General features: G+C 36.7%; 1 long non-coding RNA gene across 2 annotated transcripts; it reads left to right on the plus strand.

Moving 5' to 3' along the window:
• Positions 1-3,166: 3,166 nt before the first annotated feature.
• LOC139082632 (uncharacterized) lies at positions 3,167-59,039 on the plus strand. 2 transcript variants are annotated; one of them, XR_011538839.1, is made up of 4 exons: positions 3,167-3,214; positions 40,929-41,062; positions 48,687-48,741; positions 58,690-59,039. It is a non-coding gene; the product is annotated as an uncharacterized lncRNA (long non-coding RNA). The 2 variants fall into 2 exon arrangements; XR_011538840.1 differs by having other exon boundaries at positions 3,175-3,214; positions 40,926-41,062.
• Positions 59,040-72,089: the final 13,050 nt, after the last annotated feature.

The raw sequence follows: 72,089 nt of genomic DNA on the forward strand, positions 1-72,089 counted from the left end.
CCTGGCAATATTCTTGATATCATGGATCAATCCATCTGGGATACTAGCTTGATCCTGAAGTATTCTTCTTGGTTTTGCACTGGCTTCTGTTTTTCACTCTACATGCTCTCCCCTTCTGGCTCCATCTGGTTCCGTGGCCTCAACCAGACGTGCTAGATATTTCCAATGAAGCAAAACACAGCCCCCAAAGTCAACTTCCCCAAATGAGACATCCGAATTCTGCTTCAAAAGATGCTCTTCATCCAGAGGAGCCATCTCAGTAGTTCCTGTAGTGGGAAAGGAAGGATATGATAACATCCTGATCTTGACTTCATTTAAAATTTTGGTATTTTGTTCATCATGAATTTTTTACATTAGTTTTGAATTTTTAATATATTGCATTAAATATTATTTATCTTGATTATTGAGTTTTTTGGCATCCCCTTAAATTTTGTGCTAGTGGTGAGTGCCCCATCTGCTTTACCCTAGTCCCTTTCCTGTTGGGATCAAATAGTCAACAAGTCTATAGCCAGTGTGACTGGGCTTAAGTTCTTTGTCCAGCATTTCCTGGCCAAGTTTCCCTGAACAAGTTATTTAACATCTCAGCATCACTTTGCTCACTTATAAATTGAAGATAATAATAACAACTTAGCCAATATGGATGTTGTGAGTTTTAAAGAAATAATGTATAAAAAGTATTTAGAATAATTTCTAGCTAATTTTAAGTACTATTAAGGTACTCACCATTATCAATAAATTTGAAATCTTGCTGCTAAAAAGTTTAAAAATAGAAATCCATCTTCATATGTAATTTATTTACCGATTCAGTGTCTCTCAGGGTGAGGCCAAAAATCACTATTTAAAGAAATAAAACAAGATAAAATATCTCCTCATGTCATTTTAATGATCAGCTTCACTTGGAAACTCCTGAAGGACGATGAGATTCCTCAATTCCTCTTGAGTTTATCCACTTCTCACTCTCTGCAATGTTCTAGCCTGGCTTCAGATCTTAATTGTTTCATGTCCAGACTCGTTCAAGAATGGTCCATATGGTTTCCTTACCTCTAAACTTACAGCACTGCAGGCAATAGGAGAACAAGATAATTATTTGAAAACACGTCTGATAATATTATCACCTTTCTTGAAACCTTGAGAGTCAAAGCTAGAGTAAGCCAGAAACTTGGAACTCTTTAGGGAGCACTTATACTCTTTAATGATGTGGACCATGTCAAACATCTCCAGATTCAGGGGCTGGCCCAGTGGCGGAGTGGTTAAGTTGACATGCTCTGCTTCAGCGGCTGGGGGTTCGCAGGTTCAGATCTCGTGTGCAGACCCAGCACCACTCATCAAACCACACTGTGGCAGCATCCCACATAAAATAGAGGAAGATTGGGACAGATATTAGCCCAGCAGCAGCCTTCCTCAAGGAAAAAGAGGAAGATTGGCAACAGATGTTAGTTAAGGGCCAATCTTCCTCACCTACACACACACACAAAATCTCCAGATTCATCTATACATGTAGTTTTAGATAATGATTTGGAACACCATTTCTCAATGTAGTGTTAATGTTTCTGTGCAATTGTAACATTATTCTTTCTGCTTAAACCCTCACCCCAACCTGTCTCTGCTACTTCCTCATTTAATATGTTCCCATCCTTCAAAACTTAGTTCCAATGTAGTCACATCAGAGATACTTTCCTTAACCATGGCCTCTGGAACAGGTGCATTTCATCTATGGCAATCATGCTTTGGTAGAGTCTGCACTGGATGTTCCAAGGAGCACACAGGAATATGCCCCAGCCAATTGACTGTCAATTCTATACTGTCAACTGTCAACTGTCAACTGTCCTGAAATTATAGTCTCTAGTTCCTGGTATATACCTTGCTCATGCTTGGCACTCAAAAAATTTTTGAATAAATGAATGGACAAATGAATGGATGGAGAGAATGATAAGTCTTTTATACCAAAGTGATTGAGAAACCCAAGATATCTTTATAAAATTCAGGCTAATCGTACCTAGATTTTGTGACTAGGAGGTAGACAAGCAATTTACTTCCATACCTTTCTCTCTTCCATCCTCATAATCAATCTGTCACCAGGCCTGGATGATTTTATCTTCCAAAGAATTATCTCATGAAATTGTCTACTTCTTTCTATTTTCACCCAGCACCCAAAGCAGTTGTTTCAAACCACCAATCTGACACCCCATTCCTTACGGATAAAGACAAAACTTAAAATTGACTTCCAAGATTTGTCTAGTCCAGCTCTACTTCCGTATGTAACCTTATCATGGCAGATTATATATTTTCAAAGATGACTGCCACGACATGCCCCATCCCACGTGATGTTCTTATAATGTGATGTTTACACTCATTGAATCATACAATGTATGCATCCTTTCCTTGAAACTGGGCCACCTTTGTGCCCAGACTGATCAATAGAGTAATGTCGAAGGAATGCCAGGTCATAAAAATTGTCAATCACTTTCATCTTGTTCTCTGGAGCACACACTCTCAAAACCCAGTCATCAAGGTAAGGGAAAGCTAAGTAGCCATGTGGAGAAACCACATGAATGTGTTCCAGGTGACAGCCCCAGCTGAGCTCTCAGCTGACACCCAATGATGCCTGTTGGATATGCTTGTGATGCTTCCAGCCTCCAACTGTTGAATCATGTCTAAGCCACCCCTGCTCCAGCCACATAGAGCAGTGAAGCTGTTCTTACTGAGCCCTGCCCAAATTGCAGGTTCGTCATCAAAATAAATGTTACTGTCATTTTAAGCCATTAAGCTTCGTGGTGATTTGTTACACTGCACTCGATACTGGATCACTCGTCAGGCACCGTACTCTTCCCCCTTGCTCTCTGTGTTCTATCTACACTGACCTTTCAGATCCTCATGCCTTCCTTTGTCTTCTTTCACACACTGTTTTCTTGCCTGGGGTGCTCTGTCACACTTTTAATTAAATTTATCAGTTAATTCTTACTTATCCTTTAGGTCTCTGCTCAACCATAATTTCCTCAAGAAAAATTCCTGGGCTTTCCAGCCTGGCTCTTAGCCCTTTCCTTCTCTGTCTTCATCACAGTGATAATTTTTAAAATTAGTATAATAATTTGATTATCTCACAATATCTTGACTATGTCACAAAGTAGACTAAAACCTCATGAGGTCAAATCTCTATGCTCCTATCAGTGTAGCCCAGAACATGCTGTATGGTGTGGCACATACTAAATTCTCTGTAAGTACTTGTCCTATTCATAATGGAAATAATTTAATAATCATTCAAAAATATTTATCTAATTCCTAATCTGTCTCATGCAATATTCTAGGTATTACGGATTTTGCTATGAACTAGTAAGACCAGGCCCTAGCCTTTATGGAGCTCACATTCTAGTGGGGCAGAAAGAAAAAATATAGAAATAATTTCAGGTGCTAATACATGCTATGGAGAAAAATAAATCAGAGTAATGGAAAAGAGAAGAAGGATGGGGTAAGTATTCTGATAGGACTGACTTAGCATATGATGTTTAGGAATCTAAGTGAAGATGTAGTTCACAAAAAGGGAAAATAGAGAAAAGAACAAAAAAAAAATCCCTGAAGTAGGAACAAATTTAACGTTTAAAAACTAAGAGGTAGTGGGCCAGAGTGAGCAGACAGAGAAGGTGAGAGAGGCAGATGAGGTCAGAGAAGTAAGTGATGAGTTCCAGATTCTTGGCAGTTTACAGCATGGGAGACTTTGGATGTCTTTTGCTAAGTTTGATGGGATACTGATGAGTTTTGAATAAGGGAACCTGACGTTATTTATTTAAGTTTTGAAAGGTTTCTGTGTGAGGGGCTGGCCCTGTGGCCTAGTGATTAAGTTTGATGCACTCTGCTTCTGCAGCCTGGGTTCAGTTCCTGGACGTGGACCTAGACCACTTGTCAGTGGCCATGCTGTGGCGGTGAACCACATACAAAATAGAGGAAGATTGGCACAGATGTTAACTCAGGACGAATCTTCCTCAGCAAAAAGAATAAATAAAAAAAATCTTGCAGTGGGTAAAATACACTTTGTCAGGTGAAGGAGTGAAAACAAATAAACTGGAGGCTATGACTCTTGTGTAGACCAGAGGTAATGGTGGCCTGTATTGGAAGTTTCCTTAAAAGTGTTGAAAAGTGTGCAGAGGTTGGATCTCTTTAGAAGATGTAACCAACGGAACTTGCTGAATTAACGGATGAGTAATCTATCCCCTTGCGGTTCGACATCTCAACACCACTCCCTTTCCTCCCTCCAGTGCTTTTTCTCCTGTATTCCTCTTCATTCTCACTGTTTCTCATTATTCTGCAGTCCCCTAGAACTCTAGTCAAATATGCGGGTCGCCTGGAGCTTTTTATATGCATCCCGTGCTTAACGGCAAAATTAAAGTCATTGGAGTTGAGAAGGAATCACCATTTGCAGGGGTCTAAGTTCTTTAAATCTCCAATTCCTTTCCATGTTGTAATAAAGGAGAAATCCTCCTTGGGTACTTGTGTTAATATGTATGATTGTATTCTTCCTTTCCACGCATGTGAGATTAAATGCAATCTCTTCCCCCAATACACAAGTGCTATGCAGCTTTACAGGTGAATTAATTGTTCATTTCATTTGATTTTCTTCAAATGAGTTCCAGTTTATTTCTCTTCAATTTGTCTTTGGCAGATTTATTTTAAAAAGTCTTTTCTTTCAATTTCTAAAGTATTTATCCTCTGGGTCTATTCTCTTTCCCGTACGATGGGAGACTAATTATTCTTCTCCTAATGAATGTTCTAAATGTATCCCATATGGTGGCATATGTGTGTTCAGACCAAAGATACTTTGGGATAAAATAAGTAAATTCCTCTGTGGGGTTTCCTTGCGAACTTCACTTTGTAACAGTGATAAGTTCAAAGATTCATAGACTCTAGGCTCTATAGAGATCATTTTCTTCCCCCCACCTTCCTCATTTTGCAGGAAAGGAACAGAAGTCTAGGAACTACTTACCTGGATTAAGAAAGAGCTGAAGGCTGGGATTCAAGAAAATTGAGCTTTATTCCCAACTCTGCCACTGACATTTTAAAATGTCTTTTATATTACAGTCACTTGATTTCCAGATGAGAAAACTGGTTCAAAGAGAGAAGGGGTATGTTCATTCCTAAGGGGAGTCTTGCCTGGTCCTCCCATCCTAACTCAGGCTTCTTTCCTTCAAAGCAATTCTCTCTGTTTGTAAATAATGTAAATCAAGTAATTACACTAGTGAAAGTCTGAATCCCGTTTGCAATATGAGCTTGATCAGTGTGTTTGTTTTTGTTTACTTATAGACAGTAGGTGCTAAATAAATATTTGTTGAATGAAGTGAATGAATCAATTATGTAATATCATGAAGTACACATTAGATGTACAGCAGCATAGCAAGCATTTTGTCTATGTAAATTAATCTTCACAAGAAGCCAGTAATATTTAAAAATAATAATACCCTTGAGAAACTGAGTCTCAGAAAGTTTAAAAAAATTGGTATCAGTCAGCCAACTTGCAGAATTATAACATGAATATGTATGTCATCTGATTTCAAAATCAAGTTCTTTCAGTAACAAAGCAATAGGTTAACATTCTTTGTTATGTGTCAATCACTGTTGCTGATGGCTTTACATGTTTTCTGTCAGTAGCTTTTTTAAATGAGCCTGTAACTGTAGTTTTGTCCCATCAAGAAATCAAAACTTGAGATTTCTAAGTCTATTTATCAAGGTCAAACAACTAGTAAGTGGGTAAAGATCTGAAACCAGGTCTATGTGGCAGGCTCCACATTCCAAACTAGGCTACCATATCCTGATAGATTGAAGAACCACCTTGCCAAAGTAAGTTTTTAATTTATAATTTTGAGAAATAAAAACCTTTTCACAGTTCTCTCAAGTTATTGATTTCTTTAATTAAAAGAGAGAGGCATTTTACTTAATTTTATACCAATGTCACTGGGTACAAAAGCAAAGTAGTATCATATACCATCCCCCAAAATTTTGGAACAAATAAGGTCAAGAAATAAATGACAAATGCTGAACAAATGGTAAAATACCAAGTTCAGTTTGGCTTTGACAGACATTTTGTAATCCTTGAACACCACCACACCACTAGCTGTGGGAGACGCGGAAAGTCAATTATTTTATAAAGAGCAGCACTAATCATATCTCCGGCCTGCTCAAAACCTAATGAAACCCCCATTTCTTATCAAGTAAGTTCCAAACTCCCTGGAATGGCTTTAAATGCTAGGTTCAAATACTTTTCACGCTCATCTTTTTCCACCCTGCCCTACACGACTTTTTCGGGTACACAACTGATGGGGGTTCCAGAAACATGACGTATCAATGTCTCTTTCCTTGATCATTCCATTTCTGTCTGTCTAGCCTCTCCTTCCTCTCCCCTCCCCAGGCAGCCAGCTCCTCCTACTCAGCCTTGACATACCTGTTCAAACGACTCATATCCTATATGAATAGGTGGCCAGAGAAAATATATGCAATGTTTGCGATTTTGTTGATCCAAAACAATTATCTATTGTTTATCTGAAATTCAAATTTAATTGTGTCCCATAATTTTGTTTGCTAAATCTGGCAATCCTCCCCATAGAAGATCCTTTCCCCCACAAATGTCTTTGTGTTCTCAGAGGCATGTGCACATAAAAATTGGCCAAGTGGTATTTTTTTTTTAAGATTGGCACCTGAGCTAACAACTGTTGCCAATCTTCCTTTTTTTTTAAATTCTTCTCCCCAAAGCCCCCCACTATATAGTTGTATATTCTAGTTGTGGGTGCCTCTGATTGTGCTATGTGGGACACCACCTCAGAGTGGCCTGACGAGGGGTGCTTTGTCCACACCCAAGATCTGAACCGGTCAAACCCCAGGCTGCTGACGTGGATAGTGCAAACTTAACCATTCAGCCACGGGGCTGGCCCACGATAAGTGATATTTTGTTATTTAGTTTATATGGATAGCCTTCTATCATCTTCCATGAGTTATCTAGGAAAGGATTTCTCAGGTTTTGTATTTTTACATGTCTAGTTGTAGGTCAATATTTCTTCATTTCCCTGGAACCATTTACTAATGATACATATGGGTGGACTTTGTAGTGGAGATGGAGGGAAGGAGAAGATGAGATGGGAGATATTAATTCTTATTTCTAAAAGTGCCATAGATTTCCTCTTGTTCAATGCCCACTTTTATGCTCTATAGTTTAATAAAATCATATAACTTTTCCTGCTGTAAATTGCATGATTTCTGGGAGAAAATACAATTAATTTTATTTTTAGGCCTTGAGTTTGATGAGAGTCATTTTAACCATATCATGCAAGTTTTTGTATGGTTGCTGCAGAGTGATTATGTATGTACAATATTTAAATGTGCATAATTATGTAATTTGGGTACCACAGAATTACTATAAAAGGAAAATAAAACATAAGAGATAGGAACATCACTTATGGTCGGCTTACTGTGTGCTAGACACTGCATTTTTATGTTATTTGGCGTCGTATCAAAACCACCAGGGCCATATGATAAGCTGTATGTTGTAGATCAAGAACATGAACTTGAGGGGCCGGCCCAGTGGCACGGTGGTTGAGTTTGCACATCCCGCTTTGGCAGCCAGGGTTCACCGGTTCAGATCCCGGTTGCGGACCTATGCACTGCTTGTCAAGCCATGCTGTGGCAGGCGTCCCACATATAAAGTGGAGAAGGATGGGCACAGATGTTAGGTCAGGGCCAGTCTTCCTCAGCAAGAAGAGGAGGATTGGTGGCAGATGTTAGTTCAGGGTTCATCTTCCTCAAAAAAAAAAGAAAAAGAAAAAAGAAAATGAACTTGAGAGGCTGGTCTGGTGGAGTGGTGGTGAAGTTCATGTGCTCCACTTTGGCAGCCTGAGGTTTGTGGGCTCAGATCTCTGGCACAGACCTACACATTGCTCATCAAGCCATGCTGTGGCTGCATCCAACATACAAAATAGAGGAAGATTGGCAACAGATGTTAGCTCACTGCCAATCTTCCTCACCATGAATCTAAATCTATCTCTACCTGAATGTAAAGCCACTTACTCATTTATTTTGATAAAGAGCTCATGTAAACTTAAAATGCTTCAACTGCTTTATACCAAATCTTCCATATTTAAATGGATAAACATTTCAGAAAAAAAATATAGCAGCAGCTATATTCACGCCACCAGGAATTAACAACTGTTAGTACATTTGCATAAATGCTTTCTGTGTTTTTGTTGTTGCAAATGCTTTTCTAAGGGAAAAATATTTCTATTTATTTTTATAAAATGAAAAATATATATTAGACAAAATTCAAGCAATGCAGAAAACTGCCAAAAATAATATTAGAAACCACACCAAATCCTACCCTTAAACATTAGATGCCCCTTATTCCAAACATCTTTCTGGTGTATCTAAAGTGGAAGGAAGAAAGGAAGGAGGGAAAGAAAAAGGAGGGAAGAAAGACAGCATGAAGAACTAGTAGGAGAGATGTAAATATAGTTTTACAAAAATGAGATCATTTTCAAATGGTCTCTGTTGAAAATTATTAAATTGAATATTACTTGAATATTAGATAACTAAAATAAACTGAAGTAAATCTGAAAAGATTAACAAAATTCAATTAAGTATTTCTTCACTACAAGTGATATTACTTGCTGAAATATTTTTTTTTTTTTTAAGATTGGCACTTGAGCTAACATCTGTTGCCAATCTTCTTTTTTTCCTTATTCGTCTCCCCAAAGCCCCTCAGGACATACTTGTATATTCTAGTTGTGAGTGCCTGTGGTTGTGCTATGTGGGACACCACCTCAGCATGGCCTGACGAGCGGTGCCATGTCCACACCCAGGATCCAAACTGGTGAAACCCTGGGCCACCAAAGTGGAGTACGTGAACTTAACCACTTATGCCTGCTGAAATATTCTCTTAAGCTAAAACAATAGAGATACTGTGAATGAAACATTGAATACTGTACTTATTTTTAAAGATGTATTTTAATTTCAGCCAGTACAATAACTATTTTGAAAGATGAAGAGATAAGAACTCTTTCTTATACCTACTTTCCAATTTGTTTGTGTGTGTGTGTTTATAAACCTGGAAAATATAAAAATAATAGCATACTTTTCACATTTTTATATATCCATAATTGATGTAGTTTTTACTTGTTTTAGTATTATCATTTATACTTAAATGGACTTTATGTTCACCATTGTTCTTTTTAGCACCAATTGCCCATTCTTGGATTGTTGACTTTGATACTTCTTTTAGTTGGCTGGACTTTGTCAAGTAATTTTTCAAAGAAGATCTCACAGATTCTCTGCTGATTCTGTTCCTTAATGATTGGGGTAACTAGTTGTTGCCTTTATAATTTAAAGACATTGTGGTTAAGTTCAATATTTTCAAATGTCACTCTCTTTCCCTCAAAAATACAGATATTTTCATTGATATATAGCTCGTGATCTTTCTAGAAGTGAATATAGATGTGGAGGAGATTGAAACCAGCGTCATTTTTTCTCCATGTAGGTCCTGTGTTTTATGTGCTCCAATGTTTTACGAATTCTTGTTTTATTCTCAAAGTTAGACAATTTATCTAAGATATACATTTGCCGGAAAATTTTGGTATGGTAAAACACTACGTGTTCTTTTGATCTGTGCATTCAATTAGTTTTTCTTTTCAGTCATATATCTTGCATTATATGATTAGATGAATTCTCTGCTCTGTATGTAAGTACTTCACTTCGGGGAACCAGGTACCTTATGTTGAATCATGACATCTTCCAAATCGATTGACTTATCTCTAGTTGTTTTACTCTGTTGTTTTCATCTGTATTTACCATGATTATCCCTGTGTCAGTAATTTAGGCTTAGGGTCTATATGCTGTTCTTTGCATATTTCAACATGTAGTAGTTGCATAATGAAAGCATTTGGCCTCTAGTGTATTTCCTGCAACCTACAACTTCCCTTATTGTTTTATTTGATTGTTGTAACGCTATTGAATTCAAGTTCTTGTTAAGTTATTCTATGACATGAAGCAGTTTTTAGCATTTCTGAATAAGGTTTTATTCTAAATCGTGGTCTCTGACTCTTATTTGCTTGGCACATTCCTTTTTCCCCCGTATTTTGTTTTAAGTTTTGCCATACCGTTTATTTTTGCCTTAGTTCCTTTGGAGTGACTCTTTGTAGACACTCCACTTCTTTTGATAGAACAGAAAGAGAGTCAGGTGACACCTGTTATATCTGAAAACGGTGGTTTGGTTTTATTTTGAGCAACTCTTGAGGGCTTTTTGTGTTTTATCAACTTTTACACACCTAAGCTAAATGGATGGGGGTGATAGTGGGCAGTGGTGTTGGGAGAGCATAGACAAGGGTAAAGTAGAGACTTTTTAAAATGCATCAGCTCTGTTCTTTTGTGAGAGTGTTTATGATGCAAGAGTATTTATTATACCCTAAATCAACTTGACACAGGAAGTTAAGGATTTACAATTCCCACTCATTTTTGTCATTTCTCTCTTCAATGTGTTCACTTTCCCCACTGAACTCTTTTTGCCTTGGTGGTGGTTTCTATGACTTCTAGGTTAGGAGGAGAAACAATAAGATAAGTAGTTAGTGAGTATTCCAGAGTAATTAGTGAGATGAGTAATTAGTGAGTAATAACTAATTGGTGAGAATTCTCAGGATACTGTCATATTACCACTTAGCCTTTAGGTGGTTCCTAAACTGTCTACTTCAATCCAGCTTCTTTTCTTTCTTTCCCCAGGCACTAGTTGTTGAGGGTTGTTATATGAGGTTGTATCTCTCTCTTTCCTTATTTATTCTTTCTTTCTACTGTTGGTAAACTTTCCCCCAAGTGTTTGTTATTATCATATGTTTTCCATTATATAAGGTATTAGGGGAGAAAATTATTTGAGTTTTAATATGTTTATTTAAATCTGAATTTTAAAGCATGTTATGCTATCTCTATAGTCAAGATGACAATTCATGTGACCCACCTCTTCACCTCTAATACAGCTTAAAAATCCATTTCATTAGCTTCTTAATCACATTCTATTATTAATACATACTTATTCATTCATTGTCCCCAGTAAATTGTGAGCTCCTTGAAGGTAGAGAATGTGCCTTCTCTTCCTTCTTTTATTTTTATACTTTTAACATCTGGCCCAGTGCTCAATGTGTGTAAAATAAATGAATAGATGAACGAATTTCATGGTGCTCCCTCTACGTTCAACATAAGGACTTACTTTCTAATAGGTGGGGCTCTCCAAAGGTAACATAGAGATTTTTCAAGGAATTACCTACTGAGAAAAGTACTCAAGCTGTGGACTGAATGATTATCTGGATGGGCTGTGTGCAAAGGAAATTTTCCACATATTGAAATTGGATATCATGTTCTCCAGTTAGGATTTTATTGAGAAGCACTTACTTAAAGATTTCCAAAAAAGGTTTCCACAGAATCTCCAGCTAGATCTCCTAGAATAAAGAATTCCTTTAAACTTTCTAAAAACTTGTGGTTCACTTTTTTTTCCTAGGAAGATTATCCCTGAGCTAACATCTGTTGCCAATCTTCCTCTCTTCTTTTTCCTCCCAAAAGCTCCAGTACATAGTTGTGTATCTTAGTTGTGAGTCATTGTAGTTCCTCTATGTGGGATCCTGCCACAGCATGGCTTGATGAGTGGTGTGTAGGTCCGCACCCAGGTTCTGAACTGGACAACCCTGGGCCGCAGAAGCAGAGCATGCAAATTTAGCTACTTGGCCTCAGGGCGGGCCCCATTTCTAGTTTATTTGTAAGAATTGTTCACTGTTAAATTTCTCACACACCACCTCTTTCTCTGTGGACTTTTTTTCCAGTGACTTTTAATATAATATTAAGAACAATAACAACAATAATATTACTAACAGCAATAGCAATGGCAATAAGAAAATAAATATGCCTGCTTAAAATAAACCTGTATGTCATTCCTCCTTTGAATCTGAAACTCTGGCATCATCAGTGACTGTTTTGAAGGCAATGTGAGACTTCATTCAGATGCATTTTCAAGTTTATGATTATTAACTTCCCAAACTTGGAAACATCCCTGGTGGTCTCTCCAGTAGCTGTGTCCTCTTCCTGACTTTCAGTCTTTGCCTGCAAACAATCATGGGAGTGCAGACCGTGTTAAAGTAAAACCTCTTTAGCAGAAAGATTCGTTTCCCCTTTTTTTGTTGCCTTGATATACTACTAGTTTCACATGCCTAATTTAAACTTGAAAGAAAATTCCCGATGTCCTTGCTTTATATTTCTAGAGATCCAATAGCGTACCAGGTCCTGAGGTAATAATCTATTCATAGATTTATAGAAACAGTGAATAAGTTAAGTAGGATAAACAGACTAGGTCAGGAACTTTAAAAAGTATTCTGATAATTCTGACAAATTGAATAAATCTCTCTTGATTTTTTTATGTGGCTAACAACTGAGCATTTAATAAGAATAATACTTATTGTTTTTGAGAGTACCATCCCTGAGCGTGGTTGATATTCAAAATCCCATATGATACCATGTGATTATTACTTTCTATTTTTCTGAGCTGGAAAATTGAGGTGCAGAGTTGGCGCTTAACCAAATTTGTAAAACGTAGAGCTAGAATTTGAATTGAGTTCTTTTCATGCTGCCACCATTATGAAACAATATCCCTGTGATTAGGCTGAGCTGACTGCAAAATTTAGAATATAAGAAGAAAATGTCTAGCATTTAAGTAAGGCAAGAACAAATGAAAAGTTCAGGAGGAATTTAAATGTTGATTTAGGAACCAGCCTAATGAGACAGGCTCATCCTCAAGGTCCCCGGCCTAACAGGATAAGGCCCCTAACCAATCGCAAACTAAGAGAATCAGATAGAGACCACCGAGATCCACATTCCACAGCCTCAGGGCTCTTTGGGGATTATGCATGCACCCTAGCACCCAGGAGTTGCCTGAAGGTGACCTTTGTGTCATTATTATAGTAAAAATGACACCCAGGGGTGCAGAACTAGCATGTTAATGATACATGCATTGCATTTAGTAGCATGCTATGCAACAGTGCAGGTGCATGAACAACCCTGCCTCTACAGGCTGTGAAAACGCACTCCTCCCCAACCTTTGCCTAATAAAAGCCCCACAATCATGCTCCCTAAAGAGCTGGTCACTCGCCCTTTCCTTTCCACACCAGCTCCCTTGTGAACAAACTATTGAACTTTTACTTTTCTACTCCCATTTGTTGTCTCTCTTGGTTTCCATCCTAGGGGACAAGAAGCACCCAATGCACTGGTAACAATGTCAGGAGTGAAATGTTTTGATGAAGCATTTCATAGAAAAGGAAAAAACAGTAGAGGAGAGTAAGGGAGACCTGGAGTGGGGAGTTTCAAAATTTTTTCCGGCTTTACTGAGATATATTTGCCATATAACATTGTGTAAGCCTAAGGTGTACAAGGTGATGGTTTGACACACATATATATTGTGAAATGATTCTCGCAATAAGGTGAAGGGGAGCGAAATATATCACCCCAAAATATGCTTCTTTGAGCTGATTATTCTTAAGAAGCAGCAGACACAGAAGCTCTGAAAACCCAGTAAAAGCTACCCTTTGTAAGAGACATTTACATTTATACGGGAAATCTCCATTTGTAAAGGTGTCCTTCTCTCAGTACCTGAAAGAGAAGGAGGACTTTAAATCTCTAGAAACTCTTATCAATGGAGAAGGCTCTTCTTAGCTCTTTATCATAACCATACCCTCGTTTACTCTGCTTTTTCTGGAAACCTCCCATAACTGGCCTCCAACATCTTTCTTTTGTCTATAGCTGGAGATGGTATTTAAGGTGGTGGCTTGAGTTATTTTGGGGAGTTACTCAGTTTTCCTGTGTATCTCCCATATATGGGTGGTCTATATGTTATTAAACTTCTGTTTGTTTTTCTCCTGTTAATCTGTCTTTTATTACAGGGGTTGGGGGGTCTCAGCCAAGAATTTAAAAGGGTGAGAGAAAATTACTTTTCCTCCCCTACAAAGGTTAGTTAATACTTCCATCGCCTCACATAATTCTGTTTCTATGAGTTTGGCTTATGATCAGATGCTCCATTTTGAGAAGATGACATTTGAGCTAAGAATGGAAGGATGTAAGTCAGTTAGATCAGGTCTGTGCAGGAAGAGCATTAGAGACAGAATTAGCACTTGGTGCAAAGACTCCAAGGAAGGAACATACTCAGTAAAGTCCTGAAATAACAAAGACCCAAGTGGAGCTGAAACCATGTGTTTGGAGGAAGGGAGAGTCTGGGTCAGAAATGAAGTTAATTAATGGAGGCCAGATGAAATATTATAAATCGTGAAACAGAATGGATGTTATGCACTAAGTAATGATGGAGCTCGTGCTAAACTAAAGAAGGTACACTCAAACTAGTGACATTTAGGTTAAATTTTATAATAATAAAACATAGTACTGACCAACAAAACACATTAAGAGACGGTATTTAACCAGTGGGACACTAGATTACAATTCCTAATTTAATTTAGCACCTTTTATTTACAGAAAAGGATGCTGGATCCCTAGAAGTTTAGTATCACAGCTAGCAGATGTCAGAATTTTGTTTTCTAAAATTCCAATTCATTTTCCCCTTCGTCTACAAAATGTGCTGTGACTTGGCAAAGTTTTAGAAAAGCAGTTTGAACGTAACCTAGGACAAACTCAATTTACAAGGAAAGCTTGGAGTGACTTAGAAACTGTGAGATATCATTGAATAATCTAAAAGAACAAGTTTGCTTTTAAAAGCTGGTTTGTGAAATCCAGAGCAACATCCCTAAATCCCCTTGATAGAGGATAGATTGTACAACCAGTTGAACTTGCATCAATGTAACTTGGCGAAATGACTTTTGGATGAAGTTAATCCTTTCCCTTTTCTATCTAGTTCTGCAGGAGCTATCATTTTACATGATAAGGACTCCTCTTCTCTCCTGGTATGGATTTATCTCTCTCATCTTTTAGAAACTTAAGCCTTAGGAATGCAGCAAGAGTCTGTCTGTCATTGCCTGCATCCTGGGTGTTTAAATTTCTCTTTGTGAAACATCCTGGTGAAATGGAAAGGGCATACCACAGAGTTGAATGTCCCATTTTCTAGTTTCAGGTGTGTTTATATATCGTTTTTTCCTTTCAGTCCCAAAGAATAGGATATAATAATACAAATCATAAGAAAGCTCCGGACACACAGTAACTCATTTTTAATAACTCCTTAATTATTCCCATATCATCTTTAACAATTATAGTAAAGGTTCTAGTGCATTGCGGGCCTTCCTAAATCTCAGTTTCTCTTATGTGTTTTTATATTCCAGCATAATGTTTTACACTTAGCAGTTGCGGCATGGCTAAATAGATAGATGGATGAATGAAAGAATAGGCCGTTGGACAGACACACGAATGAACTAATAAATCAATATATTGAATTGCTTTTCAGAGTTGAGAAATTTAGTTAATCTCGATGGTCATCTGATAGTTCATCTGGTGGATGGTAATATCTAAAATCACATCCAACTCTGAAAATGTGTCATTCTATAAATAGTGTTTATCTCACACATCATTAAGGCCACATATGGTAAAGAGATATTTCTTCTTTATATTTAAAAGTTGGATCTATTAGCAGCGTTTATACAAGATTATATGACTGTGGGGCTCTGCATTTTTTTTTTAAGTATGATGTTTTTGCGTGAGGAAAATTGGCCCTGAGCTAATATCTGTTGCCAATCTTCCTTTTTTTTTTTTTTTTAGCTTTTTGAGGAAGATTAGCCCTGAGCTAACATCTACTGCCAATATTCCTCTTTTTGCTGAGGAAGACTGACCCTGAGCTAACATCCGTGCCCATCTTCCTCTACTTTATATGTGAGATGCCTGCCAAAGCATAGCTTGACAAGTTGTGCCATGTCCACACCCGGGATCCAAACTGGCAAACCCCAGGTTACTGAAGAAGAACATGAGAACTTATTTTTTTCTCCCCAAAGCCCCAGTACCTAGTTGTATATGCTAGTTGTAGGTCATTCTAGTTCTTCTACGTTGGATGCCACCACAGCGTAGCCTGGTGAGCAGTGCATAGGTCTGCGCCAAGGATCCAAACCGGTAAACCCCAGGCCACCAAAGCAGAGTGCGTAAACTTAACCACTTGGCCATGGGGCCGGCCTGTGGGGCTCTTCTGATTCACAAAAACTTGAATTGGGCTAAATTCCTTATAGAGATACAGGGATATGTAACATATTGCTATATTTTTATTAAAGCCTATGACTTCATCAACAAAATATTAGAACTGATAGGAACATTTGAGAACAAGAATGAGATACCCTCATTTTATAACTGAGGGGACTAAGACCCAGCCTGATCAAAATCAATGCTAGTTTGATCTTATTCATTGTCGCCTAAGATTCTTTTAGGCATACTGATGTTTGATGGGCAGAATCAGAAGAGAGTTTTAAAGTCAATGGGACAGATGTCAAATGTCAAAGTTGGACGAATGGAAACATAACATGCTAAAGTTTCCTTAAGATTCATACCCTTTGTAATCACTAGACACGCTTCTAAAGAGCTTCAACTAAAAAAATCCCCAAATCTGCAGATTTTTCTTTACCTGATTTGTGAAATTTCAAAATTAATCTAATACCCTCAAATCTATGTTCCTTGTTTTACAAAATAGTTTATTGATTAGCCAAGGTCTAAACAAAGCTTCCTACATGACTCATTGATCAAAACAAGATCCGAGAGCTCATTAATTCTGTTGTCAGATACACTCATTTATTCATAAGCTCCCTTTTTCCTACTAACCTTTCACCATAATAAAAGCAAAAGAGCTTATCTACTTTTGTGTCTCACCAAGCATATATCAGTCACCATTACGCTCCTTTCCAAAGGAAATGTTGGAGAAAATGTACATTCCAAAGAGTCTTACTTGGAGGATGAAATAGCTTAAACCTCAAACTGTTTAATGGATTATTGTAGTTTTATTTTTTTAAATTATTTTATTCAGTTTAGTTAAACTATAAGAAACAAAAACAGTTCACCCATTTCTTCCAAATTCAAATACAAGAGAAAATGTAGCCACTTAATATTCCTATTTTGATACCATTTATTACTAGCACAATCCAACCATCACACAAAATACCAACTTAATATGGAAGTGAGGGATCTTTTGGAAAATGTCCTTTAGATACATCTTGTGGTGGGGGGCTCACTGGTAGAAGCTTGCAAGTTTTATCACTAAAATTTGAATGGACTAGTGATTAAACTTGTCTCATATTTAATTATATCTTCTATGTGCAGAAACTGAGCTCAACTTGGGTAAATGGTCCCACATTTGCATGGATGGATTCCAATCTATATTTACAAGATGTCATCTTTTGCTGGGATAGCTATATACTTTATCATCCAAACCCTAACACTTTTGAGAGTAAAAGGTAGTGCTATTAATAATTATTTTGGAACAAACAAGTCCAATGCAACAGAGTCAGAGACTTATGACCACCCTGCATTTAGTTGAATAGATGACTGGTCTTACCGTAACTGCTCTGTCTTTTACAGGAACCCTATTTCTCACTGAAGAGTATTTTGTGTATTATTATTCCAGAATGTCTTCAGTAAAACTCTTTCCCTCTAGATTTTCTAATTCTATGCATCTCAGGTTGCACTTTTGCAATGAAGTTCCCTGGTCCCCTCGCTCTCATTGATTAATCTTTCTGAGCCGCACTTTGAGTTTGCACTGCACATCATCATTGGCTCTGAAATTGTTTGCTCTTGTTTCATATATGTGTAAGTTTTATCCTCCCAAATATAGCACAAGTTCCTCAGAAGCAGGGAGAAGAGCCTTATACTGTTTCCTCTCCAGTAGTTCTAACAGAGGAATCACCAGCTAATACTGTGATCGTACACTGAATGTCTAAACTGGACATGCTATGTTTTTTTGTCTCACACCTACCTCCCCCTTTCTCATTGTACTCCAGCCACACTGGCCTACTTACCGTTTTTTCAACTTGCCAAGCATGTTGAATTTGTAGTACTCATTCAGTTAGCCTAGTGTGTATTTTCTTCCACTTATTTGTGGGTTGGGTTCTCTGCTTTATTTCAGGTTCTTTTTCCAAAGTTACTTCTTTAGAAAAGATTTCCTTGGAAATATCCCTACTGTGTCCACCTCCCACCCACCTCATTAGCCTTATTCTCTTAGCTGCTCTCCTCGCATTGCAGCTCTTATTTCTTTTCTAATGTCAAATGAGCACAATAATAAGTACGCTTCGTATCTTATTCTTCTACAGGCATACCTTGTTTTATTGTGTTTTGCTTTTACTGTGCTTCACAGATATTGCATTTTCTACAAAGTGAGGGTTTATGACAATCCTGTGTCAAGCAACTCTATCAGCACCATTTTTTCCAACAGCATTTGATCATTTCACGTCTCTGTGTCACAATTTGTAATTCTTAATATTCAAACTTTTTCATTATTGTTATATTTGTTATGGTGACCCATGATCTTTGATGTTATTACTGTAATTGTTTTGGGGCTCCAGGAACTGTGCCCATAGAAGACAGAGAACTTAATTTGTAAACGTTGTCTGTGTTCTGATTGCTCCACCGACCAGCCCTTTCTCCATCTGTCTCCTTCTTCTTGGGCCTCCCTGTTCCCTGAGACACACAATATCAAAACTGGGCCAGTTAATAACCCTACACTGGCTTCTAAGTGTTCAAATGAAAGGAAGAGTCTCACATCTCTCATTTGAAATCGAAAGTTAGAAATGACCAAGCTTAGTGAAGAAGGCATGTCAAAAACTGAGATAGGCTGAGAGCTAGGCATCTTACACCAAACAATTAGCCAAGTTGCGATTGCAAAGGAAAAGTTTTTGAAGGAAATTAAAAGTGCTGCTCCAGTGAACATACAAATGATAAGAAAGTGAAATGCCCGTATTGCTGATATGGACAAAGTTTTAGTGGTCTGGATAGAAGATCAAACCAGCCACAACCTTCCCTTATGTCAAATCCTAACCCAGAGGAAGACCCTCACTCTCTTCAATTTCATGAACGCTGAGAGAGGTGAGGAAGCTGCAGAAGAAAAGTTTGAAGCTAGCAGAGGTTGGTTACTGAGATTTAAAGAAAGAAGCCATCTCCATAACATAAAATTGCAAGGTGAAGAAGCAAGTGCTGGTGTAGAAGCTGCAGCAAGTTATCCGGAAGATCTAGCTAAGATAATTAATAAAGGTGGCTACACAAAAGAACAGATTTTCAATGTAGATGAAATAACTTTCTATTGGAAGAAGGTGCCATCTAGGACTTTAGTAGCTAGAGAGGAGAAGTCAATGCCTGGCTTCAAAGCTTCAAAGGACAGGCTGACTCTCTTGTTATGGGCTAATGCATCTGGGGACTTGAAGTTGAAGCCAGTGTTCATTTATCATTCCCCAAATCCTAGGGCCCTTAAGAATTAGACTAAATTTACTCTACCTATGCTCTATAAACAGCACGATGAAGCCTGGATGTCAACACATCTGTTTACAACATGGTTTGCCGAATATTTTAAGCTCACTGTTGAAACCTACTGCTCAGAAAAAATGATTCCTTTCAAAATATTACTGCTTATTGACAATGTAGGTGGTCACCCAAGAGCTCCGATGGAGATGGACAATGAGACTAATGTTGTTTTCATGCCTGCTAACACAACATCCATTCTGTAGCCCGTGGAGCAAGGATTAACGTTGATTTTCAAATCTTATTATTTAAAAAATAAATTTCATAAGGCTATAGCCACCATGGATGGTGATTCCTCTGATGGCTCTGGGCAATGTAAATTGAAAACCTTCTGGAAAGGATTCACCATTCCAGATGCTGTTAAGAACATTCATGATTCATGGGAAGAGGTCAAAATATCAACATTAATAAGAGTTTGGAAGAAGTTGATTCCAACCCTCCTGGATGACTTTCCGGGGTTTGAGACTTCAGTGGAGGAAGTCACTGCAGATGTGATGGAAATAACAAGAACACTAGAATTAGAAGCGGAGCCTGAAGATGTGACTGAATTTCTGCAATCTCATGATAAAACTTCAATAGGTGAGGAGTTGCTTCTTAGGGATGAGCAGAGAAAGTCTTTTTTTGATATGGAATCTACCCCTGGTGAAGATACCATGAAGATTGTTGAAACGACAACAAAGGAGTTAGAATATTACATAAACTTAGTTGATAAAGCAGTGGTAGTTTTGAGAGGATTAACTGCTATTTTGGAAGGAGTTCTACTGTGAGTAAAATGCTATCAAACAGAATCTCATGCCACAGAGAAATCATTTGTGAAAGGAAGTGTCAATTGATGCAGCAAACTTCATTGTCGGCTTACTTGAAGAAATTGCCACATTTAAATAAGAATTCTTAAAGTATTCTACTTTAAGAATAGCCACCCTAACCTTCAGCAACCACTACCCTGGTCAACCAGCAGTCATCCACATCTAGGCAAGAATCTGCACCAGCAAAAAATTTGTGCTGAAGTCTCCGATGATGGTTAGCATTTTTTAATTAAGGTACATATTGTTTTTTTAGATGTAATGCTGTTGCACACTTTAAAATAAACTACAGTATAGTGTAAATATAACTTTCATATGTACTGGGAAACCAAAAAAATCATGTGATTAGCTATATTGTAATATTTGCTTGCTTGCAGTGGTCTGGAACTGAATCTGCAGAATCTCCGAGGTATGCCCATGTTACCAACAGCTAGCAATGTGCTAGGAACATAGAAAGTCCTCAGTAAGTTTATGTATCTGTTGAAAGAGTATGGCAGGGGAAGGAAAAGCTGCCCAAATAAACAGTGGCAGTGAGGCTGAAGGAAAGTATGGGGCAGTTGATTTGAGAGAGAATATGAATCATGCTTTTTAGAGTGTGGAACTTCTAATTTTGTACTTGAATTCAGATCTGTCTTTTTGGGGGGAATGGGGGATTTTATTTAGTTAGTTAGTTAGTTTTTAAAGATTGGTTCTGAGCTAACATCTGTCGCCAGTTTTCCTCTTTTTTGTTTTTACCTTTCTCCCCAAAGCCCCCCAGTACATAGTTGTATATAATAGTTGCCTGTCCTTCTACTTCCTCTATGTGGGACGCCACCTCAGCATGGATTGATAAACAGTGCCAGATCCACACCCAGGATCCGAACTGGAGAACCCCGGGCTACCATAGTGGAGTGCGTGAATTTATCCACCCTGCCAAAGGGTCAGCTCCCAGATCTATCTTTTGACTTCATTCTCCCTGAAGTTTCTACTAGCTTCACCATGCTGAATGATCAGCAAGGCTAATGTAAATTCTGAGAAATTTTCTGTTTCTAGAAATCCTTCAACGTATCTCCCCCATGAGGAGTTGAATGGAAGCTAAGGTCTGTTCTGAAATTCCTTCTCAGTTGCAAAACCAAAAATGAGCAAGTAGAACATCATGCAGAGATCTTTTCTTTTTTTATTAGCTATTGGGTCTGGGAAGGAAAGAGCATCAAAGCAACATATTACAGATGTCCTAGATACCTTGCCTATCACCACTCCTTACGAGACAAATTTAACCTCTGCTGCTTTAAAACAACCATGCATGGTCCGATGAAAATGGTAGGTTATAAACAAAGTATTTTAATAGATTTTCACTTTTGTACTGTCAGTGTAGATAAAACTTAATCGAATCCTGTAAGATTCTTTTCTAGAAATGTAACAGTACATAGAAAATTTGTTTGGCCATAAACTCACTCTGTTTTCCTGGAAACAGCACCTTTGCCACTTTGAGATTCATTCTTTCCCATCTATGGTTATATGGTTGGAATAGAAGCTGCTGCCTTTTCATACGATCCAGGGAGTGAAGACATGACCCAAGCTCAGACCGTCATCATAGCTCAAGGTTTACACTTGATCAATCACAGACCGATGACACTCTTGCCCATGGATTTGTTAAATTTGAGCCAGAAGGAAAAGCCCTTTCCTCCTTGGCCACAGAAGTCTGGAAACTCATAAGAACTATATTATCCTTTATGTTTAGAAAGGCGCTATTCTCTGGTAAAAACCAAAGACGGCAAATAAAACTAAAAACAAGACAAAATAAAACGAAACACAAAAAAATGAAACGAAAGTCTAAAATAGAGTGTGACTCTATTTGAGTGCCTGGTTCCAGTTGCTCAGGATAAACTCTAAAACCACCTTTCCTTTGACTTAAGTGAATCAAGAAATTCTTCTCCTGAACTTTGCGGATGTTTGATTTTCTACTGGTGGTTTTTGGGCTCCCAAACAAACTCTAACTTATGTAACAAAGCTTTCTGGGTTGGGGGGGGCCGGGGGACAGTTGCTCTTCTCCTGTGATGCCTCCTTTGAAATCCCAGATCTAATTACTTACCTTCTCTTCTCTAGCATTTATTCTATTTCACGTTCATCCTTCTATAATTGTATGTCTCATTGCAGTGCATTTTTGCATGTGAGTTTCTGATGCTGTATTATGTGCACTGTGAAAAATATGGTTCTGTTTTTAACCTCAATCGCTAGAACCCAGCACTTGAATGTCAAACATTCAGTTTTCAGTAAATTTGAAGTCATGGACAATCTTGGCAAGGCACTCTTTTGTCTTCCTAAGAAACTAAGGATGCTCCACCAGATTTCACGCCTGATATTTGACAAAAATAATAATTAAAAACCAAGTAAATAAAGTTCAACAAAATAGTGAAACTGACATTGGAGGCAAATGCTTTCTTGCTCTGTTATATACAGCTTTTCCTTCAATTCTGGTCTTTTTCTCTTGCAATCTCAGTTATACCCTCTTTCTGTAGAAATGCTTCATCAGAAATACTCTTATCTTTCTCTGTTCTCCTTTTGAGTATTTTATCATAATCTTTTAATGATATGACACTCAAGATTAATTGCATTTGAAAAAGAGAAGTATGCAATAGTATGATGTAAGATATCAAAACGTTCCACATTTAAATGTGGTTCTATTTAATTCAGTTTGCTCCATGCTACATAATTTAAACATTAAAATTTATTTACGTATAGTTTATTTTGTGTTTCTCTTTCTTTTAAACAAAGAATATAAGAACAACAAGCAAGGCTTACATGAATTGACAGCGTTCGTTCTAATGGATCTTTTGATTTCAGGTTTAGTAACACAAATGCTCACTTAAAATTAGATATATATTACACATTTGTATACCCTTCCATAATTTCCTCATCCAGATGGGTTTCAGGAAGGGACATTTAAAATATATTTATGTGAAATTTAGATTTCAGTTGAAAAGCATCCAGGGGAAAATATAGACTAATACTTCTGTTGCTATAATTATGCCATTAGGAGAGGATTCAGATAGAGTACACATTGAAATAGGCTTAGTACAATGTATTTGTCTTGGCACTGGCAAGAAGAGGGATGGTTCTACTAATGTTTATTAGCTAAGACCCATCCTTGGTAAATACAAGCTAAACTTTAAGCAGAAAAAGATCTCTAGATTCACACCCTTTCTTCCCAAATGGAAAATTAGGTTTGTTTGAATTTACATTTTTTTGTATCAGAAGTTCAACCTGGCAGCTATTTTAACTATTCAGAAAATATAATAAAAAGACAGAAAATTTAATCTACATCGTAGAAGGACTTTATTACACATGAGAACCCAAAATATTTCTCTTGTCTTGAATTTCCATATAACTGATTCTAGGCTATGATGAGAGTTGAGTGTATAGTTATATAGTTAATGTAATTGCTATGATGTTGACCCTGAACTGGACACTAACAAAACTTTGCTAGCTTTCCATCATGAAGAGAAGTTTCATTGTCCTTAACTTAGGGTTCCAGGGCTCTCTATTTTCTGATTTTTGTTCCTGTTTCTCAGATCTCACCATTCATTTATAACTTCACACTGTATACTGTAAACATATTGAATGCATTACAGTTCCCAAAATATGTCTGAATTTGTGTGTGTGTTTGCTTCAGCTGCCTAGCATAATTTTATCACCCCTCAAGAATTGGGACACATTATTTTTTAAAGATGAGAAGGTTTCCATTAAATGGACAAGGGCTTAACTTAAGCATTAAGCACCCAAATTTAATCAGAGTTTGTCACTGACCAGCTCTTTGGCTGTAGGCAAGGTACAGAATCTCACTCTGTATCTCGGTTTCTTCATGTGTAAAATGGTAATATTCTAGTATCTAACTGGGGGAGTAGCTGTGTGTGTATATAAAGATATGTTCTCTTCACACAATTTCAGGCACTTAAGGGATGTTTATATGTGTAAAGACTGCCAAAAAAACACAAATAATGCTGAATTAATATAATTTTCTCTATACTGCTATTTCTCTGCCCTGATGATGGATAGGAAAAAATGATAATATTAGTGAGAAATAGTGCATGCGTGTGTTTAGCGCAGACTACAAATGAGAAAGCACTGAGATTTTTGCTCTATTTCCAGTGGTCACCAGAAATGCCTCTTCATGCTCACACTTAAAACAGATTTGGCACATCATCAGATTCACCTGGTGACTTAAAAAAATATAAAGTCTGTGTTCCCCACTCCCCCGACTCTGTAAGGTGGTGATTCTGAAGGTCTGGAGTAAAGCTGTAACATCAGGTAATTCTAAGTCATAGTCAGATTGGGGTGGCCACCATGATCATCTCATCCCCCTTCCTTCTCCTCCTCTTTTTCATCTTTCTGATATCTCATTATTTTCAAGTATTGCATTCTATCCTGTCTGAAAGGCTAAGTGAAGGCATCTCAACTCTGCGCCTGCTGCTATGCATGCATTCATTTATTCTTGCCACAAATCCTTATTGAGTGACTTTTGTGTGATGGGCACTGTGCTACCTGCTAGGTGTACATTGTTTACTGTTTGGTCTAAAGGCTGTACTGCTGAGAAACAGGAATACAAACTGCCTGGGTTTTAATCCTGAATGAATCACTGCTTGTTGTATAACACTGCGTGGTCTCTAACCTCACTCATCCTTGCTTCGACATTGCTAACATGTGCATATGCTTGTCCCCACCTCTCCAGATTCTCTGTGGGGCTTAACAGGGGATCTTTACTGTCACCTGATAGTTCACAAATGTGTTAGTTATTATTTTATTAATAGCAATATTCATAGTGAGGGAAACAACAAAAAGTAAACAAGTGAAAAATGATAAATTGTGATAAGTTCTCTGAAGGGCAAAAATTGGAAGCTTGAGAAAAAGCAGAGAAATAAGACTCAAAAAAGCAATGAAAGAAAGTTTCTTGAGAAGGTGCCAGTTAAGTTGCTATATAGAAGATAAGAATGAAAATTCCCAAGAAAACCAAGAACAAAGCATTTTGGGCAGAAGGAGATGCACATCTGAAGGCTTGCATCAGGGAACCATCCAGAATCTTCCAGAACAATCGAAAGGCCAGTGTACAAGTGCTGCCCACCACGAGAAAGCAGTTGGTTGCTTCAAAGAGGTCATTGCTCAAGGCTGTGGAAAGCTGTGGAAACACCTGCATCCCCTAAAGCCATTCTCTGCTGCTGGGTACGGCAGCTGTCCCCTGCGGTGGTGGCCAGCGTTCCTGATGAAGGCACATCAAGCTGTCTGCTTAAGCTGTTAGAGGCAAGGCCAAAACCACCCACCCATGAGATGACCTGTGGAGCAGTTAGTTGCCTAGAGCTTCTCTTACATTCTGACCCTCTGTCTCCTTTTATCTGAAAATTTCTCATGGTGCCATGAGCCCAAAGCTGTCCTGTTTACATTTGAAATGCCTTATACAAATTTTACTAAATCAGTTCTTTTAGACTCATTTTTGGGCACATGTTGTTGCTGGTGGTTAAGAGTTGAACTCCAGAGTCGTATTATGATTTATAGCTCTGCTTTGCAACTTATGTGACACTTTATATACATTTTAAATGTTGCATTGAAAAATCAAGCACAAACTCAGTGGCTTAAAATAACATTCACTTATTAGCTCATGCTTCTGTCAGTCGAAGTCTGGGCACAGTATGACTGTAATCCCAGCCTAGAGTTTCAAAAGATGAACTCAAGGTCTCGACCCGGCCCTCATCTTGAGGTCAAGGTAGTCTTCCGGGCTCACATGATTATGGCAGAATTCAGTTCGTGGCTGGTGTGGCACTGAGGCCCCATTTCCTTGCTGGCCATCAGCCCAGGGGCTGCTCTCAGCTCCTAGACAATGTCTGCGTTCTTTTCCATGTGGCCCCCTCCATCTTTAAAGCCAGCAGCAGAGAATGCCCCTTATGTTGAGTCCTTCTCTTCAAATGAATTCTTCAGGAAGATTCTGGTTCTTTTTAAGAACTCACATCACTAGGTCGTGCCCACCCAGAGAATATCCTTTTCTTAAGTTCAACTGTGCTCTATAACATAACCTAATCACTGGAGTGACCATCCCATCTTATTCAGAGTATACATCTGCATGAGTGGTGGAACCTTGAGGACTATGTTAGATTTCTACCTGCCACACCTTGTCAAGACTTCAACTCTTAGATTCCTTCTCTGTAAATCAAGGATGATAATGGTGCCTTGTCTTTGGATTGCTGTGATGAATACATGAGATAAACAATGTAAAGTGATTGCTATGGTCAGTAGCATGTGAAAGCTCTTTAAAAAAAAATTGATGCTGTTCCACGATTCTTGCTACTATAACCACCATCAGCACCCCTGCTACTACATTGCTGAGGTGTAAGTCTGTGGTAGATGGCATATCATTTATATTCATGTTTTCCCTTTTTTTGCACTGTAGGATGATTATTTGCCTAAGAAATCAAGGACCCTCTTGACTCCAAAGAGATCCCTGGAAGATTTTTTCCTCTTTCCTCCCTTCAAAATGTGTTTCCTTGAGTGAATACAATAAGTTTCCTGTATGTACCCATTTTTCTCCACAAACACACACACCCACATCCACACCCACACAACAAATAAGCTCTTTGAAGAGCAAGAGATGATCATTTAATATGTGTTTTATAATCAGACAAAACTGCATTTATATCCTGGCTACTACTAGGATATTTAACTCCAGGGAGCCTCCACTTTCTTACGTATAATAAAGGTACATTCATAATGACTGCCACAGAGAGTGGTTGTTAGAATTAATTACTCTATCGTGACTCCCAGATAAATTATAGCTATTGTTATTGACACGAATATACAACAATTATTATGAAATCTACTCATGTTGAAAATTGCCAACCTAGAACACTTAAAAAATATTAAATGTGGTATTTTACTTCATTTTTTTTTAACCGGAAAAAAAAAGACAAACATGCCTAATTGTTCATCTTAAATTAAGCTTTTTCTTTCTATATGTTCACAGGATGGCAACTTAACAAAAAAGAAGTATTCAGTACTTCGTAGCATTTATTTTATGCTTCTGTTCTGTTCAATTTATTCTGGGTAAAATCTCAAATGCTTTTCATCACAGACCATGAGGAATCCTGTATAGGTGTGGATTTTGATGGATGTGACATTTGGAGGTGTCCTAGTTAGTTTTTCTTACCCTGAGCGTTCATGCTGATCAAGTCATGAACAGAAGTGAGCTGATCACTTCCATTCATGACATCTACTGTTTCTCCACCTGAGCCACCTTACCCCAGATGTGCTAGACCCACAGAGACCAAGTATTAGTAAATGCTTTTCATGAAATAGAAAACTAAAATAAAGAGGAGCTCTGTCTGCTATCTTAACACCCTACAGAGCTTGAAATGGATTTTGAGATATTCAATGTTTTACTCATTGGTGTACATCTCCAAGGTCAAGCTGTTTTTATTATGTTTAAAGACAATATTACCATTTTCCTTTTCTCTTCTTTTCTTTCTGAATGACAGAGTGTTATTTTCCAGAGTTTGAAGTGCATTCAAAGCAAAGCCATGCTCAACTGAAGGGTGATTTTTGTTGTTTGGTACTAACATTTTGATTATACACTTAGCATTTAATGTTGCTTTTTTCTTTTCTAGGAATTAAGTGGTAATCCACCATGCGATTTTTCTTTTTTTTTTTAAGATGTGCTTTTTGGTGAGGAAGATTGACCTTGAGTTGACATCTGTTGCCAACTTTCCTGCTTTTTTGTTTTTCTCCCCAAAGCCCCAGTACATAGTTGTCTATCCTAGTTGTAAGTCATTCTGGTTCTTCTACGTGGGATGCCTACCACAGCCTGACTTGATGAGCAGTGTGTAATTCTGTGCCCAGGATCCGAACTGGCGAACCCTGGGTCACTGAAGTGGAGCGTGTGAAGTTAACCACTCGGTCACTGGGCTGGCCCCTTAATATTGCATTTTTCACTAAACAGAAATAGAGTTTATTTATTCACTAAAGAAATACTCCTTGAACACCTACTTTTTGCCAAGCACAAAGTTAGAAACTGAGGACACAGATATATAGCATACAGTTGCGTTAAAAGAACAGATTCTGGAACCAGACTGTCTAGGATTACCACTTACTAGCTGAGGACTGTGGGTAAGCTACCCAGTTTCTTTTTGTCTCAGTTTGTTTACATGTATAATGTGGATAGTAATAGCATCTATCTCATAATAATGTAATGAGGAGTAACCAAGTTATTTGTAAAATGTTTTAAAATACTGCCTAGCACATAAGAAGTTCTCTGTAATTTTAGAAAGCAATAATAAAACTGACACATTTACCTTCTTAGAGCTCAAAGTCTTTGAAGGGAAAAGTACCACTAAATGATTATATTTATTGTGTGTTATTCATAATTAAATCTTCATAGAAATAACTTAGCTTAACACCTCATGCAGTTGGGCCTGGGAGATGTGAGGAGAATGTGGAAGCCTTCAAGGAAAGACGATGCTTGATTTGCATTTTGAAGACTGAGTAGGAGTTTGAGTAGGAATTGATGCAGAAAAGGATGAGAGAATTCCAGGCTCTGTGTTCCATACTGAGCAACACAGAAGAACAGAATGGCCAGAGCGATGAGACTGTAGAGGAGCGAGTCATGGGTGGTTAGGCTGCAGAAATAGGCAAGGCATCAGATGATGGAGGGGATGTGCATTTATTGTTGTTGCTGTTTTCCTTCCTCTGAGGGCAGCAAAGAGTCACTGAAGTACTTGGACCAGAAGGCATTGAAATTACACAGATCAGGTGTACCGTGTTAGAAGAGTCATAACAGTAGGCATGAGGAAGAAAGAGGCTAAAGGCAGGGGAACTGGCCAGGAGCCTGCAGCAATGGGCTTAGGCCTGATGAGTCAACAGCAGTGGAGTAAAGGTAGGAAAATAGACACAGGACTCGATTGATGGGAATCGAGCAGTGCAGGAGAGGAAAGAAATTGGGCCACTGGGTGAGAAAAGACAAGGAAATTGACTGACTAACCACTAGTCATTCCTGGTGTAGTTCTTCCGTTCACATTGCATGGCAAAGAGGGCAAAAAAATTCATTAATTTTTGGCAATATTGCTGACAATTATTGCATCAGCAGAACTTCATGAATCAGTGGAACGCAACATTAGACCAAGGGCACTTGCTTTCGTAATTAGAGAATTAGAGAAGAGTTGAGTTAGAAAGCTTCTAATCCACACTCCTGTGGATCAGAGAGATTAAGGATTTAGACGAGATTTAGGCTAACTTTGTTAGCTTCAGCACAATTAAAAGTACATGAATTCTGCCATTAGTTAGACCTAATTTGGGTGAGTCACTAGAGCTGTTAACCTAAGAAAGTCACAGTTTTGTCTCTGTTTTCCCATCTGTAAAGTGACTAAAAGATATCTACTTTATAGAATTGTGGTGAAAATCAAAATTTTGTACTATAATTTATATAAATTGTTTTGTTCCTGCTACATGTTCGATTCTCACATCACAAGGAAAGCAGCCACTTCTTTTTATTAATGTTTTCAATATTTGACCTATCATGGTTTTGAGCTGCCTTCAAATAAGAAGACATTCATTAAATAATAAACTATTGAGCTAGAAATTAAAAATAAAGACCATAGAAAATGAGAATAAAATGTGTGTCATGGAAAGGGAAGTAAAAGATGCAAATGAAAGTCAACTCAGTTGCTAGAGTTGAGCTAAGATTTGAACGGATTCTCAAGAGCCAGATGGTGAAATGTGGCAGAAGCAGGGATGATGCCAGATCTCCTGCCTGCTAGGGCAGTGTGCTTTCTAGTACACCAAGAAGTACATGAATTAAGATTAAAATTCAACAAGAGGAAATGTCCCATTGTTAATTAACAGCTACCTTCTTTAGGAGGAAAGTTGATGCAAGCATTTTTCACCCATGTGTCTCACTTTGAATTCTGCACGGTGAATTTGAGAAGTCACATTTGCTGCTCTATTTCCCTGTAAGGAGTCCTGCAGTTTGTAGTTTTCCATTATGCTGCCATCTTATTAATGAAGAATTATTACAGCAAAGAAATCTTTCGAGGCAGTTTAAACTGGGAAACTGCTTAAAGGGGAGGAAAGGGATGTTTTCAAGTTCTAATCAGGGACTCCTAAACATTAGGACACATATCATCTTGCTCCCAATCTCCCACTTGAGCTACAATCATAATGCATTACTTTTTGGAGCATCTGGGCTTGGCAGGGTGGGGGGCGGGGAGGAGAAATAAACGGTACTCAGCAGAAAATAACCATGTTGGATTTTCAGTGAAGCAGATATTCATACAGATGTTAAACTGGGAAATGAGAGAAAGATAAATCTCTTGAGACAAGTAGCTCTGTAGAATTCAAAGGTAAATGATGGAGTATGGAATATTTTCGTAGAATAAAAACCTGCCAAGTAATCAACAAAGAGAAAAAAATGGTCACAGAACCTACTTGTGATGAAGCAGACAAAGCTAATTGACCCATATATTTCCACTGGGAAGAAGGAAAGGGAGATATCTTTCTTTCTTTAATAAATGGAAGCATTATCATTTATGAAATGACAGCTTTTACTTCCCATCAAAATCTGCACCCTTTCTTTCTATTCTCTTGAGATCTCAATCAGAATTAGGAAAATAAAATGTGGCTCCATGAAGAGAAAAAGGATTTGTTTGAGGACAGAACAGTTTTAGTCAACCCTGAAAGCTGATTATTCTAAAAGTAGCTAGAACTTAGTGAATTAATCATCGTTTAAGGCCTAGTGATGTTAGAATTAAAACAAACAAATCAAGCAAACAAAAAATATATATTGAGATATATCTTAGAAACAAGTGATGTATGTCAGTTCTCTCCTCTTTGGATTATAATTCTAAAAAACAGGATTGATGAGATATTTACTGTATAAGTTATGTATTACTATGGAACAAATTACCTCACAACTTGGCAGTATAAAACAACACACATGTGTTGTTTTATAGTTTCTGTAATTCAGTATTTCAGAAGTGGCTTAGCGAGGGTTTCTGGCTTAGGGTCTCTCATGAGGTTGAAGTCAAGGCATTAGCAAGGGCTGCAGTCATCTGAAGGCTTGACTGGGGCTGGAGGATTAGCCTCCAAGATGGCTCACTCTGGTTACTTTGGCAGGGAACCCAGTTCATTGCCATATAGACCTCTTCATATGATTGTTAGAGGGGACCTAAGATAAAGTACAGGCTGCCTAGTTAAATCTGGAATTCAGGTAAACAACAAATAAATTTTTAGTATAAGCATGTTCCCAATATTTCAAGGGACATATTTATACCAAAAAAAAAAAAAAAACCAAAACCAAAAACAAAACACCTCATTATTTATCTGTAGTTTAAAATCACTGTTTCCTGTGTTCCTAAATATGGAAACTCTATCTCCCACATCGAGTGATCCAAAAGGCAAAGAAAGTAGGAAGCTGTTATACCTTTTATGATATTTTTCAGAGGTCACATGCCATCACTGCTACCATATTCCATTTATTAGATGCAAGACAGAAAGTAGAGCACACACTCAATGGCAGGAAAATTGGTTTCCTCCTTTGGGGAAGAGGCTTGTCAAACAATGTGTACATATTTGAGAACCATCACACATATATAAACAGTGAATGCATTTATATATTCTAAAGAAACTCTTTTCTGGTTCAATATTGACCTTGATTCTCTACGTATATAAATGTACACACATGCACACACACACACACACACACACACACACACACACACATTAGACTTCAATGTATAGAACTGGATTAATTATAGTCTGTGATGATAACACACTTACCATGAGAATCGCTGATGATGATAACATCAATTTAGGCATGACTCTCATTTATTTATTTTTTACTTACTCAGTTAATTAGTTATTTGGAATCATGTAATGAGCACCATGAAACTACCACCCAAACAACATCTCTGACTCTGACGATAGCCTATATTTAACCAGATGATTCATCATCTTATCTCTAAGACTCTCCCCAGAGATTATCATATTTTTCGTATTCTTGCTTTTCATTTCACATAGTTTTATTCCTAAAGAAGATATATGTGTATGTAGACATTATATTAGTATCTACAATATATATACATCAGCTATATAATGGTTAATATGTCCTTTATAGTTTAGTTATACATGCAGGATGCATCCTCTCAGTTATTTTTAATTTCATAAAAACTGTATCATTGTGAATGTAATGTTTTTCACTTAGGATCATTTTGTTAGCATTCATCTCTATTGCTGCTCATTGTGATGGTACTTTCATTTTGACTGCGGTTTTATGTTCAGTTGTGATACAGTATTACAGTTTATTCATTTATCCACTCTCCTAATGATAGGCATTAAGGTTGTTCCTAACAATTTGCATGAACAACACTGCTATGCTCATATTTATGTCTTTTAATGTAGATGTGAAAAGTTTCACTTGGACATATACACAAGGGTGAAATTATTGATAAGTAACTCTTGTGGGCAGGAAAAGCAAACCCGTGCCCAGAATAAGTGTCTATTCCTACGTGAATGAACCACTGGCTCTTCCAGGATGAAAGGGACCCAACTTGACATGTGGCGACTGCTTGGTACCTTGAGGAGTAAACGCTCAGCATTGGTCACTCTTGCTGGCAGCTTGAACATTCACAAGTGGCTAGATCAGCTTTAGTAAGTAGGAACAATTATGCTAGGGCCATCAATAGCCTCCACCTCTGCTATTGTGGCTATTCCTTTTGTGCAGCCATCATGCCAATGACAAAGCCTGGTTAATGCCAATTAATCAAGTGAATTTGTTTACTTGGTTGTCCAGTGTCTCTTCCATGATGGATTTTCCTCTTGGTGGGCATTAACATGTGATGCAAACATCTTCACACTTCTTGCCTACTCCCACATATCTGCCTCTATCACAATCCTCCTGGTCTCTGAGCTTATTATTATTACCATTTTTTTTTGAGGATGTTTAGCCTTAAACTAACATCCACCGCCAATCTTCCTCCGTTTGCTAAGGAAGATTGGCCCTGAACCAACATCCATGGGCCATCTTCCTCTGCTTTATACATGGGACGCCTGCCACAGCGTGGCTTGATAAGTGGTATGGAGGTTTGTGCCTGGCATCAAAACTGGAGAAGCCCAGGCCCCTGAAGCAGAGTGTGTGAACTTAATTGCTACGCTACCAGGCCACTCCCTCTGAGCTTTTTTTGTTTTGTTTTGTTTGTTTTTTTCTTTCAACAGATCTCACCTGCTGGCCTGCCCTCAAAGTTACATCTGAGTATAACACACCCGTCATCCAATTTTGGCTTGTGTACCACATACTCAGCTGATGCATCCATAAAATGCATGGGATTTTTTCCCTTTGTTTTGGTGATTGTACAGGATCCTCTCCTATGCTCATAGGTCTGAGTTGAGCGAGGGATGCTGGTACAATGGTGACTTTTGACACTGGAATTTGGGCTACTTGCTCATACAACTTGCCATGCCCTATGGTCCTGCTCAAACTTGATCCTGGATATATCATTTTCATCTTTTGATGAATTGTTGCTGCACCTGCCCAACTTTATTACTTGCTAGATTGAACAGAACACACTCATGCTAGGCAGTTACAGAGAAATTGTCACTTACTGTCCCATAGTCAAGCATTCTGCCTCTACCAAGGCCCATTAGTACACCAGGAGCTATTTACAAAGGTCATTTAATGCTCCACTGCAAATAACATGGCCTCACTCCAGAACTGTGATTTTCCCACTGGGACCTGCCAGAATCTCCACACTGCATCTTTTCCCAGCACTGATATCTCCAACACTGCAGGTTCTGCTGTATGCCATGGCCCAAGCAGTAAGCCTGCTTACACCGTAGGCTGCCCCTCCTGGAGAACCATTCTCCCCTCTAGACCTCACTCAAAGCTGAAAGTCTGAAGCTTTAGGCTAAAGCAGTAATTCAAGGTGTCGCATGCGTTCGTTCAGAATCTGAAGAGGCTTACCATGTGTTGTGGTTCTTTTTCTAAGGTAGCACATAGAAGATAATGCAATTTGTCTCTTACTTTGAAGAGAATGTTTTCATAACCCCCTGATCACTAGACCCCTATAAACCTTATTAATATGGTAGATCCCCAAAGCAGGTATCTTACAAGTTTAAAAACTGGCTCAGGTCCAGGAACTAGGCAAGGGATTTTTTTTTTTTTAATTTGAGCAACTACTTTTTGGTCATCCATCTTTGTTTTTCTATTATCAGCACTCTTACTGGCTGCCCATCTACCTAGTTCCTGTTGGTATCATGTTTTATTAAATATCTTCAAAAGTCTTTGTGGGTGAAGACCTCTTGGCTGCTACTCCCACCTTGTCAGTTCTTACGTGATTATGAACCCCTGGGTTCTGGAAGGTAAGCAATGCCATCTGGCCTCTATTGCTTTGAGAACCCCACATCCCCATTGTTATCCATGAGTCAATTATGTGATAGCCTCTTTTATTCAATCCCAGCCTCCAGAAGAGAGCTACTACCAAATTATTTTTTGATACTGGTTGCCTGTCACCAGAGCATTATGGCCTAGGTGAATAGTGTCGTCTTGGCCTTGCCAAGGAGCATAATACTTCTAGCATGCTGACGCACCTGAGCCTTTCAATCCCTTCCTTCACATCTGGCCTGGTAATGTAGGCGGTTGAACTTAGCTCAGAATGGCTCATCAGTTTCCCCTGGATTCTAGAAGCTACTCTAGCAGCAAGTTTTTGTCTTTTCCTAAGGTTTTGCCAGAGTGTTAAATCTCACACCTCAAGAGAGTGGCCTCAGGTTAATAAACTCTCCCTTATCCAGTCTTCTGTTCTGAACGCCTTGATCGAGTGCCCTCAAAATCCGGTTTGGTGAATGCTGGCTAATTCTTGTAGTTCATGGGCTATAGTCCTTTCCTTCATGATCATGCCTACCATGTCCCTGGCTGCGTTACGCTGCGCCTCAACCTAGTACAGATTTGACAGACAGAAGTGGATCTTGTTGTCCATGTTGCTGTGTGGGAGTGAAATCTTCACAGTGTCTTCTCATGTAGGGTAGTGCTAGCTCTACTGGTGAGGGCTAGATCAATTCTGCTGGCACCGAGAGATAAGAGCAGCCTGGGGAACTAAACCCTTTGGCAGCATCCACATGTTTCCATCCTATTTGTCAGGGTCCAAGGTTTTCCCAAGGGCCCTGGCCTTGGCATAACAGAACTAAATCAGTTAAACTTCAATTACATTTGAGGTTTGATGAGTGACTATGATGTTGTGAATTTGGTTTTCAGATTTTATAGTTTCCCAAGACAAGAGATAGGTGCCTCTTTCTAAGCTACCAACCCCTTCCTCCCACTTCCTGGACTGTTCAAAGCCTGAGTTAGAGCAGAGACTTTCAATGGGAACCAGTGCTGGATGGGAAAACCTGAACTATCATTGACAAATTTCTGGAGGCTGAGTATGGAAAGCCTGAGAGAGAAAAAGTCCAGGGACCCAGTCATCAGTCTCCCCCACAACCTTTTGTGAGTTTTTACTCATGGAGATCTATCAGGTTCTCAGAGTGAATATCAGAGAAAAATCTCTCCACTCTCTGGGAGGGGGAGGAGCAAAGGAACATTCTGTTCTTATTAACAAGTTCTGCCCTCAGGAGAAATTATTTCACTCGAACCTAACCTGCTGGGGTTTTATCAGAGCCTAACAGACCTGAAGAAAGAGAAAGATCCAACCCCACCTACTCCAGACATCCTCTCCCACCTAAGGGAGGGGAAAAACCTGAGAAACATTGGGAGTTTAGTTCAGAGACACAGGTTCACTGAGGCTGAGACCTAATCATAGGACTCCAGAATGCTTCCCCTCCCCCCACAATTTACACCACATCACTGAAGTCCTACTGACAGCAGCTCCTTTCACCCAGTACATCATGAGCAGCTATCAAGAAATAATTAAAAGGCATACTAATAAGTAAAAACACATAGTCTGAAAAGACAGAGGAAGCATCAGAACCAAACTCAGATATGGCAGAAAGGTTGGAATTATCAGGATAGGAATTTAAGCCAACTACAATGAAGATGTTAAAGGCTCTCATGGATAAACTAGACAGCATATAAAAATAGATGGGCAATGCAAGCAGAGAGATGGAAATTCTAAGAAAGAACCACAGAGAAATGTAGAGATCAGAAACACAGTAGCAGAAATGAAGAATGCCTTTGATGGGCTTATTAGTAGACTGCACACAGCTGAGGAATGAATTTCTGAGCTTGAGGCTATCTCCTTAGGAACTTCCTAAACTAAAAAGTAAACATAAAAAAGATGGGGAAAAAACAAGACAGGATATCCAAGAGATGCGGGACAACTACAAAAGGTGTAACATACAAGCAGTAGAAATACCAGAAGAAGAAGAATGAGAGAAAGGAACCAAAGAATTATCTGAAACAATAATGACTGAGAATTTCCCCAAATAAATGTCAGGCATCAAGCCACAGATCCAGGAAACTCAGAGAACACCAAGCTATATCTATTTATCTACCTATTTATATTTCTATCTAGAGAGAGAGAGATCAGCATACGGTTATGTTTATGGTTTTCAAGTCAGGAGACTGCGAAGAAGAGGAGGTTACTGAAAAGAAGTGAGTAAAATGGAAGGAGCATTGAAAGAAGAAAAAAAAAATGCAGTATTCTGAAAATAAAGTGAAGAAACATTTTTTTTTCTTAGAATACCAGTTAAATAATGATGAGATATCATGTAAGATGAGAATTGATAAAAGAGCAATGATATTACAAAATGGCGGTCATTGAAAACAGTCTTGTAGAGGTCTTCAGTGTAGCGGTGGGGAGGAAAGGTTAGCAGGATCAGCTAAAGAGAAATCACAAAGAGAAGAAGTTGAGATGTAACATTTGGACATTTGTGAGGATATTTTGAAACGAAAGTGGTCATTTTGTCTGTTAGTAAGTCAGTAATTTATTAAAATATAATTTATGTACAGGAAAATTCAACTTTTTTGGTATGAAGTTGTATACATTTTGACAAATATTTACAGTTGTGTAACCATCACCACAATCAAGATATAGACAAGTGTATCATGCCCCCAAATCTAGTCAAGATAATTTAGCTAATGCCAAGATTACTAAAACCTTTGCTTTACTATAAAATCCCTCACAAGTATCTGAAATTATATTACAGAAAACCAATCAGAAATTAACATCGTTGATAAATGTTTTGTCGACTTTATATAATTCAATTTCTTATGTACCAATAAGTAGCCAATAAGTAAACCAAGATAGAATTTAAGAAAAAGTGACTAGAAGTTGTTTGAATTAGGAGCTCAAAAAATCCCCAACAAAGCAGTTAAAAGGTGGAGGCAAATAATTTGTGAGAAAAAGTTCTTTTTTAAAAAATCTTCAGAGACCTTTCATATGCAGTTGAGTCAATCTCAGGAATCTTTCTCTGCTCATTTGTTACAAATGCAGGGATGTGAACTTGGAAAGTGTTACATTATGGTGACACCAAAGGAAAAATGTGTGCTGAATTCACACTTTGTTTAACCATTTGTTGTATTCTAGAAGCATGTAGAAACAAACGTTTAAATCTTTCTTTTCTGTAAGAAGTATCGGTTAGCTGGAATATGGAAGACTATATAGGAAATTCTTTCAAATATTCAAACACAGTAAGAGTCAGGGACTCAGCATTCAGTGTTCCTAAAAGATCCTCTATCTTTTCAAACACCTTGTTGCCTTCAAAAAGGACCAGAAGGAGCAAAGGGCTAAAGATGTTAGGATGTTTTACAGGGGCAAACTGCATAAACCTATGAGCATGTTCATTACTCCAATTCATTTAAAAAATAATAGAAGAAATAAGAAAAACCTGCCTTGTTAAATCTTTGCTCTGGGAAACGATTGCTCTTCTCCTGATTCTGATTCAGATGGGCACTAAGAGCCTAATTCCTGTTCAGTGAATGATTTAATGTATTCATTTTACTGCTCTGTCCAAAAATTCTGACAGTGGAATGAGCACTATTGTAATGATATTCCAAAACGAAAATAAAAATGAATGTCAGAAATAGTGATAGGAGAGGGTTTCACAGCCTGCGAGTCCAATTTTAATGAAAGGAAAACTGCATTTCTAATAACTCCTCATTATTTATTTCAAAGTACCATAGCCAGAGCCTTTGTGTATAATGAAAGATAAAGATAGAAGGGTCTCTAAGTATTTCTTAGAAGATAATAGATAAGTAAATGTATTTCGTACACTAACGTGAAAGGATCAAGAAAATTAAAACTTTCCAGAATTCTATTTCTGGCTCTATGTCAATTCCAGTACCACTTCTTCCCGGCCCCTACACACTTGCAAGAGCCTTTTATGAACAGTCAACTTACATCTTCCAGAAATTATCCTTCAAAGCTACCTTTTAGATCACAACCTTAGGATGCCAAGAAAGCATAGAAGCATCAGACGATAAAGAAGTGAACGTATGAAAATGAGACATTATAACAGATGAGAGCACTCACTCCTCTGGTAAGAGCAAACATAGATGTCAAGTGGTTGAGAAACAATGAATAAACCACAACTGTACATTTCAATAGCATCATAATTCATATGGTATTTTTATATATGATAATAGCAATAACAATAATAATAATGGTAATATCATAATAACAATAAAGACCTAAGCAGTTGATGGTGTTATAAAAGAGGGATGAAATGGAGAGAACCCAGCATTGGGTAGAATAGATTTCTGTCATTCTTCCGTTCTATCCTTCACAATTTTTCCCATCAATGATATCATCTATTCGTTTATTTATTACACTTTGTTTAAATATACTATTTATTTTGAGCTTACAATTTTATGGTTGTTACTCCTTAATTCAATGACAAAGTAATAAATATTAAAGGTATATTAAAATACAGGAAATAACATACTGACACTTGTCCAAATATTAGTCTTATATCATTGATGGTAAATGCACCACTTTTTGGAAAACTCTGAGCTAGATTAGCTCATTATGTTTTTTTTCACTTAGTGATTATATATATAATTAAGACATGCCAAATAAGACTCTTTGTCAGACATTGGGAAAATAAGGGTTAGTTGGACATTAATTTTGTTCTTGTGGCATTCATGATCCACTAGGGAAGAAAGATTCATTATCAGATTAGACTGATTCGCTCCTAAGATCCTTTCCAATACTGAGATTCTGTGATATTCTGCCACTATGAAGCAAGCTGGAAGCCACAGTTACAAAATACATAGAGTTCTTTGACTTCTCAGATATCTCTGGAAGGACTTACCATTCCTCTGATATTCAGGAAGTTAAAAGAGCAATTTAAAAAAAAATAAAACTACTTCTTCCCAGAACATATTATAAATCTATTAGATATACCGAAATAAAAGGTCACTGAGTCAAGAGAGCCAGGTAGTTTATATCCAAGAACAATATTTGTAGTTATGAATGTAATGAAATCTTTTGCTCCAAGAATTAATTTCCCCAATGTATAGTTGGCTGAATGATTGGTTCAGTAAAGGCAGACAAGTTTTTGTGTCTCTCAAAAGTCATATTGGCCACTGCTCATTTGAAGCCACCTGCCTTTTTGTGGGCTGGAACATGCCATGTTCCTATTAAGCAAATTGAGCTTGTGATAGTTGTCTGCAAGTGGCAGAGGTATGGGAGACATTCTGTCACTCAGCATCAATTTAGAATTTAACACCAAATGTTCTTGTCATCAAAAACTCTGGACATGAGTCCTAACACGGACACTGCTTCCGTTCTGATGTTACTGTCAACTTATTCTAGCTTAAGACAAAGGAGCTTCAGATATTTAGTCCCTGAGGCACCCTGCAGCTCAAATCTGGAAATTTCTTTTTCGTGTTCAGAAAAATTACCTTTGAAAAGTACTTTCTCTAAATTTATAAAGTACAAGGAAGCAGCTTTGTATTTTGGTTCTATTAACTTCCTTTGAAACCACGGATTCGTATTAATTTCAAAAGTTCTTACAATGACAAATGAAGTGCTCTCCTGAGGAAAATTTGTAATATAAGATGAGATGGTATTGTTGTTAACATACAGGAGAATTTTCTGTCTCATTGACCAACTCCACCTTTTTGTAACCGAAAAGAGTTGTTTTCAAAACAAAAGAATTGCCCTTGTTGCCTCTCATAACAAGATGTTCCCCATATTACTTATGGTACAAAGAATTAGGAGGGGGTCATCTGACTCCACATGGACCACTACACAATTCCTTCTGAAGGGAAGGTAAGTTCCTGGCCAAAGAACTCAGGGAAATTTTTCTGGACTATTTTTAGCAAGCATTGACTGAAGAGTTGGAGAAAAATATTTGAAATTACTTTAGCCCTATATCTAAGAAGCTTGTTTGATGGAATAAGAAAATCAGTTAAAAGAAGAAAAGGAGCAACACTAAAAAAATGGAAATTCCATCATTCTATTCCTTTGTTATATGTGAGAATCATTCTGGACGTAAAAAACAAAGAATTGAGTAGAAAAGCTTGTGCTACAAAGGGACAATAGTTGACTTTGGGATCTAATGAGTTCAAGTTTGATTTCGTTAGCCATTTGAATTTAATCAAGGTACTTAACTATTTGCCCTAAGCTTTCTAATTTGAAAAAGATGAAAAGAATATTACTTGACATATTTTGGCTGATAAATGCTTAATAGAGTGCTGGTATTATTTTCTAGTAGGTGCTTGAAAATCATCTCTATAATCAGTATTATCAGCAACTATGGCATATTGAGATGAAATATTCACTCCTGAGGCACCAGCACGACAGACATTGATGATGAAACCCGCAGGAATGATGTTCTCAAATGGAAAGGTGAGAAGTTAATGGAGGAGGTCATAGTCTTGGTAATCTTCGTACCCTGTAATATACAGCTATCTAACAATAACTCAGGACCAGCCAACACCTCTCAAGAACATTCAGTTTCTTGAAGTTATAAAACCTAAACTTTTCATCTCTGAAGAACTCATTTACTACCTGATCCAGGATTCCCCCAAAGCAACATTGAGCAAACAAAGGATCACAACTCTATGGGTATTTTTTCTCTTGGATGATTAATCATAACTTGTAAAGATTGGTTGATTTTGGTGCTAGCTATTTAATCTCTGCTCTTTTTTACTATCTTGCTACATTTATCTACTTATCATTAGTAATTGCCTCCTGCAATGAGTTTAATTTCATTTTAGGAAGCATCATCTGTTACCCTTTCCATAAGCTTCCCTTCTTGAATACTAATGACCCTGTCCTCCCCTCTCACAAACAAGTGGAATCTTCAAAGTCAAAATGAACCTTAAGCTAATCAATGTCAGAAGTTTCCAAGCTTTTTAAAAGTTTCTTCAATAGAAATCTCATGTAGATGCCGAATACGTAAAACAGATGAAAACAGACTTGCTTTGTTTGAAGTAAGATGAGTTCGATGTTCTGCTCACATACCCTTTACTGGATTAATTAATCTGATATTTTCACTGATCTAATAAAAATTTCTCCTTATTTCTAAAAAATAACTAACATTTCCTTGAAAGAATAATTCGTACCTCAGTTCATGTATCTCTGCTGAGCCTATCAATCCTGTTACCCCATCCCTCCTATCACCATAGCAACCTAGACGGGCCCATCACATTACTCCATCTCTTTTCTTGTCAGAATGATAGCAAAGTATAAACCATCTTCACTGAGATTTGGCAGTCAGATATTAGGGAAGAGATGACCATGCATTTTGGCATCAAAAGTTGTAAGTTGTTAGGCTGAGAGTAGCTTAACATGATGAAGAGAGACTTCCTGATTGTAAAGTTAGCACAAGAGGGTACTGTTCACTTAGGAGTCCTGGCATCATTTTACCTCCTGATTCAGATGTAGCCCAACCCAAACCATCCCCCAACATGTTGTTACAGTATTGGATTATTGTTCATTAATTAGTTTACTTACTTACTTATTAGTATACTTTACTTTCAATGATTCTGGAAAGAGACCTAACACCCTCTCCTTCACCTCCTTTTCTTCTTCATCCTCTGGCTCAGTCATAGATCCCATTTTGTCCTAAAGTAGTAATTTTATATAATGCTATGCATTCAATAAATCTAGCAAGACTTTTTTAAACAAAAGAATCATATATAATATTTTCCAGAAGGAGAAGCTATTTGTCTTCCTAAAATGTTTGTTATTCAGGAGCTAAAAATGTATACAATTAACTAGCAATGATGGAGATTAATGTATTATACAAATATAAGGGAACGTTACTGTTCATTTCTTGAGGTTATAAACCATGAATCATTTTACAATTCATTTTGAGTATAATTTCTTAGCAAATGCCAAGCAACCCATCATGGCATTTTCAAATTAGTCTGGATATCAGAGTGGAACAATAGTACACACACACACGCACATCTCATAAAATGTGCCCCTCTTCATTACCCTGTAGTTAGTGAAGACCATTTGTTTTACTTGTTCTTTAAAAAAGAGAAATACACTTATTGATTAAGAGGGAGGGTCTAAATTTTCCTGCCTCTCTAATAGTTCAAAATAATCATGAGATGGTAATTCAGATAATTCCAAATTGAGGAAGTCATCAGAAGGTTATTAAGTATTTGTCGTTATTCCTTCATTCATTTCAGCCCTAAGTAAGTGCTTATGAACTACTTAATATGTGTTAGTAGAGGGTGACTTGGTATTTTCATTACTTATTCTCTGGATCCTAAGTATCTAAGGTGTGTTAATTCCTTTCTTGTTCAACATCTCTTGGTCTAGCGTCAGGTTCAGTGCTGGGTATTGAGTGATGTGAAAGCGAAGGCAAAGTCAGACAAGCATCCTGCTCTCAAGCAACTTGCACAGGGCTCTGAAATCAATACGGATCTTTTGCATGAATTGTTGAAACTGTTCTTTTCTTTAAAAGATCAAAATATGGAGAGAAATATGGACAAAACCCTTAAAACTGCAATGCTATTTGGTTCATTCATAGAAGATTTTTAAGCATTTGCTATGCTCCAGGCACTGTATTAGAGGTTGGCAGACAGTGATTGGCAAGACAGTCCCTGCTGTTATGGTCAAATGGAGAAAAGTAAATATATGAATAATTTAAATACTAGATAGAAGATCCAGAACTACCTCTGAGAGGTCATCGGTAGGATGTTCTGTCTGCATCCCTAACTAAGGTGTGTAATTCAGGGAAGGAGAAGCAGCACATACATTGAAGAATAAATCCAAGTGAGCAGGCAAAGAGTGGGCAAAGGAGAAAGTGACCATGTTATAGGAAATGAGGTCGCTTGAGAGTCCTGGTCATGTTGTAGAATACAGCACAGAGCACCAGAGATAAAAAAAGTCTGCAGTGAGGATACGGGAATAAGCGTAGACTTGATTATGAAGGACTTTGTCAGCCCTGTTAAAGTGTTTAAACTTTATTGAAAAGGCAAAGGGGAATACTGAAAGATTTTAAGCCAGGGGGGCTATGGTCAAATTTGTACTTCAGATTGATCCTTTGGGCCACTGTATGGAACATGGTTTGATAATAGAATTTTTTTGTATGTTGGTCAGAATGCACAGATAAAGACATATGTTCTGGATTTTATGAGCAGAGTCTTAGAGCAGTGGTTTTAATGCATTGCCGAGACTTCCTCTAATCTCATACCCTTTATATTATGACATTCTTGAGGTTATTCCTGAGATATGCATCATAGATTTTTAAAAAGTGGTATATCAGTATTGCAAGTCAAAGGAATGCATTCCTAGTTCCCAAATGCAAATGGTTAACAAATTCTGTCCCACCTTTAGCGATAGCTTAAGTGCAAATGCCTAACAATTACAACTATCAGAGTAAATGTTTCAGTAAGGGAAACTTGAAATGCCAGAAAGTGCAAAACTATTAATATTAGATAACATTGAATATTATTGAGGTGCTATGAGGAACATATCACTTATCTTTATATCAACAACCCTATGAGATATAATCAATTATTTTTGATTCACTTATTGAGCAAACTGAAATTAAGAAAGGTTAAGGAGTTTGAGCAGTCATACAGCTAGTGAGTGGAAAGTCCAGGATTCAGAACTAGGCTGGTTAGCTTCAAATTTGTTTTACTTTTCCTTTAAAAAGCAGCAACAAGCTTACTTTTGTGGAAACTAAGGAAAGAAACTCTTAGCATGTCTCGATTCCTAAAATTTGCCATAAATTTTCATCCTTGGCCTCTTAAATGGAAAATGATATTGGGATAGCTTTTTTCCATCTCTCTCTGTAAAGAAAGAATGCAGAGGAGGGGAGACCTCATATATGAAGTAGTGGAACAGGAGCCCCCTACCTCAGCCCAGTCTAGAGAGAAAAATGAGTTTGAGAAGCTAGAAAGCACATATTTCTCCATTTTCTCCTGACTACTGTCACCTGCCTACAGCTTTCACACTACCTTTGGCAAGTATGCCCCTTTATCCAACAATGAGCAATTATATTGAAAGTCTAGATTTGGGGAAATATGTAATATTATTAAAACTTTTTATGATGATCTTATCAACAAAATTGGAGTTAAACTCTTGACTTATCGTATGTTTTATTATGTCTTTGCCCAAAGGAAGGCAATTTGACTTTCTCGACGTTGCTTTCTTTTTCTCTCCTTTCAAAGCTATGATTAAGAACTAATTTATTTAGATCTGGCTGTGATTAGTTGAATGATTCTGCTCCTTGTTGTAATTAATTTTCAGACACTTTAATTGATAGTACCTGTACTATATTTAATGCATTTCAAGGTACTAGAATAAAAATGTTGCCTTTTGAAATATTCACATAGCTGACTCACTAAACAGAATACTGATTTATTCTATATCAAAATTCTGTATTTGTTTTTTATGACTATTATAGAGGAGAATACTTCAAGTCAAGTGCATGATTTATTTCAATAAATATTAGCAAAAAAGAATCAAAATCATTTCACAAAATAAAACAGCGGTCCTTGACCTGGAAGCCCAGATTGCTAAAAGATCAATGGATGAGCTCTTATGAAGACTCTGAAATTATGCACACGCACGCACATACACACTATGCATATCACATACACACACAAGCAGATTTGGGGGAATTTATTAGATAAGTACATGATTTAAAAATTTATCAGTGCCTACTCTACTTTTAAACCCTGTATGGAATCACCTTTTAAGTTTTTAAAAATACCTAGATAATCAATTTCTAAATCAGAATTCCTAAGATTTATATTTTGAGGCTCATCCAGGATTCAAACCCAGGGTGCATATTGGAGTACATGATACAACAGGAATTGTGCTAGACATATTAAATAGTTATGTCTCTTAACCCTCATAATACATTTTTAAGGTTGCATTGTCATGACCATTTTTAAGATAAAGAAACTGAGAAGTTAAGTTGAAATATATGTTCTGATTATTAACTACAGTTTTATCCATGTTCAAACATTTAAGAAGTTCATATCGTTTAAGAAATATAAGGGAAAGTTTTTTTCCCATTTTATATTTCTGAGTTTTTGTGTTATTTTTTCAATTAATATCTTCTCGATTTTTCAGTTTATTTTTTCTCCAAGAGAAATTTTTGTTATAGACAAAATACATCTACATTTAGATTCAAATGGACTGTTCTGTTTATTCTTGAATATAATATTGTTGGGAACGGTGAGCTTTTCTTTGAATTTCCTGGTCTCCTATTTCTTTCCTCTTAGGGAATACGATGTTATCAAGTCATCATTCACTGAATTGTATTAAATATCACACTTCATCCTTTTGACATTCATGATAATGATCAAGCAACCTGCTCCACCTAATATTTCATCGAAAGATATGCCATATTATAATGTTACACCAAATATTGTGTATTTTAAAGTATTTTTAAATCATTCCATTTTCTTGCTGAACATATTCTGACAGAAATGCAGGGGGGGAAGAGCATTGCAATTTAAATGTCACATTTATCCCTGGCAGTGAATTCTACATTCAGGCAGTTGTTGTCTCAGTGAGGGCTGCTGTCAGTTATCAGCAATCTGCTTGCTCACCTTCTAACTTTCAGGAAGACTGTTGTAGGTATAGGAAACTCATGGCTTAAGAATTTAAGCAATGCCAGACAGACGTTTTTTACTTACTTAATGAACCAGTGGGCAACCTCTGTACATTTTTCTTTGAAATTGGACATTTTAGTTCTAGATAACTTGCCCCACATATTAGTGAAAGGATGGAAGCTTCTATAGACAGCATATCTCTGACAATTTTTTCTTAAAAAAAATATAAATATATAAGAAAGGATGCAAATGTCTAGTCCACAATTGTTCGATGATAGCTGGTTTCCCACCGCTCTCCTACCTATCCTGGATAGGAAGATTTTAGTTTCCTGCCTCTTGGAAGTTAGGCATAGTCATCTGAGCTTTTTTGTCTAATGATGTGGATGGAGTAATATGTGTGCTTTCTAGGTGGAAGCATTTAATTTCTGGTGCTTGATGCCCACCTGTCTCATTCCACTGCTTTTCTTAACATGGAAGCATGAGTTGATTTGGAGGTACAATGCTGAGCCATAACTTAGAAGACAGTTGCCCTGGAGATCTTCCAACTTACAATTGACCTGTTGTGAAAAACAAATAAAGCTCTCTGTGTTATGTCTCTCAGATTTTGGGTTGATGGTTATTTCATCACATAGCCTATCCTAGGCTAGATTGAGTGATACTTGCCCTTCACTGCTGAACAATTCCAATGTGATACTTTGCCATCAGACTTATAATAAGGTCTTTAAAATGCCCCAAATTTTAGTTGAAAAAACACTCTCTTTTTATTGATTTTAAATTAATATATCAACATCCTCCCACTTTTTCTCCAACTTTTCCTCTCGACCTTTTGCAATACTGTATAATGTCTGTGTGTTAAATGTGAAGACACTCGAATATGTAGAATAACAGACTATGTATTTTCAATAACATGTACACACACAAAATCTATCCATGTGTAAAACGAGAAGGCATCTGTCCAATTTGCATGGCCCTTTCACTTAAGAAAGTCACTCAACAAAAAATCAGTACCGGAAATCTTGAATCCACGTCCATCTGATTCCAAACTTCTGTTCTTTTCACTAAGATCTAAACCTTTTCTCATCTAATGAAGCCTACTTCCAAAGTTGTCATTAGGATTAAGTGGGATATCATGTGCAAAGCAGCCAGCCCAGGGCCTGGCACTAAGAGCTACTCAATAAATGTTAATTTAGCTTTACAAATACTTAGGATGCCCTTAAATTTTAATCAGGTGCCCTTACATATTAAAATTATCAAACAGCAATCGTTATGGTCCTCAGCGATTAGTGTCTTTCCACAATAGATCATAGTGCTCTTTCCAGACCTTTAAAATGAAATTGCAACTTAATCCTGCATCCTTTTGTTTCAGCTTGCTAAAATCTGAACCTATGCCTGTGTTTGCATTATGAAATAACCAAAATTGTCAGTGGGCCTCGCTTACATGAGATTGTCTGTTTTCTAGCTAGAACCACTACTTTTGGCATTATGCTGATAAACCATGGGATGGTCTCGTCCCAAATTTCATTTTAATTGGCAAATATCACCATAAATAACTTTTAGAACTCACTCAAATATACACAGAGTCTGAATTTTACAACTAATTGAATTTAGATGTACACACCTTCACTTTTATCGATCTGTATTTTTGTTATTGATTTACTATTTAGAATATATTTCCAATGTCTCCTGAAAATGGCGTTTTATTTTTGTTTTTTACATTTCTGGACAAGAGGCCAATATCATAGTTTATATTGGATATTGGTTTAAGAAATATATATTTAAGGAGAATGATCAAACAAAAGTGTGGTGGGTGATATTTATTACAAAAAATAGCCAGAATTGACAGTCTTTTATCATTGGTGATATTGACAGAGGTTTCCTCTCTTAGGCTATTTGGTATAAAAAAGCCTATGAATACATCATATTAAAGGAGCATCTTCACTTGTTTTACCTTTTCAGTACTTACTCAATATTTAGCGCTGAGTTTCTACTTGCAGATTAGGCAATGTATTTATAAACACTTAGAATATTAGAATCTAAAGTGTCTTAAAGATGATTCTAGTATGCCCTTTCAGTTTACACAAATGGAACCTAAAGTTCATAAAGAGCCAAAGTGAAAACAAACTGAATTAAGCTTATAACTTCCAATCAGTCATATAACTACTTGGGCAGAGGGAGATAGATATTTCCAATCTCTGAGCAGAACTAAAAGTTACCCTCTTCTAAACTCTTCACATGAGGTCTGGACTGCAGTTTGGCCTTCTGATACCAGGTCCGACCTATGGGAAAAACCTTACATAGGTCTGGAACAAGTTGAGACATAAGTAAGTAAACCATGAGAAAGCATGAGAAAACAAACAAACACAGAAACAAACAAACTAGCTACATTGCCTTGGAAAACTCACTTAGGCAGAGTCATTCTTGGTGTTCTCCCTTCTCCACAGGTTTGTTGTGAAATCAAATGTGAAAGTATCATGGAGGATGAAGGACTTTTTAAATGTAAGTCAGTCTTGGGTTCCCAGTTGACACAAGGGAGTTTAAATATTGCAAAGTTGAACTTCTTGAATTAAGGGGCATAAGATAAGCTTCTAAGAGTATGGACTCTGATGCTAAATTGCCTGGAATTTAGTGTCAGCTGTTTGATTTACTAGGTGTAAATTGAACTTGGACACGTTACTTAATCTCTCTGTGTCTTGGATTTTTCATCTGTAAAATAGGACCATAATACATTTCAATTTATAAACTCATTGTAAAAAAATAAACAAGTTAATATGTGAAAAATAATTTGAAGAGTCTGGCATGTATTGTGGACAATGCACAATAAACATAAGCTAACACACTTATTGTTGTTTCATTAATTTTATTTTCAGGACTGCTAGGAACCTCAAGCCATTATAAGTTCCACACGTTTTCTGTCTAAAAGGCACATAAGACAATCTGTTTACATTTACTTGATACCATGGGCTTGACTTACTTCTCCTTCCACCACTGACCATCTGTGACTGACTGACTGTGTGATGGTAGCATCTTCTCATTTTAATTAGCTTTATTATCGTGTCTATGATTCAGACTCCAAATCTTGGGCCCTAGTTGGGTTCTGTTAAAATGCATCCATCAGTTTAACTTCATGAATTTTAGCTTTTGGTAATCAGGCCACATAGCCACTTTTTAATTTAATCTCCAATAATTTCTTGGTTCACCCAGTCCAAACAGCTTGGAGCAGTGTTTTTTGTGAAGAGCAGAAGACAGTGTTTCCTATGTGAAGAATGCTCTTCTCTTTCCTTGCTCTCACACTGTGTTGTTAGGGGATCTGAATGCAGATTCCAAATCAATTCCAGATTTAACTAATCTCAGTTCTATGCTGTTACTATTAGATAGTGATTTATCATTGAGCAGAAATCCATTTAATTATGTCAGTCTGATACTGTATTTTGATATATCTCTTTGTTTGACTATTAATGATACTGACAGATTATTTAATAATTAGGCACAGAATTGATTAATAAGGTTTGACTGTTAACAATTAGATTTTACTATTTAAGGCTGATGCTTATTGAAACTGTGTCTGCTCTTAGATTGATACTTTGAATGATATATGCTAATTGACTTGCATCCATCATTCCTTTTCATTTACTCACATGAACCATATTGGTAACCATTGGGTAGTCTATGGTATGCATTCAAGAGGCACTTCGGAAAACAATCTGTCCCCATATCTTTGCTTTATTGCTACAGATTGTTAAACAATTCTACATTATGGACACAAAGAATGACTTGGGATTCAAATTAAAACAAGTTTAAATAGACTGCAAAAGCTTTCCTCAGCAGACTGACTTCTACATTAAACACGCAAATTAACGCACATCATCATTCAGGTAGAAGAGCCAACAGTTTTTAGACTTGAAGCTATAATGCGTACTCTTGAAAAAGCATAAAGTTTACATAAAAAATGTGAAGTTAACTGCATATCAGTCTCTTTTTTTTTTAAAGATTTTATTTTTTCCTTTTTCTCCCCAAAGCCCCCCGGTACATAGTTGTGTATTCTTCATTGTGGGTTCCTCTAGTTGTGGCATGTGGGACGCTGCCTCAGCGTGGTCTGACGAGCAGTGCCATGTCCACGCCCAGGATTCGAACCGACGAAACACTGGGCCGCCTGCAGCAGAGCGCGCGAACTTAACCACTCGGCCACGGGGCCAGCCCCCCATATCACGTCTCTTTAATACATCAAAGTAAGAACTTGCTTAGTCTATTATCCTTTGGTGATTATGACCAACATCCAGCAAATCATACTCAAATTGTTCTTAAAAGACAGAAAGGAATATTAACTAAACTTTAAAATATTCATTCATTCATTCATTCAACTCTTTACTAGACTCTGTTAGCCATTTATTAATTATTTCTTTTGTATTCATTCCCCTTTTCTTATCAATAGTCTATATAGTCAAGCAATTTTGTACAGTCCTCACTTCTAGGTATGGGTCCTGGTTGGCTTAAGCCAATTAATATTGACTCAGGCTGAATTTATTAATGACCACAATTCACACACCTATTAATATCTCTATATCAAATGCCACAGCACACATCTTCAGAAAGCAGAAATTTCCTGGAGATAAACAAGGGAGAGATAACAGAAATACAATAAACAAAGGAGACTACCATAATAAAAATTACTGTTAATAAATGCTGGCATTTATCATTTTGTTCTATATGAGATATCTATTGTTACACAAGGATTTGTGTAACAAATCACCCAAAACCCCAGTGGCCTAATAAGCATTGATTGCTCAGGTGTTGGGATGGTCAGCTAGGCAGCACTCCTGTTCTTTGCTTGCTTTGCTCAGATATCTGGAGTTGGCTAGCTGTTAGCTGATTAGGATGGGCTTGACTGGAATGATTGGAGTGACTCACCTCTGATCCATGCGTCTCTCATCCTCTTGCTGGGATCATTAAGTTAGTTTGGGCCTTTCCTTTTCATCGTGGTTGAGAGGGAAAGAGTGAACAAGCTCAATAACTCTTCCAATCCTCCCTTGTGTAATGTCTGCTAAAATTCAAATGGCCCAAAGCAAGCCAAATGGCTGAACTCGGGGTCAGAGACGGAGGATAGTACCAAGTTATAAGGCAAAGGGTATAAAAACAGGAAGTGTTGAAGAATTGGGACCATTATTATAATGTACAATATACTTTATTTTTACAAATGCAGCATTACCAAAAAAATTCTCCTACTATAATCACCTCAATTTTATCTTGTTTTTGTTTCTCAACCACAATCCCCTATTTCATATTTTCTACTTTCTGTTTTGTGGTTACTTCTGTGTCCTTTAATTAGGCTACTCCATGTGCACATTTTGCTCAACCTTGGGGCCACCTGAGTACATGGTATTTGGAGAGAATGATATTTGCCTTGCTTGGAATGCTTCTTCTCCTGCAGGAAAACAATAGTGTGATAGAGAAGAGAACTGTATGAATACAAGTCTGGATTGTGGATTCTTCTTTTGAAATCTTGCAACTTCCACTTAACATTTTAGAGTTTAGAAATGTGCTTACATACTTCGATCCCAAGTTGCTTCCAATGTACCATGAAAGCCTGACACTCTTCAGAGTACTAGTCGGGAGATCAAAGTTGATAGCCTATTTGAGATTTCCAGGGTTGCATCTGGCATAATGCGCGATAAATAAATGGAATTTTTTACTTAACTCTCCCTCTCTGTGTAGACAGAAAGATATAGGTTACTTTTGCTAGCAGGTGTGCAAGCATCACGCCTGAAAAGAATTTAGCTCAGTGAAAAAAGGTGTCCTACTTTTGTTCCACTTCAGAAACTATCACCAGGATATAATTATGAGCAATACTTTCCATTTAAATATCTAATTCTGCTAATGTGTTTTGATTTTTAATTGTATCTTTTACCACACGATACCAAAGTGCTTTCCTTTCTACATCTTCCAAGAAAGGTGTGGAGAGACAGGTGCATAAAAGAGTAGCCTGACTGTCTCTTCTATTTGCGAGTTGTGTCCTGCTATCTGCTTTTATGTGCACTCTGTTGCCTGTTAGGAATGCATGTACCCTCCAGCCACAAGTTCCACATGGAACTGCTAATAAGATGAACTTTGCTCTAGGATTTCTCTGTTGTGGATGAACTATTTCCTTCCCACCAAGGTCATCCTTCCCATTCCAGGTGCTAATTTGTGCTGCTCTGGATCCATTCATATTATTGATAGTGGAGTCCTTGGTACGTTTTATATTGAAATATTACTAATGTATGAACTGTAACATTAAATTTCTAATCTAATCAATCAAATGGCTTACATATGCAGTAGACGCTTGGCTAGTAAAAAGATTAATTGCCATGTGCAATGAAAACTAACTCTCTATACGGTGAAATATTGCATGTCTCCCACAGAAAGATGGAAGCCTGAACACTGTGTTAAGCTAATGACTACTTCTGCCATTCAACCATATGGATTGCCTTTAAGATAAACCGAAATGAAGATTAAAGGCATGTAAAATCAACAGTCTATTAAAGCAGTTAGGGCTTTTCTCCAGATTCTACAGGAAAATTATGCAATCTGTTGCAAAACCAGGCACTTGTCTCCCAGATGGTACCCAGAATCTATCTGAACAAACACTTCTTCCCTGCTCTCTGTAACAAACAGGGCATATTTTTGATTCTCTTTGCTTGATTATGCATCCAAAGACATTTACACGAGAAGGACCTTGTAGAGTTGCTGTGGATTTGCATTGTAAAACTCTACAATGTTGTAATATACACTTCTGAGAGAAAAGCTGAAGTTAGGAAGTAAAAGATGATGCTGTTTTTCGAGATATACTATTTCCCTGATTTGTTGGTTGACTTTTTTTCTCAAAAATATTTTGCATGTGGCTGATCAGAAAGCAAGACCATGAATCTTTGACTGTTGATGATCTCTTGTTAATTAACGTGGACCTGATTGCATTTTTGGAAGCCTATTGTGAATTAAATTATTGGTGGTAGGATACAAGCTTTTAATTATTATTGAGGGAATTTGGAACACAAAGATCATGCTTATTTGAATAGATGCCTGGAAGGGTTGTAATTTCCTTCCACATGTATAGTAAACATGTTTATTTATGTATTTAGGGAATAGTGATTGTTAATCAATGCTACTGGGGAAAAAGATTAGGCTACATTATCCTCCATATCTTTTCCACCAATTTTGCCTGGGTCTCCTAGCCTTTTTCATGACTATAAACCATTCTGTCCCTCTTTGACTTGACTAACTCCTTGCACCTTAAAACTCACGTTAGACGTTCTTATTCCAGGAAGACACTTCTTGTCACTTAGAATTGAGTTATGTGCATGTTACTTGCTTCCAAGGGACCAGGAATATACCTGTCCCATGAACTTATCATAGTGTCTGCCCTCAAGAAGCTAGTCTGCAAGGGAGACAAATGCACTGTATTTAAATGGTTTATTTATCCTTCATTTCTGTAGCATTTCCCCCCCAAAAAAATTTTGGCCTATGATAACAACTTATAATTTTTTCTTGTTTGTTTACTTGATTGATTTGTTGACTACAGATCAATAAAATAATGAATGAGTAAATGAACGAATCTAGGTAAGTCATGGAAGAAACAAACAAACAAAATATATATATGGAATTCAAACATTCTTCCAATATGGAAAGAGCTTGGAAGTCATTATTCCTACCTTCACAACAAGAAAAAAAGCTGAATAAACTGAAAACCAATGACTTTTCTCAGATCCATCAAAAAACTGAGGTCACATAACAAGTCATCACCCCAAAAAACTAGAGAGACCAGGCTAATACAGAGAATACATATCAGCTTACCTGAAGTAGAAGTCACCAGAGCCAGTACCTGGTAGGAACACTTAAATGGTGTTGCTAGAGGTTGAGTGCAGACTAGCTTGAAAGTTAAAAACTCCTGGGGGTCAGCCTAAAGGAGGCCACCACACTTTCATGGGTTTTACCTCCAGAAGATTCATCAGGTTCTTATGATGAAAATTGTAGAAAAAATCTCCTCAAGTGTGGCCAGGGGGAGGGTAAAAGTAACCATTTTGTTATACCCCAAAGGAAAAGTAACCATTTTGAAGTATTCCCAAGGGAAAAGCCACCGTTTTGAAATATTTCCAGAGCTTTCTCTAAAACAAAGTCTTGTCTAGCAAGGGAAAGGACACCAGCAGGGCCTTATCTGAGTTGTGGAAGCAAAATGACCCAACTCTAGCCCCTATAGCCTTCTTGTCTCATCTAAGAAGAAAAATAAGCTGAGAAGCTCTTGTGAAGGTCCTATCACGTAAACACAGGACCACTAAAAGACTGAGACCTAATTACTGGACTGTAGAACCCTCTTCCTTCCCCAAACCTTACCACTCATGAACAGGGCTCCTATATAACAAGAGTGAGTAACAGCTAAAAGAACTGCAAGTGTAGGACTCTACTTAAGAAGGAGTTTCTAGGGAAACCCAAAGACAACAGGAAACCAGAGGAAATTCCAACTTCTGACATCTATAGGTACATTAAACAGTAAACACAGCCTAACTCCTAGCCAGATAAATATAAACCCTCACACTACAGGCCTATCTACTTAATTTCCTTTTATTGGATATACCATGTACAGCTTTCAACAACAACAGAACGAATTATAAGGCATGCTGAGATAAATGCAAGTAAAACCCCAATCTGAAGAAGGCATCAGAATCATATTCAGATATGGGAGAGATTTTTGGAATTACTAGACGAGGAACTTAAAATAACTATGATTAATATGCCAAGATATCTAACGAAAAATGTCAACAATATATAAGAAATGATGGGTAATGTAACCAAAGATATTGAAACCATAAGAAAATATCAAAATAGAAAATATTTACAAAGGAAATGCTAAATACAATAAAACTTCCCAAACTGAAAAGCATAATAGAAAAAAAAAAAAGAAAGAAAAGATAAAGGGCAGTGTATCCAAGAATCATGGGACAATTTAAAAGGTGTAAGGCGTGCATAATAGGAATATCAGAAAGTCAAGAAAGAATGGATCAGAAGAAATGTTTGAAGTAATAATGGCTGAAGATTTTACATAATCAATGAGAGAAACCAAACCACAAATCCCGGAATTTCACAGAACACCAAGCAGTAGAAATAAGAAAAAAATCTACCTGTAGGCATATCATATTAAAACTAAAGAAAACCAAAGACAAAAAGAAAGTCTGGAAAGAAGCCAGTGGAGGAAATACCTCGTCTAGAGGAACAAGAAAAAGAATCATATCAGATTTCTCATTAGAAACCATGCATGTAAGAAGAGAATGGAGTGAAACATTAAAGACTGAAAAAACGCCAAAACACCAACTTCATATCCAGTAAGATTATCTTTCAGAAGTGGAGAAATAAAATCCATAATTTTGTATCTAGTGAAATTGTCCTTCAAAAGTGAAGGAGAAATAAAGACTGTCATACACAAATACAAACTGGAGCAATTTGTCACAAGTAGAGAACTTTCTTGCTAGAAATATTAAAAGGAGTTCTTCAGAGAGAAGGAAATTCTGAGAAATTGGAAACTCGTATCTATATAAAAAAAGGAAGAGTGTCAGAAATGGAATGAATGAAGGTAAAATAAAATCTCTACACTTCTTATTCCTATATGATGCAATAAATAACTGCTATTCAAAGTAGAAACAGTAACAATGTATTGAGGATAGGGATAAACAAAATTAATGGCAACAGTGTTATAAGGGATGGGAGGGAAGAATTGAGAATACTCTTTTATACGTTATCTACACTACCTGTTAAGTGGTAGAGTGCTATATGAAAGTAGACTTTGATTAGCTTTAAACATATATTACGAACACAAGGGCAACTGCTGTTTTAAAAGGTATAATTCATATGCTAAGAGAGGAGAAAAAATTGGAATCAAATAAAAGGCTCATTTAAAACCAGAGAAATCAAAAAAAGGGGGAAGATTTAAAAAAGAAGAAAAGACGTGCAATGAATAGAGAACACTTACAAACATGACAGATACTAATGCAACTCTACTAATAATTACTTTAAATGTGAATAGTCTAAATACACCAATTAAAAGACAGGGACTGTCAGAGTAGATAGAAAACAGCACCCAAGTATTCATTGTCTGCAAAATACTCACTTTAAATGTAAAGACACAGAGGGGTTAAAAGTAAGAGGATAAACTCTGATTCATTGCTGGTTGGAATGTGCAATGACAGCCATTCTAGTGACACTTTGGCAGTTTATTATAAAACTAAACATACTCTTACCCTACAGTCCAATCCAACAATTGCGCTCCTTGTCATTTAGCCAAATGAATTGAAAACTTATGTCCACACAAAACCTTACATATGAATGTTTATGGTAGTTTTATTTATAATTGCTCAAAGCTGGAAGCTACCAAGATGCTCTTCAAAAAGTCGATAAATAGGCAAACTGGTATGTTCAGACAATGGAATATTATTCAGCTCTTGAAAGAAAAGAGCAATCAAGCCATGAAAAGACATGCAGGAAACTTAATAATGCATATTTCTTGGTGAAAAAAGCCAGGCTGAAAAGGCTGCATATGATATTATTACAACTAGATGACATTCTGAAAAAGGCAAAACTATAGAGAGAGTACAGAGCTCAGTGGTTGCCAAGGATTCAGGGGTGGGGAAGGGGTGAATAGGTGGAGCACAGAGGACTTTTAAGCTAGTGAAAACGATTCTGTACAAAATTTTAATGGTCCTTGAACCTAAAACTGCTCTAAAATTGAAGTTCTTTAAAAAAATCTTAATGGTGAATACATGTCATTTGTTAAAATCCTTAGAAACGCACAACACAAAAAGTGAATCTTAACATAAATAACAGACTATAATAAGAAGAAGAATGTATCAATATTGGTTCATTAATTGTAACAAGTATACCGCACTAATGCAAGATGCTACTATGAGGGGAACCTGTGTGTAGGAGTGGAGAGTGCGTCTGGGGTTGGATAGGTGGAACTCTTAGTATTATCCATTTAATTATTCTGTAAATCTAACACTGTGCTAAAAAATAGTCTATTAATTATTAAAACAATACATCCAAAATGTTGACACTCAAATTGCATAGCAGTTACAAATAAAAAAGGCTTTTAGTCACAATTTTGCCCTTCTACCTCTCTTAATCCTCCCTCAGACAAATGAATTCTCTACAGAATTGTTGAATCAGCAATTATAGTGAGAAATTAATGTTTTTATGCCATATTTAAAAGGTGATGGGGTTTCATTGAAAGGAGAAATATATCAATGCTTAAAAATTATGGTGATATATTTTTCTTAAAAATATTGAAAGAAAATGTCTTTCATATGGAATTTAATGTCATTGAATAAATGATTTTCTGTATTACTTCAATTCATATATATATATAATGAAAGTATACTTATCTATGTTAGAGCCATTTTTTTCAGAGACTTGTGTAATACATTGAGATATATGAATGTCTACATTCATCTTCACTGAACAGAGAGTTGAAGGCAAAGTTTGCTTTAAATGTCCTGTGAAGAAGAATGGATTTTAGTATATGAGCAACAACTAAGCCATCAGAAATTTTTTAATATGAAATTTACATGACAAACAGTTCACTTTGGATGACTGACCCTAAGAACGCCACAAGTTGTGGCCTCTCTGATGAAGGGAGAAGGACCTGGCCTGGTGGCAGAACATCCCATTAGAAATCTATTTGCAGTTAATCAGTTGAGAGATAATGGTTTAATTAGAATAGATGACAGTAGAGATGAAGAAAATTAAGGGATGTATCTCTAAGACATTTGAAGTCAATGAAATGGATTTTTGGATAGCGATTGCATATCTTTCACTTGGGTAGATTTGGTGATTTTGCATTCAGTTAACTAGATGAATTCTCTAGATGATTTTGTGTTTGGAATGGCATTGGTCAGTGATGCACAAATTTTGACCGGGTACTCTTGAGAAACATTATTTCTCCTCTACCCATGGACCTATAGTTTAAATTTCAGTAGCCAATGGAATTAAACATGTTCAGTTTTTGAAAATCCGTCTGATAGAACAATTTAGAATTCAAGAACTTAAGACTTAATAGGGTAAATAATATTAGAAAACGAAGTTCTGCGAGAAGCCATTAAAGAACTTTTAAATATGATTTTATGGTTATTTAGTTTCATATTGCTTTTCTTTTGCGTTAGTAAAAATATCTGACATTTTATGCATCTTAATGCATAGGATCTAGTATCCTCAATCTAAAGTCTGTTTATTATACTTATGTAATAAAAGCTCTTGAGATTTGACCATAGATGAAATTTTTTGTTAATATCATATCTTGCATGTCATCTAGAGACTTATTTCAGAACTGATTTCAAGCATAACCCCATTTCCTTAATATTTTATAGTAGTTTTGTGGAAGGATCATAATAGCTTTGTTTCTTTGTTTTGTTTTTTCTTTCTTTTTAATAGTGTAGAGGTCTCTTCAAAGAGAAAGATACTCTGCAATGTACCAGATTTACATAAACAATTGCAAATCTCTTGTGATGGAGGCAACCATTTCATGCTATCTAAGAAGTCATCAAAGTTAGAACGCCGTGATTCCTGAATCTCTAAGCTGACTTTGTGTCTTTACTGTGGTCTACTTCAAATATCCAGACTGGCTTGGAAGAACGGAACTCTTTAATCAAGATTTTACGTCTGGGGATACACGTGAAACACATGTGTTTAAGTTCTCTTCAATTCTTCTTACATAATGGCTCATCCTTTAAGCTGAGTTGTTTCTTTGGATTGGACTTTAGAATTAAATAAGTATCCAACAATTTTTCTGTAAATGTTTGGCAAGCTTCATCCTCAAAAGCCAGAGAGCAAATATTGCAGTCCTTGCGGGCCATATGGTCTCTGCTACAACCACTCAACTCTGCCTTTTAGAAGGAAAACAGCAATAGATGATATGATAAAACTTCATTTACAAAAACACTTGGTTTGGCACAACTTGGCCCACAAGCCTTAGTTTTCTGACCCCTCATTGAGTGGCATGTACATTATATAAAGCAGTCACGTGCCACATAATGACTTCTTTGGTCAACACTGGACCAAATATATGACGATGGTCCCATAAGATTAGTACCAGATGGCCTAGGTGGGTAGTAGCCTGTACTACCTAGGTTTGTGTAAGTACACTGTATAATGTCCACACAACAATGAAATCACGTAGCACTGCTTTTCTCAGGATGAGTCGAGTCATTAAACAATGCATGACTGTACAGTTTATAAATCTATATAGTTTACAACACTGCAATTTAGTTTTATACACAGACTTTAGGTTAAATACATTTCTCATTCAGCTTTCAGATAGTGCGGTGTCAACCCCTTAGTTTCCTCTATTGCTGATTATGTATGGGATATCTTGTTAAAACCACCAAAAATGATATGGATTAAAAGACATGACCTTCCTTACAAATGCCTTCATCCATAAAAAGAACAAAGAGACAGATTCAGAGAGATGCATCAAATAGTATAAATCAGTGAAATAAATTGGCCAAAGAAAAAATTTTAAAGAAAAAGAAACATTATCCTTGGGGTACATTTTATTCATAAATGTGTACAGCAGTAAAATCCAAAATTTAGCTCTGTCTTGCGTCCAATGCAAAGAAGGAAACCTGATCAATTATAAAGATTTTTTAGCAAAATCATTTTTAAGTGATTTAATATCTTGGAATTAGATATTTCTGGGTATCTACTGAGAGAACTTTCCCAAATAATGAGAAAAGATCATTTGGTACAATATTTGAAATTTCTGGAAAAAATAGAATGACAGATCACATAAGAATTTTCCTTTTAATGCTTTCACAATGTAGGACACAGTAAGATCAGGTCACAATTTCTCAGTGTTTCAATAATTAAATAAAAAATGAGAAATTAATATCCATCAAATTATATTTTATTGATGCTATTCTGTTGTTTGTGGACGTGGTTTTAGGAAAGTTGGTAGGGTACAGAAATGCTGCCAACTGATGATCTGACTTGAGCTAAGAACAGAATAGAATTTTGACAATATAAGGTGATGCTATAATGAGGAGTCTGACTCTAGTTTTTGATGTTTGCTGGCTGATAGCTATTAAGCCTCATCCTTCCCCCTTCCTCTTGCTCCCACATCTGGACAAGCTGATGAGAATGCCCCAGTGCTCCCTTCTTTGACGCTGGCAGGAGATTCATGCCAGATGAGTCCCTGCCTCCAGATGGAACTCTTACAGTGGCCCCAACCCCTAATCATAATAAAAACTCAGAGTCCATCTCCTTTCGTTGTTATCTCAAGTCACTTTGGACCTGCTTAAGAGGCCTGCTCTGTTCTCCCCTTTTCAATTACATAAGTAATAAATTGTGTGCTACACATTTGGAGTGTGTGTGTATGTGTGTGTGTGTGTGTGTGTGTGTGTGTGTGGTCATCAGTGTTAACATCCAAAACTAACTTTGGGAGGGGGTCCCTCCTGTTTTTGCTATAACTTTTGCTATAGTTTGTTAACTATAACAGATGAACTTAGAATAATTGATTGGTATCAAATCGTGAAAGATTCTGAGTTTCTGCCTTGCTCCAATATGAGCCTGATCACCACCATTATCATCCTTACCACCATCAACTCTCTACACAGGTTATGGCATGATTAGAGTGTTGCATCAGGAAAATACCTCCAGCACAACCTTACATGGAAAGAAGAGGTAAAGTCTTGAGCAGAGGTTATGATATTTGACCAGACAAGAGAAAAAATAGGGGCAAATGCAATGATTTTTTGTCTTTTCTTTGCTAATGAAGATTTGCCCTGAGCTAACATCTGTGCCAATCTTCCTCTTTTTTTGTATGTGATCTACCGCCACAGCAGGGCCACTGACAGACAGTGGAGTAGGTCCATCCTTGGGAAATGAACCTGGGCAGCTGAAATGGAGCATGCCAGAATTAACCAGTAGGCTGCTGGGGCTGACTCTGCAATGAATCTATAAAGGAGAAATCAAAAGATTTTGTCAAATGCTGAGTGTGTGTATGTGTGTGGTACCATAGATGGAATGATAGAGGGAGACAACCGCAAAAGAGAAAAGAATCAATGACTACACCAAGATTTCACACTTGGGTAATTAGTCTTATGAAGACAGGAGGAAAACAGTATTTGTGGGAAAATAAATTCTTTTTTGGATATGTTGAATTTGATCTTCTGATGGGTCATACAGTTAAAAATAACTAGAAGAGAACTGGAGCTAGAAATATCTAGCCAAGGACTGGAGATGGGGATGAGGAGTCATCTCCATAATGGTAGAAGAAAATATATTATTGGATAAAGTCCTCAAGGGTGAAATCTTAGAGAGAAGGGAGCGGTGGGAAAATTTACATATTGTTAGGAACGATACTGAAGTAATTAAAAGAAGCTTTGAAATACTTCAACAGCAAAGTAAATGGTTATTCAGAGCTACGGACCATCAATACCAAAAAATTGTTAATACCAGATTACATTCTGTCAAAAAATCAATTGTTTAAACATACTGAAGAGTTTGAAGAGTTGATGAAAAATGTCATTGAGTAGAATTATATTTTACTTATTGAATTAATTCAATTAAGATACAATGCAGTCTGAGTATTGCTGGTAGGATTTGTAAAATTGTCAGGCTATTCAACTATTCTGGTCAAAGAGGAGAAGGGAAGGAAAGAGATTTATAATTTCATGGTTCAATGACATAATGAGCACTATTAACTTAATTAGTCAATATTAAAGCAACAGTCTATGCTGGAAACAATAGTGATTCTTTGGGGACGTGGAGCTTTTCAATGCCACCTAAAATGTTTTCATAAATTAAATATGTCACAAATCTTTAAGTTAAGAACTGATGCATACTTTTCTCTTAGGTGTACTCAGACTTTAAAAAATATTGCCCTTGCAATGTTGTTCTAGAAAGACATATAGCTAAATCACATAGAGATGACTGCATAAAACGAAGGCATTAAAAAGGAGTTTAAGATACATTTCACTTAGCCTTGAATATTAAATAAAAGAGAAGTGAGTGAGTTTGATGTTCCCATGTGACTTATATAAATATCTTTGAAAAGAAGAAAATATGCCCTACCCAGGAGAGACAGTTAGGTGCTAGGTGAGGCAGATTGTCATGGAAAATGACAACTTGGTGATTCTTGCAAGGCCTGTAATCTTCAAGTAGTGAAGCTAATAAGGAATGGTAGAAAATTCATAAATGAATGAAGAAAGAAGCAGAGTAAGTTTTATGTATATGTATAATAGTTACATATAGCAGTTAATTTTTCTTTTCTAACGAGAATATTTTACCATGTCCTCTTTAGCATATATAAACTGAATACATTCCATGTGTCCTGTAATTCCCAGAAATACAATTATGAAAGACTATACGATTTCTTCAAGGCTGGCAAATTTCCTTCATATCAATAAACGTATTGGAGTGCAGCTCAATATTAGCTTCGATATAAAAACTGTACAGATTTCTGTGTAGCGGATAAGATTCTTTCTAGAGAAGATACTTTTTCAAAAGTTCAGATTGTAGCTTTTTGAGGGGCTACTATGTAGTTAAGTTTTAAAGATTCTGATGTGGAATGTTTCTAAATATTTAATAGTTTCTTTAATTTCTTGACTTGTGTACAGTAGACAGGAAACTCGTAGAAATTAGCATCAATAGTAAATTTTGAGTTTTGTAGATTGTTGCATTTTGTTTTTTTGTGAAAAATTTTATAATAAAATTATGTAAAAAAAAAAGAAAGAAGTTACTGTGATGCAGATTGCGCTCCTTCATTACTGCCTCGGCTAGTAATAGAACCCGTCTGATCTACTTGTCTCTCCACACTTGGGGGAATGGTAAGGACTGAGAGCATGTGGAAACCATGATTTGCCTTTTTGCTTAAGTCCCACAATAATGAAAGAAGGTTCATTTCACACATAAACAACTATAAACGTCCTCTTCTTATAATGAGGTCGATTCAGTTCCATCTTGAACCTTGAAGCCCTCAGAGACTCAGGATTCATGTGGCTCAATTTACATGGCTCAGTTTGCTGTTAAAACCTGATCTGGAGAACTGACAGCATCTCTACACAGACACATAAGCATCTCCAAATGTGTTCACTTCTGTGGAAGCAATATATAATTCTGCCGTTTACAAAGATAAAAGAGAAATAAATGATTCTTCTTAAAACGTATTTTCCTTTTCTTTCCATCCTTAAAATGGCCTTTTATTCTCCCCCTTTAACTCTGTGGGCCAAATCAGAGGTATTATAGACCCAGCACCCTTTATTGAGTATATTTTATCAAAGAGACAAGGCAACAGAGTCTGCTGGTTCCATAGATAAAATGCAAAACCCCTTAAAGCAAAATAAAAGAATAATTCAGTGAGATCTAGGGGGAGCTCATGTTTCTAACATTGTATAAATTTGTTACATATTATACAACAAATTTTCTTAGGGTAATATATTGCATATTATATTTCTATAGCAAGACACATTAATTGCCTGGGAGTTGAAGTACAACTGTGCAGGAGACGTAGCTTTTATTGCTCAGCCAAATAAACAATTACAGGGAGACTATTTACTCAAGGCCATGTTCATGAATAATCTGGCAGGAATTTGTCTAAAAGCATTAGACTGTTTAACAATACTTTTTATTTTGTTTGTGCTTAAGTACTTAAATTTAATTTCTTCAGTGTACTAGTTCTTTACATTTTATTAAACATATGTAAAAATGTGATTGTTTTCTTTGCCCCCAAATTTAAAATTTTTCATCAGCCCTCCACTTCTTAGTAGGAAAAAAACCCTCTTTCCATATTAATTGCACTACAGCTTTTCAAGGAAAAAAATGAGTAAAACTATTTCTCTACAGTTTCAGCATTCTAAAATTTTCTTCTTTTAAGATATGCAGATGAAATCATAAGTCCATATGAATATTTAGCAATGATCAGTTAGTCTGTTAATGTGGTCGCCTCAAGTGGATACCTTTGACTCCAAAGAATACTGCTTAGTAAAGTTGTCTACTTTTCTTAAATATGGGAGCAACTGTCTCATACGTGTACTCATACACTATCCTGATATTAATAAATCTGAAAATCAGTTATTTTTCTTCTTTATAATTAGTTTGCTTCAATTTTCTCATAGATTATTGCTAAAAAGTGGGAAGTTGACAAGTAATGGCAAAAAAGCCAAATGATAAATGCATATTTAAGAATCAAAACAGGATTTCATTGTATTATGTGGTTGGTATGCCTAATGCATCACCCATAGTTTATACTGTGAATTAGGTACTTAAAGAATATCAAAACAACTTAATGGCTATTTTCAAAAACTATGGGTCTAAACAAAGATATTTCAATATTTATAGCTATTCATAAATATTAAGTAGAGTAACTGAGAATTTCCCATTAAATGGTAACATTTGAGCTGTATACATGAAATCTTAATTTCCAAATAAAATTCCCAACTCTTGCAAATGCTGCAATTTTTTAGTAACCCATCACATGAAACTATAATTTAGGCTTAGTTCCCAGTTAATAGAAGTTTTCTTTCTCTACTTTCTTAGGAACCAAGAAGAATTATGGGGATAGAAAATTTGTACATCAACATGTTCAATATCAATATTTTCTGTTTAAATTCATATTCAAAGGAAATGCAAACTTTCAGTTAAAGGCTAATGAAATTAAAGATGCAATTATGCTTTACTGTCCATCAGAGATAATCTCAATTGTAACCACAGCTCTCGTATTACTAACACTCACTGCACCCTATTGCTTCATCTTTCAATTGATATTGTCAATATTTCTAAGCCAGAAGTTTCCAAATTTATGGACCACCAGATCGCCTGGGAGCTTTATTTTTAATCTTCTTTCAAATATACAGATTCTAGGGCCACTGATAAGCACAGCTCTAGGCAGCAGTGTTTAGACAACTGTGCTGCTCACCTGACGTGGGGGACCTTTTGAAGAGACGTACAGCAGTTTCTCAGAATCCTGAGTGGAACCGTAAGAAAATGGTCTCAGTTTTGTTCATAACACTCCCAACAGCAATAACAACAGAAATATTTACACAAATAGACACATAGTTGAAATATCTCGCACCCAAGTAACTTTTGGCAAATTGCCAGATAACTAATTCGTGCCTCTGTGTGTGTGTGTGATATCCCAAAATATCAGCAATATAGAAAAACAGAAAGCATACAAACTTAGAATGATTATCCCAATCGGAAAGGGTGTCTTTGTAAACATTAGAAGCATCAGTCTTTTTCTATTATTTTGTCTATTTCCTAGTTCTTTTAGAGGAGGTTATCAATACTCTCAATAAGAAGTGTTTATGTTATAGATATCCACTCTGAAGATGAAAATTCCAATCTTCCTCTTCCTGCCGAGAATAAGGACTTGCTTCAGTCAGATGTGGGGAGATTAGAAGAGAGCTCACAATATGAAGAATAGTATGATTCTTATCCAGGAAGTCGAAGGGGAGGGGATTATTGGAGATGTTCCAGAGATCAAAGAACTTCAAATATCCTTCAGAGACCAATTCAGTATGGCATAAAATATGGGAAAAATAAAGTCTCTTGTTTATCTCCAGATATTGTGTGGGGGAGAGGGCATCTCTTGGCTTTTGTTTTTTTCCAAACAATATTAGTTCCAACTAACAATATATGGATAAAAACAAACCAGCAATTCATTACCAAAGAAGTTCTAGATTCTCTAAGTTCTAACCAAAGGAAATAATAGGACACTACGGAGTGAAAAAAGTAAACACTATTTTAAAAAGGGGGCTGAATACAGTTAAGAGGGGATAAGGAAACTCATCCTATCTCTTCCCCTGATTGCAACAAAAAGAAAATATAAAGACACTGAAGGATCGTGAAAATTAAATGAGAGCAAGTGGACAAGATAGGAGAATCAAAACCCAAATAATGACTTGCAAGGTGGTGAGTTAGCTATTTTTTCCCTCCCATATTTTCTGACTTAGACTCTAAGGCAGCACAAACCACAAATAGGTGCACCAGATCATATCTCTCTCAGATGAAACATAGCCAGAGGACTAAGGAGGGGGCCCCCTGTCTTTTGATTCTCCTGGCGTTACCCAAGTCAAGCATCAGTTGTAAAACTGCACCCATGTGTTGACAGCGGTGTGGCAGAGCAGTGGGGAGGTGGTGACAGTGTTCCCACAGGCTGTTTTCTCTTGCCACTTTCCCCAATGCAGACCCAATCATGGGAAGAGGCAACAAGGCAGGGAGACTAGAGACCTCATTTTTAGCAAGATCCCCAGGAGAAACAAAAAGCCCAGGGAACCCTCATGTGTGTGGGAGATTAGGAAGAGACTAGACCTAGAGGAATAAATTGTTTGAACTTGTATACAAAGTCTTAGGCTCACCTCCAAGCTGTGCATGTGTGAAACTGACTGGATTCAAAATAGCAAAGGCTTTATGAAGCGAACTTTGAAATAGATCACCGCTCATGTTCCAGACTGGCCCCCGGGAGGTGAATATGTGAAGCTGACCAGAATAGTAATGCAAAGTCTTTGAAAACTAAAACAGTTTGGGGCTGCAGCCCACAGAAGGTGGGTCAGAAGTTGCTGTGTGAATCTGAGTTTATTGCCTGCTAAAATTACAGCAAAACAAAATCAACACTGTCCAGAGGATTTCAGGTGGAATCAAATTGTCCAGGGTACAGTCTAAAATTACTTGACATACAGAAGCTAGGAAAACATAAACAAATATTATTAATGAGCTCATCTTGAATTATTCAATAAATGAGAAATTTTCTTATGTGTATATAAACACATGAACATATTAAAAATGTGCGTGTTGGAGTCAGCTCCAAGGCCTAGTGGTTAAGTTTGACATGTTCCACGTTGGCGACCTGCGTTCAGTTCCCAGGTGTGGACCTACACCACTGATCAGCAGGCATGCTGTCGTGGCAACCTACATACAAAACAGAGGAAGATTGGCACAGACACTAGCTCAGTGCAAATCTTCCTCAAGCAAAAAGAGGAAGATTGGCAAGAGATGTTAGCTCAGGGCAAATCTTCCTCAGCAAAAAAAAAAATGAAATAAAATAAAATAAATAAAATTAAACAATTTACTAAAAAAGACGTTTATTACATATATATGTACATATGTAATTTACATATCATGTAAATTATATATAGTGCTATATGTAATATATATGTATATTGTCAAATTAACAGATTTAAAATTTGGATATCCTATTTCCTGAATGAGGAAAAGAGACCAAAATTATTTGAAGTGGTTATTAAAACCATTGTTATTCCATAAACATCAAATATTTTCTATATCATTTTGATTTAATCAGTCTTGCAAATGTGTATTAAGATCTAGATAGCTCTATGTGTAGGCTTTCTGTTTTTCCTTTCTTTATAATCAAAGCCTATAAATTGTGTTAAACATTTTTATAAACAAAATAATGTCATACATGCATGTGTTTTAAAAAATTAGTCCAATAGTTTAAAGGCTTATAATGAAAAGCAATAGCCTCTGACCTATGCCCCTCATCCCCACTGTTAATCCCCACTTTGACAAATTTTCTTTTAGCTATTTACTTTTATAGTCTTTAAATCCATATGTAAGATACTTTTACTGCTGTTAGTTTTATAAAAATTTTTAGGATTGTCCACTGGTTATACTATGTTAGATAGTGTTTAGTTCTCCAGTGTCAACCCTCCAATTGTCCTCATTCTACCAATACGCTATATTATTGACTTTAATTAATCTATTGAATATTGTTTAAACTTTCAATACCCTTTTCATGTCTTATTCTTTGTTCTTATAACTCTAGGGAACACAACTTTATTTACCTATTTATCTATAGATGGAGACTTTAGCATCCCTTCTCTTCATCTCAGTTCCTCTTCTATCTCTTAAATGTAGTCATCATAAGAAGTTCTTTTAGTTGTCAAGTTTTTTTTCCCCAAAGAACTTATTGATCTTATAACTAGAAGTTTGTGCCTCTTGACTACCTTCACCCATTTCTCCCATGTCCCCAACTCCCACCTGTGGCATCCACAGATTGTTCTCTGTTGCTATGAGTTCAGTCTTTTTAGACTCCACATGTAGGGGAGATGATACAGTATCTGACTTTCTCTGTCTGACTTATTTTACTTAGCTTAATGCTCTCAAGGTCTGTCCATGTTGTCACAAATAGAAGAATTTCCTTCTTTGTTTTGGCTGAATAATATTCCATTCTATGTATTGTTGTCAAGTTTAATAATTATGATTACAAAGCAGAATCTAAAAATAAGTCTGTGTCTTTTGTCTATGGTTTAATATTAACATGCAGTAATTAATACTGGAATCTTTAAAAGTAATAGAAAGTATGTAAAGTTGGTATACACATAAAATCTGATAATGAAAATTTCATTTCCTTAACTCTTTGTGGGAAAAGAAAAGCATAGAACAACAATTATCCCTGTCTCTTAGATGTAACACTAAATACTGTGTGTATAATGTTAGTGGAATTATCATTTTGTCTTCTAAGAATTTGATTCAAGGGCCTAGGAGTTTGCATTATTAACCAGAACCATAGATAATTCTGTTGTAGAAATTCTATAGACATTTTAATGAAAATAATAGTCTAGAACTTTGCTACTCAAAGTGTGGTCGTATAGAGTTTCTAGCTAAAATACAAAATTCTCAGTTAAATTTGAGTCTCAAATAATCAATGAATAATAGTTTAGCATAAGTTTGTCCCATGCAATTTTTAGGGCACACTTATACTAAAAAATTCTTGTAGTTTATTTGAAATTCTAATTTAACTGGGAATCCTATATTTTATCTGCTAAATCTTGCAACCCTAAGTCCTCTGACCAGCAGCATCAATGTCACTCAGGGAGTTATCAGAAATATAGAACGTTTAGCCCCATCTCAGACTTAACTGAATGAGAATTTGCTGTGTTTAACAATATCTAGACTACTTCTGGATTCAGCTCAACGTGTAAAAAACTTAGAAGTCATCACTCAGAAAAATACCTGAAAAAACTGAAAGTCAACAGCTACTCTTTGACCAATCAAAGAACTAAGATTGCAGGGGAAAGTGCCACCCCCAAATTTGGAGAGACAGGTGAATCTAGAAAATCACAATCAATATCTGATTACCTCAAGCAATAAATGGGCAGAAATGTGTAATGATAATTTTCACAACTTGCTGGAGGCTGAGTGAGGAGTAGCATGAGTGGAAGAAACTCCTGGTCTTAGGAGACCCCCACTCTTCTGTAGGTTTTGCCTCTAGGAAGCCCACCAAATTTCATGGTACAATGCCAAGGGTAATTCCCTGTGGCTCTGGCAAGAAGAAGTGAAGACTAACACCTGTGAAATATGCCCAGTGCATTCTCCGTAACAACAGCCTACTCTCTGGTGTCAAGAACTTACCAGAGTCTTAACCCACATTTGAGTAAAAGCATTTCTCCAGATCCATCCCCCTTAACCTTCCTGTGTCACTTAAGTTGGGGGAATGCTAGGATATACTTGTGAAGGTCACAGCCCAAAACCAGGGGACCACTAAAAACTGAGACATAATCATAAGATTATGGAATTCTTCACCTCATGTTTACCTTATCAACACACCAGCATGCTCTATTTAATAACAGAAGATCACAGCTAAAAGATCTACAGGATGCAGACTATAACTGAGGAGGAATTCTTAGAGTAGCCCAAAGACAGGAAGGGACACAACAGCAACAGAGGAAATTGAAGCCTCAGGCACATTCAGATACAGCAAGCATTAAACACACCAACTCCTAGTTATATAACATAAAATGCCCCACCAAAGGCTTATTTGCTTCATTTCTTATTATCTAATACATTATGTGCAGCTCTCATCAAAATATTATGTCATGCTAACAGGTGAGAAAAAAATACATTCTCAAGAGACAAAACAAGCCTCAGAACTAGACTCAGAGATGATACAGATTTTGTAATTATCAGAGAATATAAAATAACTATGATTACTATTTTGAGTGCTAATGGGAGAAAGTAAACAACATACAAGTATAGATAAATAATGTGAACAGAAAGATGAAAATTCTAAGAAGAAATCAAAAGGAAATGCTAGATATTAAGTGAGATAGCTACATGGTTTGTACATGTTTGAAGTTTGAGAAGCACCAGTCTAGAATATGGTTAGCAAATAAGTTTCACACAAGATCCAATGTACTGTTTCATTTAATTTCCCTCTCAAGGCAGCTATCCACTTGACTTTCCCTAAGAGTCCTTTTCAGAACAAGTTTTTATCCTGTGAGCTCAGAAGCTAGCACTCATTGGGTATTTTCCATCTTGAGTAAGGAAAAAGAATCATGAAATGTTTTGTCCAAATGATACCCAAGGAAAATTAAATCTAATCCTCTTATTTGAAGCATAGATACTGTGACTTAGAGATACTTCTTGTGCTTCCTATTGACATTTGCAAAACTGTGATTGGGATTTTCACATGTAAGAGAAGCTTGTGTTTCTATACAACATGATACCAGAAGATAAAGCTGGGTTATAGCACTACTGAAAAATCTTGTATTTACAAGGATCTTTAAGAACAAAAAATTTCTAATATTTTAACCCTAAACTAAGAGTCTAAAACGATATTCATATCTAGAAAATAGAAGCCAAATCAAATCTGGTAAATTCCCATCATCCTGACAGTTATATCCTCCTATTTCTTTTCATCGTCATCATTATTTGACAGTGTCTTCAAAGTTAAAAAGCAAGTTGAAACTCACTGTTAAAATTGGTCCTCAAAAACTCTACAGGTTGTAAGTTCAGGAGTCATCATTTCCAATTTTCGGTTAGGACAACTGAAATTTTGAGAGCTAAAATAACTTACTTCAGGTCCTTTGACTCCAACTGAAATTGTCTGCAAAGGCATTCAAATGAAGCTTCATGACTTAGGGAGTGAATAAATAAATCAATACCTACATATGTTGATTCAAAATGTGTTTAAATGTAAACTAGAATGTTTAAAACACATCCTAAGTAACTACATCAATTGAATAGCTTAAAAACACACCCAGTGAAATTAAAGTCTTTGCATATTTGAAAATAACACCTGGTTCTTCCTATAATCGATTATTTCCCTTGAACTACCATAAAAGTTTCTAATAAGTGGGGGAAAGAATAATATCCACTGAAAGTCAAACAAATAATATGCTAAAAAAAATACAAAAATTGTTTTTCAGCTATAACCATCTAAACTGTATTGTACAAAAAGTGTATTTTACATTGAGGAAATCTTCTTAGGAAATGCTACAATAAACCCAATTTTCTTGTAGGAGAATTTTCACTGTTTTAAATCTCATTTTCTTTTATTTTTCTAGATTTTTTTGTAATACAGCTCAGGAGATTGGTGACAAAAACAACATAATGAATTTTCAGGCTACATAATTTATGACTTCATACTCACAGCAACAGTTTTAACCTCCACTCGTATTTACATTTGCCCTCTATTTCCCAGATTCAAATGGTCTTTCTAAGGAGATTGGTTTCATGCAGAGACAGGATAGTAATCAGAAATTTCTATCTTACTTACAATAAATCAGAGTGATTTCTGTCCACATTTGTGGCCACCATTGAAACAAAATTGCACCTCTGACTAAAGGATGCACGCAGACTATTAACTACTTGAGTTTTGATTTCCAGTAAAGATATCTTTTCAATTTGTATAAGGCTTTCAAAATAGGGGTGTGGTTTCCTGGCATATTACGACAGTTTAGCTAACAGTCCTTGCTGCATCCTAAAAACATCTATAAGTACCATAACTTTAGGAAATGTTTATGAAGCAGAAAAGGAAAATAAGAAAAATGAACACAGAGGAGCATATATTTTATTGATACTTTTAAAAGTGAATT

The sequence above is a fragment of the Equus przewalskii genome, chromosome 3 (genome assembly GCF_037783145.1).
Source record: "Equus przewalskii isolate Varuska chromosome 3, EquPr2, whole genome shotgun sequence".
Lineage (NCBI taxonomy): Eukaryota > Metazoa > Chordata > Mammalia > Perissodactyla > Equidae > Equus > Equus przewalskii.